Genomic DNA, 72,089 nt, shown 5'->3' on the forward strand with positions numbered 1-72,089 from the left:
AAGCTCCGGAAGAAGCCGACCTCCTTTTACCACTGTTGATTTGATGAAAAGATGAAAGGTTCTCGTAAAGCTCAGACAAACGTGTTTATAACTCAGGAAGAGATACCTATTTCCTCAAGATACTAACGGAGCGGCCACCATAAGAGTCACGTTAACCCAAGAGGGAGCTGACAAAGAATACTTTTAACATCCGGCGCAGGCACTTCAGCAGGACGTGCGTTTATAGATGAAGAGGCTCGCGTTGCTCTTGAACGCCCAATATAAGGGAATCAGCAATCCAATTTAATCACACGTAAAGATCAGGAACGACTTCTCCAAAATCGAGGCAAAGGAAATCAGCAACCCTCATGAGTTCACAGAGACCCTCTTCCCGTCAGGAGCTGCACGATTTCTGGGGACTTCGCCCAAAAAGTCGTGCAGTCTATGATGAAACAGTTATATGAGATTTTATATTTCTCCAAAGCGTAGCGTCAAGACATATTTGCATCCCTCAACCGCACTGCATCAGGAAAGCAGGTGTTTCCATCCAGGGAAGCCGCTCCCAAACCCCAACCTCTCCTAGAAAGCACGATCGATAGATGAAACTGGGGACTCCTAAGCTCTGTTCACTTGAGGGATGTCGAGTTTGACAGAACGCGGTCTCCGACTTCAACATGGTAACCGTCAAGGCTCTGAGAGTTGCAAGGCGCCGTTTCAACGTTCTCTCCAGAAGTGGCTCCTCTTCAATGTTCTCCAGCAGCGGCTCCGCTTCAACGTTCGCTTCAACAGCCGCTCCGCTTCAACGTTCGCTCCAGCAGCTGCTCCGCTTCAGAGTTATCTCTATAAGCTGCTCCAGGATCCAAAGCCGAAGCTTCAGCGCTTGGCTCCTTTAGTTTCAACGTCCTCTCTAAGAGCCGAAGCCGCTTCAACACCACTTCTTCCTGCAAATGGTCGTGCCACCACACTCCCATGTCAAGGATCATGATCGCAGCCAGCCAATCTTCGTAGTCATGGCCACTTTTTGATCCATCCCGCCAATACTCGTGACCATGGACAGTTTGCTCGCTTACGCATCCATCCAATCCTTTTACTTCCATGGATGCCCATACAATTATAGCCAACCTATATTTTTCACACGACAATGTAGTCTCTTCTGATTACATCTACTAGCAAGAACTGTTGCCGCTCATTTATTGATACCATCCAGAGATTCACGCAGCAACAATCACTACAAAGATCTACACGGAATCCCTTCACTGTCAAATCTCAGAAGACACAGTCAACCAAAAGGCCATAGCCACAACAAGTTCATTTAATCTTCAAGGGTGTAGCGCAAGAATATCCTCACCTCTTTGTCTAAAAGACGCCTTCAACACTTTACGAGGCCGCGACGGATCCCAAGCCTACTCAGAGGAAAACAACTTCAGAAACTAAAGAAAAATGTGACCGGGGACTGCTCATCGCAGTCCATCTCGACGACCATCAAAGGCTCATGAGATGACTTCAGAGACGCGGCTGAAAAATTTTCTTGAAGAAACAGAGGGAGCCACGATAAACAACATAACTATCTCATTCCTACCTCTTCGCTATCCAGAATATTTCGTCCATGTGCGTACCAGCAACACATCCAGAAGAGTACAATATGCTTGTATCAAATCCCGTGGACATGGATTCAAGGCGATGCAATGAAAGTAGGCTACACAAGGGGACTACCAACACGGGACGCTTTCACTCCCCTCAACCTGGTTATTTCTAATTTCAACATCATCACTGCCGAAGTTTTACGATCCGCAGGAATTTCTCAACATGAAGTCGTACATGTGCATCGAAGACTCCAAAAGCACGCCGCAAAGATACATTCACCTATTCAGCCATGCCATCAGATCTAACAGAAATATAACTGGGGACTGCTCACCGCATCCCATTCCATACGGTAGTCCAAGATTCAGAAGCTGGTTCGAAGGGTGTCTCCTAGGCCAAAGTCCTTGAAGACTTGATAGCAGCACATCGGCAGCAGAATGTCTCCCAACTCATCTATTTCATCCTGTGGCTTCGAAAAATTTCTACCATGCAATCATCCACGACATATCATCGTCGCGATCAAAAGGCCCAGACACTGAACAACTTAAAATCAAGGATGGACCGACAACGCAACCAGAATCTGCAAGATTAGCCCTGAAATGATCATTTCCGAGCATATATTTCATCCAACCATCCCAAGAATGCAGTGGAGTTTTGGTAAATTTTGGAATCCACTGGAGAGACACTGCAGATGACAACACAGATCCCGACGAGCAACAGAAGAGGGTCGATACCTCTTTTCATGCGGACGGAGTTTCTAGAGTTTGAACAGAGTGAAGATTCCTTCTTTCTCTATGAATAGATGACAGGGTGCGACTATGCCACCTCGGTCCCGCAGCATCCCTCCTGAATTCATCCTGAATTTTACTGTCGGGCTGTTTTCACCTCCTAAACGAGCTCAGAACCTAAATATTCCCGCGAAGGGAGATAGGAAATTCTTTTCCGATAGAAATGGAGGTGCTCACCGTAAAAATCCAAGTTCGTACCAAAATTCTACAACGATTCTAGTAAAGGGCGCTAATTAAGGTTTCGGCATGCCAAACCCTAATTTAGACAAAGTTATTATCATTCCACGGAACTGAAGCCGGTCGCTATCCTTCCAAGGAACTCAATCTAGATCCACTCCAATCCGTGCAACACCTGATTCTCCACTCCAAGCCGCGCAATGCAAGCGACTCCATTCCAAGCCGACCAATGCTGACGGCTCCATTCCAAGCCGACCAATGCTAACGGCTCCAAGTCCAAGCCGACCAATGTTGACGGCTCGTTCCAAGCCAATCAAATAGTAGCGGCTTCCCTTCACGCCAAATCTACGCTAGCGACTCCGTTCTGCGTTTTGAAGCCTAGCTCATAGGACGCACAACCATTCCAGACCGAGGTCAACATCTTGCATCTCGACCAGCGATCGCCTCTACCACTCTGCAGCCCAACCTGCAGTGCCACGAGCAGAATTTATGCAAAGCCGCCAAATACAAAGATCACAGATTCTCCTTGCTTCCCGAAAAAGGTTAGACGAATCTTCCTGACCATCTTTCATGACTTGCAATTCGATTCTGTCCTTGTCTAAGCTAAGCAGGGGACTTAATATTGATGGTGGTTTTTAGCTTAGGGTTAAAATCGTAAAATCGTACATCTGACATGACGTCACTGTGACCACTAGTGCATTTATTGAATCATTCAACATGCCTACGTAAGAATTACCAGGGTACCTTTTTTTATACATTTGTCATGTTCCACGGCAGAACCCTTAGTATTGACCGACATCATCTTCGTACATACCAAACCCTAATTCTCACGCCACCGTGCCAATGGCAAACCATGCCAGCCACGTCTCCCGCGCCAAGGCATGCCAACCATGCCAGACGCACTACCGTGCCAATGGCAAACTATGCCAGCTACGTCTCCACGCCAAGGCATGCCAGCATGCCAGCCGCACCACTATGCCAATGGAAAACCATGCCAGCCACGTCTCCGCGCCAAGGCATGCCAGCCACACCACCGTGCCAACGGAAAACCATGCCATCCATGTCTCCGCACCAAGGCATGGCATCATGCCATCCGCACCACCGTACCAATGGCAAACCATGCCAGCCACGTCTTCGCGCCAAGGCATTGCCAGCATGCCAGCCGCACCACCGTGCAAATGGCAAACCATGCCAGCCACGTCTCCGCGCCAAGGCATGCCAGACGCACCACCGTTCCAATGGCAAACCATGCCATCCACGTCTCCATGCCAAGGCATGCCAACCATGCCAGCCGCACCACCGTGCCAATGGCAAACCATGCCAACCACGTCTCCACGCCAAGGCATGCCAGCATGCCAGCCGCACCACCGTGCCAATAGCAAACCATGCAAGCCACGTCTCCGCGCCAAGGAATGCCAGCCACGTCTCCGCGCCAAGGCGTGCCAACCATGCCAGCCGCACCACCGTGCCAATGGCAAACCATGCCAACCAAAGCCATGCACGACACTGGCTGCAAAAACGAAGAGTTGAAATAATCAACGACTACCCTTCCATCTGAGATGCATATCTTATCCGTACAAGTTAGCCACCCAACGCATGAAAACTTCCGTCCCAAGGCCAAACATCACTGTTTGCACCAAACCCTAATTTTGGCCGCGCCTAACACATGCCAAAGCCATGCACGACACTGGCTTCCAAAACGAAGGGTTGCAATAATAAACGGCTACCCTTCTATCTGAGATGCATATCTCAGCCGTCCAAGTTAGCCACCCAACGCATGGAAACTTCCGTCCCAAGGCCAAACATCACGGTTTGCACCAAACCCTAATTTTGGCCGCGCCTAACACATGCCAAAGCCATGCACGACGCTGGCTGCCAAAACGAAGGGTTGCAATAATCAACGACTACCTTTCCATCTGAGATGCATATCTCAGCCTTCCAAGTTAGCCTCCCAACGCATGGCAACTTCCGGCCCAAGGCCAAACATCACGGTTTGCACCAAACTCTAATTTTGGCCACGCCTAACACATGCCAAAGCCATGCACGACGCTGGCTGCCAAAACGAAGGGTTGCAATAATCAAGGGCTACCCTTCCATCTGAGATGCATATCTCAGTCGTCCAAGTTAGGCACCCAACGCATGGCAATTTCCAGCCCAAGGCCAAACGTCACGGTTTATGCTAACCCTAATTTGGCCACTCCTAACACATGCCAAAGCCATGCACGACGCTGGCTGCCAAAACGAAGGGTTGCAATAATCAACGGCTACCCTTCCATCTGAGATGCATATCTCAGCCGTCCAAGTTACCCACCCAACGCATGGAAACTTCCGGCCCAAGGCCAAACATCACGATTTGCACCAAACCCTAATTTTGGCCGTGCCTAAACTATGCCAAAGCCATGCCGACCTTACCACATGTCGTTGGCTTCCAAAATAAAGGGTTGCAATAATCAACGGTTGCCCTTCCATCCGAGATGCAGATCTCAACCGTCCAAGTTCGCCACCCAAGACATGCAAACCATACCACGTGTGCCAATGGCATGTCATTCCATCCACATCTCCGCGCCAAGGCATGCCAATCATACCGCATGTACCAATAGCATGCCGCGCCGCATCTCCGCGCCAAGGCATGCCAACCATGCCACTGATTAATGATTTTTTGATTGTGATTGTAGTAAATAGGATTTGTTTCAGACTTGTGAAGGAAATGAAATTTTTAGATTTAATAAAAATATATATACAAAAATATTAACAATGGGCGAGAGGTACTGGGACTAAGGATTTGGCCGAATTCACTATACAGGGTTCATTCATATATTCTTTGACAATTTAAAACTCAATAAAATTAACATGGACTCTGATTTTGTCAAGATAGATTCTCAAAACATTGATTGTAAGTCCTAAGCATGATGTATCAAAACACCTAAGCTAAGCATACATCATCAAATTAAATAACAACCAATTAATTCAAATCATATTTCAATTTTAGATTAATGCAAAAGTCATAAAAAAGAATAAAATAAATTACCCCAAGGATGAAATTCAGCCTCCTCCGTCGTCCCAGTGTTGGGTTTTAGCTCCTCATGATGAAAACACGCTCAAAATATATTTTTATAGCTCAAATGGTGTTTACAATGGAGAGAAAAGGAGAAAATGGTGTAAAACTGTAATCTGCGACGCACAAAAAGCGTCACAGAATGAACGATAAAACACAAGTGTTGTTGTTGTTTAGACTGCACTGCGACCCACGAGTGTGCGTCTTAGACACTGTTGATAAGCGACTGTCCTTGCGAGTCTGTTCTTCGTGTTCTTGGTGTTCTTCATCAGCAGCAGCAGCAGAAACAGAGTTTCATCAACTCTTGATTTCTGCTTCTCTGGACCTCCTCTCGACCCCAAATTCTCGACACCCCTCTCTTGTACCTTGATAAATATATTTATACTCCTAATCCTCATTTAATCACGCCATATCTCCCAAATAATCTTCGTTTATCAATATTATTCTCCACGGCCAAAGTTTCCATTTTTTGATCTTCCACGCGCATGCAGCTGTATTTCTTTCGCTCTATACCTTTTTCACGCTACATAATATCGATTAACTCTTCCAAACACGTGCAGTACACGTTTAAATTCCTCACAACCCGTGCAAGCTCATGTTTTTCCTCTAACTCCTTGTTTGGATTAAAACCAAGTTATCTAGCCAAATTTGATCGAAACAAACACCCATAATAGCTTTGTTAGGACATATCACAACACCCATGAAGTTTCAGCCCTTTAGTCTAACCCCCAGACTCCTTCAAACTTGATCGAAAAATCACACAGTAGATGAAACCTTTTCCCGCCAAAATCATTTTGAATTTTGGGAAGAAGATGCCCTCCCCCTAATCCTCTACGGGGTCCCTTTAGAACTTGCCTTTGGGGTGCAATAGTAATTTTTTTGGGCGTGATAGTATTTTGTCTGGGTTTCTCTCCGACACATTTTTGGGGCGCTTTTAACACCCCTCCGGGGTGTTTCCCGGGTGCCTTTAGTACTTTATCCAGGGGTGTAAAACACCACTTTTCGAGCCAATTTTGCCGCAAGAGCTTATTTCTCTAAAAATACCTACAAAGACATAAAATAACAAAATAAATAGAAAATCGAGTACTAACAATATACAATTGAGACATATTAGACACATAAATCTGTCTATCAACACCCCCAAACTTATTATTTGCTAGTCCTCGAGCAAAACTAATATGGAAAATAAAATCCTAATCACTAGTGTCCTAGTGACCGGTTAGTCTCGGAGGTTTTACCAGAGGTACCCACAAAACCTTTACTCCTAATTGGTCACAAGTATCCAAAGAGCTATGAGGACATACATATTCTCAACCTATCTCCAGTAAGAAATGCCAGAGAAATTAAAGGTGTGCATCTCTAAAGCTGACTGAAGAAAAGGGGAGACACATCCACACACACGACTGCTAGATAAAGAGAATTCCGCTACACAGCTAGATAAACATTGTAAGATGCGTCCGCTGATTTACAACTGGATAAATTAGAGAGAGATAAATGAGAGGGACATCTGCTACAAACATGAGAGCTGCAACTATATACGGCAGTGATGAGTTGAACCAGTGCTAGAAAGATCTTGTGCCAGATTGAAAGCAGACTAACAAAGCAACCAAAATGCATCTTTCTTCGACTCTCTCACAGTGCTCAGTAGAAATAACGTCTTCTTCGGTCTTCAACTGTTGATGATAAACTCTCGAACCTCATAGAACCTTGACAATTAACTCTTCTCTTCGATTTCTTGCTTGACTTATAAATTTCTTCTTCCTATGGCCTTATTGAACAAAAAGAACGTAATGATTTTTTTTTTTTTTTTTATGAACAAAAAATTACAAGACAAAAATTTACATGACCATGATAGAAGGACTTTCAAAACTTGGATCTTCGCAACTTGTGATGTCTTGGTATCATGGATTTTAACAACTTATATCATTTTCTCTTATAACTTCAACTTTGATTTTTGAATTATTCTCTTCTATTGTTGCTTCTAAACCTAAAACGTCTTCACTTTCTTCATAGATTTTGATGTCGCTCCGCTTGTTGATGATGATAAGTTTCTACTGAGAGAGAGTCGCAATCCAGTAACTAAGACTACATTGTGAGGTTGCTTTGTCTTTCTGGCATTTCCCTGACCTACTTTTCTTTCCATCATGTATGGTTAGGTCCGTCACGGTTACCCTCTAAAAGGAACTAGTTCTCTCCTGAATTTCAAGGATCTCAATGTCTTTTTCTCTAATGTCTCAATAAGTTGTTATCCCTAGCATTCCAATTTCTATCTTTTCGGTGAGAAACAATATGTAAACTTAGCTAACCGGATACCATGTGACGCTAGAAGTTTCAAAAATGTAACTAAAAAGTTTCTCCCATACCCCCAAACTTAAATCTAACATTGTCCTCAATGTTCTAAAGATAAAATTAAAAGCATATGAACAAGGAGAAATTGTTACCATTTGAAGCAAAAGGGTTAAGGAAAGATATTACCGTGTCGCATGAGATTGGGTTACCTCCCAAGAAGTGCTAAGTTTAAAGTCTTCAGCCAGACATCGGAAGGAATTAGTCACCTCTAGAATCATATAGAAGTAGTCGGAATAACTGTGGGTCATCTGGATCAAAAAGTATTACCCACAAGAAGAGGAAACTGCAATAGACCAAAAAGATGCTGAACATACCCTTGTTTAAGACAACTACATCTAGTTGTGGCTCAGGTTCAGGTTCTATAACTGGGTCTAGATAACAGGTTTTCATCGGTTGGATTTCCTCAAAGCTAAGATCCGGTTCAGGTACTAGAGTCTGGAAAAACTCAACTAAGAACTTATAAGCACATAACAACAACCTGAATAACTGGGGATCCTCTAAGTCAATCAGATTTGACTCACACAGCTGACCACAATGAAATAGGTGGTCTTCCTTAAGAAAATGTGTCGACCCTAATATCCTAAAGTGATTAGGTTTAGTCTCAAAACTTAATAACCGACACATCTTAAAATCAAAAGTTCCCACAATTGGTTGAAAAGTTTTTGGTGGGAAAACAAAGTCAATCTTGGTATCATAGCCTGGGTTAACCACATCAACCAGAGGATGGGTTTCTAACAACTGAGCTTCTTTCTGGAGATCATTAGGTTCGGGAAAACGTGTATGAAGATAATCTTGTAAGATGGTTGAGGCACAAAAGTCAAGTCCTACAGGAGGGTACTTAAGAGTTAAAGCACACTGAGAATGATAATCACCCCCAAACTTAGAGTTTTCTGTGTCTCTAGAAAGACTAGTCACAACTTTCCTAATTTCTAGGTCATCAGATTTCTGGAAATGGTCAATAGATTCTTCTAAGTTGGGTTCATCCTCACTCATTTTTACGAGTTTATCATCTTCTAAGACTAGTGTTTCTAAATCGCTAGATTCTAAAACAGTATTCTCAGGGTAGACTCTTTCCTCTAAACCATCATCACAATCATATAAAGGATTATCAGAGAAAGTTTCATATAAAGGCTCATCAACTAAGGTTTTAATCATAGTTACCTCCTCCGATTCACTGATAGGCACATCAAATAATGGATTATCCAACATACTGCAGGCTAAAGGATCATGAACTACATCATCTAAAACGGTGGTATCTCTAGTCAAATCCTCATCCTTTTGAATAGGTGAATAATTATTAAAATTATTTGGATTTGTACTAGAAACAACACTATCATTATAAAGCTCAACCGGAGTAACAAATTCCTGATCACCATGCCTACATATTTCATGTTCTTCATCAATACTATCCTCATCATAATCATCACTATAATAACATGAAAATAATCGAACCTTATCAAAACAAGTAGTGTTACCAATTCTAACCTCGTCATCTTGATTATGTGAATAAAAACTATCCTTATTTTCGAGGGTGGTATTGGGAAAACTACACTGGAAATTAAGACTATCCTGAGCAAGTTTTTCCACAATCTTATTTGTATTCTCAGTAAATTGCTTGAGGGTCTCTTTTAGAGATATCTTAGTTGACAGCTCCACGGACTCTTCTGGGAGAAGAATATTATAAGTATCTTTCATAAATAACTTCCGTGTTGACTCATTGAAACTCTTGAGAGACTCTTCTAGAGAAATAGAAGGATTGTTTTGCTCGTATGACCTGTGGGTATGTGGATAGTAATTGGGCTCAAAATGGTATGGACCATAACCTTCAAAGGTTTCGCGTTCCCAATCACTATTCATACTATGGTCATAAAAAGGATAATGTCTAAGTTGCTCAGTCGGATACTCATTGTATTGGCTATTATAATACCAGTTCGACATCCTAACTGCAAGGGAATTCTAAACAAACACAAAGAAGGCTGACTCGACCACAACAAGCATATTTTATCTAGCAAACAAAATGCATGATGGCTCCACTTAGATTATTTTCTAGACCAGCTTCTATTCCTTCGAAAAGTAATTCGTTACAATTTGAGCACACCCTTCTGGAATCAATCTGAGCTAATGTAAGTTGAATCGAGGCGAGGGAAGCTCAGTGGAGCTTTGATACCCAAAGCCTCACCGCTATCACAAGGCGGCGCAGTCACGCATTCAACTCACAGAAACCATCATGAACTTCGAAGTATGCTAAAAGAGTAACCAATAATTTTCGAACGACTTTCCTACTAAGCTCGTTACCCTATCGGTCTCGTTCTAGTCAAAATTTTAAGCTTAGGTTCGCGTTTGGTTTCGTTTTCCTAAAGCGGGCAAGAAGGGAGCGGTGATGAAATCCGAACCCTTATCTTGTATTGGCCAGGCCTTGCCCTGTACTAGGAATTTAAAAACAGTCCAAATTCGTCCTCAATCAATGAATCACCTTAAGGAATACAGTAACTCGCTTACAGGAGATTCGTGAGTGTTTCGATGGACTTACCTCCCGTACCAGACGGGGGATGAACCGTTGAAGTCGACTCGGGCCACGACTCCTATGTCATGTACGAACCCGAGACGATATTGTAATCGTCGTCCTTCCCTGCAAATAGTTTATATTTAATTTTTTTTATATAACCCTTCCGTAGGGTTTAAATAAAATAAATTGTCCAAAGTCCAGTCCAATGAAAAGAAATACAAAAAATAATAATAATAATTGCAAAAAAAATGGAAAGTCTCTTAAAAAAAATAAAAAAAATAAAATAATAATAATAATTCTCTCTTTTTTTTTTCTTTTTCTCTCTTTTTTCTTCTTTTTTTTCTTTATTTTTTTGCTTTGTCTTTTTTCCTTCTCTTTTATCTTTATGCTTTGATTCCAAGGTCTTTAGTATCCAACTTCAAACCTGTAATACAAAGACACAACCAAAGAGACGTAAAAAGAACAAATGGAATAATAAAAAATAATAAAAACCTAAAAATTCTACCTAAGCACAAATCCGCGTCGGCGGCGCCAAAATGATTAATGATTTTTTGATTGTGATTGTAGTAAATAGGATTCATTTCAGACTTGTGAAGGAAATGAAATTTTTAGATTTAATAAAAATATATATACAAAAATATTAACAATGGGCGAGAGGTACTGGGACTAAGGATTTGGCCGAATTCACTACACAGGGTTCATTCATATATTCTTTGACAATTTAAAACTCAATAAAATTAACATGGACTCTGATTTTGCCAAGATAGATTCTCAAAACATTGATTGTAAGTCATAAGCATGATGTATCAAAACACCTAAGCTAAGCATACATCATCAAATTAAATAACAACCAATTAATTCAAATCATATTTCAATTTTAGATTAATGCAAAAGTCATAAAAAAGAATAAAATAAATTACCCCAAGGATGAAATTCAGCCTCCTCCGTCGTCCCAGTGTTGGGTTTTAGCTCCTCATGATGAAAACACGCTCAAAATATATTTTTATAGCTCAAATCGTGTTTACAATGGAGAGAAAAGGAGAAAATGGTGTAAAACTGTAATCTGCGACGCACAAAAAGCGTCACAGAATGAACGATAAAACACAAGTGTTGCTGTTGTTTAGACTGCACTGCGACCCACGACTGTGCGTCTTAGACACTGTTGATAAGCGACTGTCCTTGCGAGTCTGTTCTTGGTGTTCTTCATCAGCAGCAGCAGCAGAAACAAAGTTTCATCAACTCTTGATTTCTGCTTCTCTGGACCTCCTCTCGACCCCAAACTCTCGACACCCCTCTCTTGTACCTTGATAAATATATTTATACTCCTAATCCTCATTTAATCACGCCATATATCCCAAATAATCTTCGTTTATCAATATTATTCTCCACGGCCAAAGTTTCCATTTTTTGATCTTCCACGTGCATGCAGCTGTATTTCTTTCCCTCTATACCTTCTTCACGCTACATAATATCTATTAACTCTTCCAAACACGTGCACTACACGTTTAAATTCCTCACAACCCGTGCAAGCTCATGTTTTTCCTCTAACTCCCTATTTGGATTAAAACCAAGTTATCTAGCCAAATTCGATCGAAACAAACACCCATAATAGCTTTGTTAGGACATATCACAACTACCCATGAAGTTTCAGCCCTTTAGTCTACCCAGAACTCCTTCAAACTTTGATCGAAAAATCACACAGTAGATCAGAACCGTTTTCCCGCCAGAATTCATTTTTGAATTTTTGGAAAGAAGATGCCCTCCCCCTAATCTTCTACGGGTGTCCCTTTAGCACTTGCCTTATGGGGTGCAAATAGTAATTTTTTTGGGCGTGAATAGTAATTTTTCTGGAGTTTCTCCGGCACATTTTTGGGGCGATTTTAACACTCCTCCGGGGTCTTTCCTGGGTGCCTTTAGTACTTTATCCTGGGGTGTAAAACACCACTTTTCGAGCCAATTTTTCCGCAAGAGCTTATTTCTCTAAAAATACCTACAAAGACATAAAATAACAAAATAAATATAAAAATCGAGTACTAACAATACATACAATTGAGACATATTAGACACATAAATGTGTCTATCAGCCACATGTGCCAATGGCATGCCGTGCCAGCCAAATCTCTGCGCCAAAGCATGTCAACCATGCCAGTCTTTCTTTCACAACGTTGGTTGCCAAAAGGAGGGGTTGCAACAATCAACGGCCGCCCTTCCATCTAAGATGCATATCTTATCCGTACAAGGTCATCAGCTAACGCATGGCAACCTTTGGCCCAACGCCAAGCCATAATTTTGGCCGCGCATAAACTATGCCAAAACCTTAGTTCTTGATCGCGCCTAAACTATGCCAAAATCCTAGCTTGGCCACGCCTAACCATGTCAAAGCCATGCCGGCCATGCTTTCATGCCGCTGGCTACCAAACGAAAGGTTGCAATAATCAACGGCTACCCCTCCTCTCAAGATGCAAAATCTCGACCGTCAAGGGTCACCACCGAGCTGGCAAGTCTCCCAAGCTCAACTTGCCAAACAGCAGCAACATGCTACATGTTTTCCACGAAAACACTCGAGACATCAACAAATGTCACAAACTGGGGGATGCTCATTAGGGTATTGTTTTGGCGGTTTACAGTGTGCGGCGTACACTACGCCCGTTACAAGACAGTGTCATAAAAATGAGGCGGTTAGTAAATACATGGAGTAATGGTGAAACGCTTTCCTTCATTATGGAACATCAATTCCAGGCGCTACCGGTTACCACCTCCTCCCATTTACTCATCCGTTTCTATTTCTTACGAGACCAGAGTACGTTTCACTTCGACTTGTATAAATAGGTCTTACCTATTTCCACCGAACAACAAGTTTTGGTCCGGGAGCATACAACACTCAGAAATCATTTGTTAGCTTTCCCGTCTGTTAGCTTTCCCGTCTGTTAGCTTTCACTTTCTGATACAAGTCAAACAACTACTCTTACAGAATCAACTATTCTGGTCTCAACACTCTCTTCGCTTCCCTCCCCAAAACCAACCCTTCTCCTTCACTTTGTGACCGAAGCAAGTCTGGAACGGTCTTCTTGGTTTAGGCCGGATTTGTACAGATTAATCTCTCGAATCTAAAGTACTCCCATGCAGTACATTGTTTAGGGTTTAGACTCGTTTCTCACCTACTCACTTGAAATTACCCAAATCAGCAGAAACCATTTTCACCCTCAAACACCCTCCATTTTTGGTGACCTTGCACATAATTTTTTTGGAGTCAACTTGAGAAAGTTGCTTCCACTTTTTTTGGAAGCAACTTGTATAAAGTTGCGTCCACTTCTGGAAGCAACTTGTAGTAGTTGCGTCCATTTCTGAAAACAACTTGTACTAGTTGCTTCCACTTTTCAGAAGGTAGGGGTAGTTTTAAAAATTGAATAAGGGTATATTCTAAGGGGCGAATTTTGAAGGGTATTTAAATAATGTTCCCAGTATTAGGTTTTTTCTATACAGGTCGGCGAACGAAAAAGTTGGTGGTGTACTTGGTACCTCAGCATTTTCAATTGGTATGAGAGCAGGCAAACACCTTTAGACCTAACAAGTCTATGTTTGAAGAGATTTGTATTATGGACAAGAGTGCAATCTTGACTAGCGTACCACCATCCTTCAATGGCACAAATTAATTATAGTTGGAAATTGATATGCGTTCTTTCTTACATGCCCGTGATTTTAATACATGGGTTCTTGTTGTAAGAGGATACACCACTCCAATAATCGGAGAAAGAGCAACTGTTATTCTGAAAGACATAGAAACTTATAGTGATGATGAAATCATTGATGCTAAACACAACTCTGATAGACTAAACTGTATTATCCACGCCATAATCCAATATCTTCAACATCATGTGTCTGCGTACGCTAGATCGAAAGATGCTTGGAATATCTTAGAAATCGTATATGAAGGGAATTCCACAGAGAAATAAGCACGACTTCAAAACCTAACTTCTGACTGAGAAAACCTGCGTATGGCTGACGAAGATTAGTTTGATGAATTTAACTACAAGTTGTAAGAGATGGTGAATGCCTGTCATGCACTAGGAAAGACCATTCCTAAAAGGGATATTGTGATGAAAATTCTGAGATTTTTTCCAGCTCGATATGAGTCTAAAAAACATGTCATCACTGAAGGAAACAATCTTACCACACTTTCCAGAAGCACCTTTGTTGGAAAGTTAAATATATTAGATCATGAGCAACTCACGGCTAAACAGAAGACTTCTCCTCTAGAAGTTGTGACCAAATCAAGCTACCTCCTACAAAGGCTAGATTGTCTTGGGATGATGAGTGCTACGATGATAATGACGAATTAGACACTACCATGTCTAGGGTCACACAATATGTCAAAAATCTTCTCAGGAGACATAGAGAAAGACGTTCTAAAAAATGAAGCTTCAGATCAAACTTGCAGGATGAATCTTGTTCTCAAGATGAAAATCCTCTTCAATGCTTTAAATATCGCGGGTTTGGACATATGCAAAAGGAATGCCAAGTAAGGAATGCCAAGTAAGGAATGCTATCAAGGAAATAATGCTCTCATAGTTTATTTTGATGATATGCCTGATGAGGCCCCTTTTGAAGATTAGACATAGAATTTTGCTCTAGCGGCAGAAAGACCTGTAAATCCTAATTGTTAGAGCAATGCTCGGCTGAACCCAAAAGTTTTGCTATCTCAAGCTTGTTATCAATGTTGGATGATTAAAACTATATCTTTATTTCTAGTCTACTAAATCAAGTCTCGGACTAAGTTAGAATTTGGTAGTTGAGTATCAGATATCACCCTCGAAGACTGAAGATCGACGAAGATATTTGGAGAATTTCTGTATCAGGTATGTGAAAACTGGTCCATTCTATTTTACACACTATCTTACCATTATATCTGTTGAGATGATGTCGTATGACTTTTAGTAGATCTACAAAGAAGAAGCTTCGAGTCAAGCCCGTCTTATTAAACATCTCGAAATATGATTTTAGCAAAGATGTTCAATGATCCTTAACAATATTAGTTCTAAAAAATTTATTGTGCGAATTAATTTGTGGATCAATTGAAAATTTCCCATGCAAATGATTTTATTACTAGGAAATGTTTCAAACATCATAAGAGAGCAATTCAAAACTACTGATATTTCTGTTGGGGCGGGTTGGCGAACCAGTTCGCAAACAATAGATATCTGAGTTTCAGAAATACAGGAAGGCCGGTGAAAGAATTCGAAAACCGTGAGTTCAGCTGGGAAAAGTTTACAAACCCGATTCATGAACCGTTGTGAACTGAATTCTTGAAGTTAGTATTTTAGGTTAGCAGTTGGCGAACCCGGTTAATGAACCGTAGTCAACTGAGTTTGGTAGTCTCGTAGGGTTGGCGAACCCGGTTCACGAACCGTTGCACCCTGACTCGTGAACAAGCCTTACGGTTCACGAACCGTTGTACCGACTGTCCCACCAGATTTTAGCAGATGCTCAAAGACTTATTTTGTAAATATGTTTAGAATTGCTAGAACTCTCTCAAGCACTGCTAAGACTTCATTAATCACTCAAACACTTATGTGTGTGCATCATGATTAAATTATTAGGTGGTTAAATGAACATCAAATTGCTTTCAGTTCTTTGGCGAATTTGCCAAACCGAACATTCATTATACACAGTTCCAGATTCGGTTCATGGTGTATATTTTTTATTGTATTTCAAGACCTAAAAGTGTTTGCTTGATTCCCAAGTTATCTTAGTTTGAATCCTAAGCAACCTCTGGTCTTTGAAAACTATAAATAGAAATGCTCTTTCAACTGGGAAATTGATTCTAGAGTCATCCTCTATAGACCTACCTAGGTTTCCTCTGAGAAACATTATTAGGTTTACAACTAAAAGACTTCGCTTTGGAGATTCGTGAAGCCAGGTCTCACTATCTTTACCTTGATATTTCGTGTATCTTAATCTTGTTTTTTTGTTATCGAGGTTTTCGTAATCTCTTTCAGGCAAGATCTTTAGTAATCGCAAAGTTCTCGTCGTCTCAGACTTTGTGATTCCTCAAGATCGATATCTGAAAACTGATATCAGACTTTGTTAAGAATCTAGGTTGCTTTTCGGGAGTCGTAAATTCCGGATTTGTGAGGTTCGCTAGCTTTGTCTATTGCAAACAGATTAACTCACCTTGATCTTTGATTTAAACGGAAATCAAATAAGCTTATCTGTTAGAGGCAGATTGGTATCAAAAGTCTTCACTTCGGATGAAACAACTCTTAGGTTGTAAAGGACGTCAGCTAAGGAATCAATTGAGTAGAGTCTTGCAGGTTCAAGATACATAAGGAGCGCAACTGTAACTGAATCGCTTGGATGGTGGATTCGGTCTCAACTACATTCGAGCCCGAAGTCTGATAATAGGCTAGTGTATGTAGCGGCTTAATACAATTTGTTGTTCAAATTTGGACAAGGTCCCAGGGTTTCTCTGCAGTTGTGGTTTTCTCGTTAACAAAACTTTTGATGTCTTGTTTTTTCCTTTTCCACATTATGTTGTTTATCTTTATAATTGGATTTGCGCAAGTTATACGTATTTAATCTTAGTAGATACGTTCATCTAATTGTGATCGATTAGAGACTCGTTTCTTGGAGAATTTATATCTTCAAAGATAGGACTAAATTATTTGGGTACGACTAGATTGATCTTGAATAGCTCAACAAGTTCCGGCTCTCCGTACATTGATACATAGGAGCAGTTTGTGAGATATGGCTGGGTGCTCACTTTGTATAATACCACTATAGATTTTAGTAAACCTTATTTGTTTAGTACCACTATAGATTTTAGTAAACCTTAAAACAGTAGTCTTTTTTTTTTTTTTTTTTTTGAGGTGATGAGAATTTAATCCATTTAGTCATCTGAAATCAATTTTATTCGCATATATTCAAGTTTTGCACATTCATTCTTTATCTCTTCTGTGTAAACATTACAATGGTGTTTTATAATTACTGCGGAGGAATCTCATTCCTAAACACGAGGAACTCAAATCATGTACCAGATTATAGAGACGTTCGATTTATTACAAGATGTGAAGCACTCGTGTAGAAGTAAGATTTAATTAACCAGAGTGCAGCATATATTGAGAACTTCCTCTAAAGGAGAATGATCCCCGGTTCCTTTATCTTTCCTTGCATATAACAACTGTTTTCCTTTGAAGACGAAAATTCCTCCCTAATAAAGATGGAAAAAAGAAAGGCATTATAAACAAATTGGGTGAAGCAAGTTACAGAGTATGAAGAATGTAGCACAACTGGGTTGAGCATGTTACTTAATGGAGTATGTGGCGCAAACCGCACACTGTACTTAGGTTGCATATGTGAAAACAATGCTTCAATATATTTCAGCTAGTTCATTGCTCAGATGTTATTTACTACTGGTATCTAAAACACTACTATAATGCTAGAGTTTGAGCTATTAAAAATCCTAGAATTTCACTGGTACGCGATTATACCCTCCATTGAATATAAGAAAGGAGGGTAATTTATAATTTTGGCGTAACGTAAGTGAGGAATCAAAAGGTTTGAAGTTTTAATGCTATACAAAATTATGAAGAGAAGCTCGAACATACTAAGAACAAGGAGGAGATGCTACCTGTTGCAATATACTACTCCTATCATCTGGAGTTGCTTTAATGGTGTAATTCTTCCCAACTTTTTTCAGTGCCCCAAATCTTGAAAAAACGCTAGCCTGTAAGGTTTCAAGCTATAAACTGATGAATATTGACAAATGATTTAAGGTTCCTGCCTAAAAATACAAGGAATAGTGATTACACTGGCTCGGTTGAAAAATGTGCGGCCAAAACCGTAATATAATCCCAAAACATCATAGGCCTGTTAGATAAAAGGGAAAATGGTTAGGTCATTGAAACATTTCATAAGTAAAAGATGTAGCAAAACTGGGTAAAGCTCATCGACTGTTACGTTGCGATCAGGATCCGCATAAAGGGAATCCATAGGAAAAGGCAACTGTGATATAACATGTGTAAGAATAATTAGCTTAAGATAAAAAGAAAAATGTCAATGCCAAGTCTCACTATTTGAATATAAATCTTAATATAAGGCAACATGTCTTTTCGACTCCTTTGACAGTTCCTGTACATAGACTCCAGGTTCTTGATACCCTGAGACATACGTCTGCGGACTAACTCCAATCCAGGTAAATACTTTGATATGCAAAAACTATATCAAGTCAGAATTGAAACCTTATAGAGCCTTGTGTGACTTGACATGTAACATCGAGTGCCAGAGAACCTAATCAAGGCACATGCAAGACTAGCCAAACATAATTTGTCTCTTCTTTCTAAATTCCCCGCATGAAAATTTTGTACTGATTCCAGTGTTTGAGATAAAACTCCAAAGTCACGCCAATTTGAACATTAAGTCTATGCAACAGTCAATCTTATGTTAAAATAAAGGGAGTTAATCTTCGGCATCCGCTATTCATGTGTTTCAGGTTAAATTAGAAAGAACTACGTGAAATATCCACTCTCAGATAAAGATAATAATAGGCAGTGTATGAGAATCATAAACTTGGATTTGGGTATACCACCAATTACTAATAGTTTCTCATACTCGATTTCAACGTTTAACTGTGTCCTCATTAATATCTCTAAGCTTGTTTCAAGAGTGAAAATTTCAAGTAGGTATAAAGATTACCCGCTCTGCAAGAATACGTGCATTTTCAGGCGTGCCAACACCAACAGCAACTAGTTTCACACCAGCAGAATCAAACCTCGACTTTGACTCTTTGAGTGTTGAAGCAAGTTCCCAGCTTCATATGTTTAATCAACATAAAGATGCATGACTAGGTTCACGAATTCCTCCAAAAGAAAGTCTCAAGTTAAAGCAGTGTGCACAGCACTGTAACTCTCCATGCTTACCAACAAATACACCCAAAATGCCTCAGAAGTGCAACAACAGCCACACCCTAAAAAATGTTTAAAACAACAAAAAGGGCTCTTTTAATTGAGTGGATGTAAAAAAAGACAATCAGAAAATTCGGATTAAATACAGTCCCAGTAGTCAGTCCTGATTTCTTTATTCAGAGATACTGCAAATTCGGACTCAAATATATTCCGCTTAGAAAACCCATGGATAACCAGATTGTGACTCTTTTGAGGATTGTACAAGCCTAAACTCCTTTAAGTATGGGCTAGCCAGATAACCTGAACTTTTTTACTTCCCTCGCCACCGGTCTATCCTACATGTACTCAACCATATCACTGATATCAGAAATCTCTCAGTGGTGGATTTTGTGTTCCGAAACTAGCGGCTCACCTGTATAGGAATAGCCTCCATAACCGATATGGGATTTAACAGGGACATTTTGCAAATAATTTCTCATGGATCTATTGGTGAGGAATTACCACAGAATATGTCTTGTTTAGGGATGCAAGTTCATTTGTGCTTTGGATGGAGTCATCAAGTAGGTGTTTGGTGGTTGTCTCCAATGTTAGTAGTTTGGTACCTACGGTTACTCAATTATATTCCGCCTAATCAACAAAGAAGTTAAGAAGTGAACTTCCAAAACCTGATCAAAATAATATATAAACTGTAAATTACTACCTACAACAACTAAATAGACCTCAAATATCAAAATTCTCTCATAATGTAAAAGGCTGAAGGTTGTGCCATGTAATTGTTGGGTCTTATATCATTGGCAAAGTTGTAACATATCCAAGAAATGTTCATTTTCTATGAGAACATAGTGAAACAATCATCAAATAAACAGTTTACCACTAAAACCACAAAACTCAATAGAAAATCAAATCAATTAAGCACAAGAAATCTTTAAGTTCCAAACCTCTTCTTGGTCCCATAAATCCTTGATCATAACTGATTCACCAGCTGCAGTGAAAATACTAACATCCCCAAGAATCTCACTGATACTTTCACTAAAACCAGCTGGAGAACAAGAAGAAGAAACTCTAACAACAGGCATGTTCTTTTCGTCCTTTAAATTTTCAAATCCTAGAAATCAATTGAATTGTTGAGTTCATTTCTTTATCGTGGAGAGCAAATGAAAAAGTTGTGAATTTGTGAGGAAGGAAATACTTCCAGCAGTACCACAACCACAATTTCTAAGCGGTCCTCACATACTCCTAAAGCAAGGCAACATAATGGCTAGGGCCCATTATCTTTAAAGCTTAAACAAACATGTAGTTGTGTTCGGGAGACTGGCGGCTCAAGAAGGTATAGGAATAGCATCCATAACAGATAAGGGACTTAATAGGGACATTTTCCAAATAATATCTCATGGATCTATTGATGAAGCACTCTTTCTTTCTTTCTACGGTTTTTTTTTTTTTTGGCGGAATCACTATCAAAGAATATGATTGTGGTTAGGGAGCATTCAAGACTTTCAAGTTCATTTGTTATTTAGATAGAGTCATCGACAAGGTAGTTCGGTTGTGCCCCACGCTACACTACTAAGCCGATTCATAAACACTAAATTCACTAATCGGAAACCTGATCAAAATATTATACAAAGACTAAATTACTAATTAAAACAACTAAAAGACTGAAAGTAGTGCACCGTAAATGTTAGGTTTTAGATCATTGGTGGTTGTAACATATTCATGAAATGTTCATTTTCTATGCACATGTATTGAAACACTGACCAAATAAACAATTTAGCATTAAAATCACAAAAATCAATTAAGCACAAGAAAAGGTTAAGTTCCAAACCTCATTTTCTACACTACTAAGCCGATTCTCCAGCTGTAGTGAAAATACTAACATCCCCAAGTATCTCTTTCAACAGAAGAAGATGATCTTTTCTCTTGAATAACCTCAGTAGAAAGAGAAAGAGAAAGAGAATTAATTGAAGAAGCAAGGCGATTGAAGAGAAATGAGAGATCGCCATTTTGTTGGAGAACACTTTTTTTCTGCTTGTCTCATTTTTAAAGCAGAGATTAAATCTAGAAATCATTGAATTTTGTTGAGAAGGTAGATTTCTCCTTATAAAAGTTGGGTTTTCAAGGGAGATTTCGAGAGCCAAAAAAAAGAAGCGTTTAGGTCTTTGTGTAACGGGTTGTAGGTTTGTGTTTTATGTGAACAATTGAGGCCGTAGATTTGTCTATAGGGAGAGAAAATCTGGACCGCTACTCCAGGCCAACTTGAGCCAAGCTTTTTAGAGTCGGAATTCAATTGATTTCTAGGATTTGAAAGTTTGGCGTAAAAAACCATGTCTGTGATTTCTGCTCATCAAACCCTAAACATGGAACAATCTAGTGTTTTACCACCATCTATATCAATAAATCAGTTCTCTTCAATGTTTCTTCTTCAATTAATTCTCTTTTCTACTAAATTTGCCTGAGAGAGAAAACTTAGAAAAAATCATCTTCTGTCGTAAGAGTTTCTTCTTCTTCCACAGTTGGTTTTTGTGAAAGTATCAGCGATTCCTGGGGATGTTAGCATTGCATCCGGTGAATCTGTCATGATCAAGAAGAGGTTTGGAACAATTTTCTGTGCTTAATTGATTTCCGCATTTTATTGATTTTAATGGCAAATTGTTTATTTGATGAATATTTCAATTCATTTTTCTTAGAAAATGAACATTTCATGGATATGTTACAACTTCACTAATGGTCTAAAACCCACATTTACATCGCACAACCTTCAGTCTTTTACATTAGGACAGAATTTTGAATAATTCTCTGGACTTACTGTCTAGGAATTTGCCATTTCAAAATTCTGAGGTCTATTTAGTGTATATATATTATTTTGATCAGGTCTTGGAATTTTAATTTTTTAACCGTAGGAACAGAACATGTAACGTGAGGGGAACCACCAAGACACCTACCTTGTTGATGACTATTTCCAGAGAAGAAATGAACTTGAATGGCCCCTAAACATGAAGTCTTCTTTGATAACTCATTCTCCTGCTAAGAAAAAAAAGGTGCCTCACCAATAGATCCATGGGAGACTATTTGTAAAATGTCCCCGTTTGAGTCCATATCAGTTCGAGGTTCATCCTATACCTTCATGAGCCACTAGTCTCAGAAAAGCATAATAATAAATCCAACTAAATATACATTTAAGCTTTAAAGATAATCGGCCCTAGACATTATGTTGCCTTTCTCGAGGAGTAATGAAGACTGTTGAGAAACAGCACTGCTGGAAGTTTTCCTTCCTCACAAAATCACAGCTCATTTATTTGCTCTCCACGTTAAGTTTTGAATCTCACAAAGAGAAGTGATCTCGTCAATACAATTGATTTCTAGGATTTGAAAATTTGAAGGAAAAAAAAATGTCTGTAGTAGGAGTTTCTTCTTCTTCTCCAGCTGGTTTTAGTGAAAATATCGGTGAGATTCTTGGGGATGTTAGTATTTTCACTGCAGCCGGTGAATCTGTTATGATCAAGGATTTATGGGATCAAGAAGAGGTTTGGAACTTAAAATTTTCTTTTGCTTATTTGATTTTTTATTTCTATTGATTTTTGTGATTATAATGGTAAATTGTTTGTTTGATGATTGTTTCACTATGTTTTCATAGAAAATGAATATTTCATATATATGGTACAACTATGCTAATGGTTTAAGACCCAACATTTAGATGGCACAACCTTCAGTCATTTACATTAGGAGAGAATTTTGAATAATTCTTTGGACTTACTGTCTTGAGAATTTCTTGCTTCAAAGTTTAGTTGTTTCAGTTGGTAATTTTAGTGTTTATATAATATTTTGATCAGGTTTCCGAATTTCACTTCTCAACTTCTTTATTGGTTAGTAAATTTTGTAACCATAAGAACTGATTTGCTAACGTCGGGGACAACCCCCAAACATCTACTTGATGACTCTATCTAAAGAACAAATGAACTTGAATGCTCCATAAACAAGACATATTCATTGGTAACTCACTCCTGCCAAGAAAAAAAGTGCCTCGCCAATAGATCCATGAGAAAGTATTTGCAAAAGGGCCTTGTTAAGTCCCATATCGGTTTTGGAGGTGATTCCTATACCCTCGTGTGCCACTAGTCCGCAAAACGCAAAATTAACGTCATTTTCCTCCCTATTCCCATTAAGTTGACAAACTAACGCTATTGGGGGACTTCTGATAAGGTTGAGTACATGTATAATAGACCGCCGACGAGGGAAGTATAAAAGTCAGTTGTCTAGCCCATGCTTAAAGGAGTTAAGGTTTTGTTCAGAGTGCCCTTTCTTACTCAAAAGAGTTACCACCTGGATTATCAAGGAAAGTCTCTTTTATTCACAGGTTTTATAGGCTATATATATTATAGTCTGAATTTGCGCTATCTCTGGATAAAGAAATCAGGACTGACTACTGAGACTGTATTTAAACCGCTTTTGATCAGGACTGACTAGTGTGATATCTTTCTCATTGTCCTTTTTACATCCTTTCTCAATTTTAAGAGCCCTTTTTGTTTTTTAAACGTTTTTCCAGGGTGTGGCTGTCGTTGCACTTCTAAGGCATTTTGGGTGCATTTGTTGGTAAGCTTGGAGAGTCTCAGTGCTCTACGCACTACTTTAACTTGAGACTTCTATTTGGAGGAATTCTTGAACCTAATCATGCATCTTTATGTTGAAGCTGGGAACTTGCTTCAAAACTGAAAGAGTCAAAGTCGAGGTTTGATTCTGCTGGCGTGAAACTAATTGCTGTTGGTGTTGGTACACCTGGAAAAGCACGTATTCTTGCTGAGCGGGTAATTTCTATACTTACTTGATATTTTCACTCTTGATACAAGCTAAGAGTGATTATTAAGGAACCTGTCAAACGTTGAAACGAGTATGAGAAAATATTAGTGATTGGTGTTATACACAAACCCAAGTTTAGATCCTCATACACTGCCTATTTATATCTTTATTTGAGAACGAATATTTCCTATCGTTATTTTAAGCTTAACTTGAAACACATATGAACAGCATATGCTGAATATTGAATTCCATTATTTTACCATAAGATTGACTGTTTCATAGACTTGGAGTCCAGATTAGCGTGGCTTTAAAGCTTAACCTCAAACACTAGAAGCAGTAAATACTTGAAATGACAAACAAATTTTCATGCAGGAATCTAGAAAGAAGAGACAAATTATGTTTATTATCAGGTTGACTAATCTTGCATGTCCCTTGACTAGATCCTCTGGTACCGGATGTTAGTAGCAAGTCACATAAGGTTGTATGAGGTTTCCGTTCAACTAGATATAGTTTTTGTGTATAAAAATATTTCTCTGGATTGGAGTATACAGTCGGCTCTAATATATGTTTTAGGGTATAGAAAACCTAGAGTTTTTGTAAAGATGTCAAAGGAGACGAAAAGGCATGTTGCCTTTGATTAATTGCTGAGGTTTGCCGAGGTATATAAGATTTATATTGAAATAGTGAGACTTGGCAGTGACCTTATTCTCTTTATCTTAAGCTAAATATTTTAACACATGTTATATGGCAGTTGCCTTTTTCTATGGATTCCCTTTATGCAGATCCTGATCGCAAGGTAACAGTCTTCCAGCTTTACCCAGTTTTGCTACATCTTTTACTAATGAATTGTTTAGATGACCTAAACATTTCCCCTTTATCTTACAGGCATATGATGTTTTGGGATTATATTATGGCTTTGGCCGCATTTTCAACCGAGCCAGTGTAATCACTATTCCCTGTATTTTTGGGCAGGAGTTTATATGCTAGACCAAGGTTCATGGCTATAACTTGTGTCAATATTCATTTTTATAACTTGAAACATGACAGGCTAGCTTTTTCTTGAAATTCGGGGCACTGAAAAAAGTTTGGAAGAATTACACCATCAAGGCGATTCCAGATGATAAGAGTAGTATATTGCAACAGGTATCATCTCCTTCTTTTCTTAGTATGTTCAAGCTTCTCTTCATAAATTTGTATAGGATTAAAATTCAAAACTTCAAACCTTCTACTTTCTCATATATGTTATGCCAAAATTCTATAATTACTCACCTTTCTTATTTTCAAAAGAGGGTATATCGGCGTACCAGTGAGATTCTAAGATTTAATAGCTCAAACTCTAGCATTATAGTAGTGTTACCTAATTTCAAATAGCTTTCCAAGCATGTATATAAGAGTAGATACCAGCGGTAAAATATACATGTTCAAGCAATGAGCGTTAACTTTCGTAACAGAAATATCTGAAAGCATCGTTTCATGTGTGCTAAGTACAATGTATGGTTTGTGCCACATGCTGCAACGTACAGTTTGTGCCACATGTGACATACTTAACTTGCTCGACCTAATTGGGCTACATGTTCCGTAATCCGTAACTTGCCCATTCCAATTTGTTTACAATGTCTTTCTTTTTTCCATCTTTATAAGGGAGGAATTTTCGTCTTCAAAGGGAAACAGTTGTTATATGCAAGGAAAGACAAAGGAATCAGTGATCATGCTCCTTTGGACGAAATTCTCAATATATGCTGCACTCCGGTTGCTTAAATCTTACTTCCACATGAATGCTTCAATCTTGTAATAAATTGAATGCAGGTTAGCAGGTATCGTTTCTGTAATCTGGTACAGTTTGAGATCCTGGTGTTTAGGAATGGGAATTATAAAAGACCATCGTAATATTTACACAGGAGAAAATGTGTAAGTGTGCAAAACTTGAAATGTAATTATGTGTGAATAAAATTGATTTCATATGACCTCATTGAACAGCTTGATTACTGTTTAAGGTTTACGAAAACCAATAGTGGTTGTACTATAAAGTAAGCAGACAGTCATATAAGACAAACTATTTTCCCAATTTGTCTTGTATTGATTCGGTATGCTCTTCGATAAATTGGTGCCCCTATAATATCAATGTTGGAAAACGACGATATGATGTTTTCCAGAGTGGATTGTTGTGTCATTAGCCTAGCCCCTTTAGCCGGTTAGGTTTACCAATCATTTATACAAACAACTGTTCATTTTAAAAGAAGAACATATCATTCCCTCGTTTGAATTGCTGTTAGGGCGGCATGGATCACTAATGGTTAAGGTTTATAATAATTATATTGATGAAATGACCAAATTCAAAGTCCAATGATGGCAGAATCAATACTTAAACTTTTTATATAACTTCTCTTTTTGTATTGTTTTTTAATATTTGGACGACGAAAAAAGGGAGGAGTCCCTTAGTGATGAAAAAATGGTGAGTTTGTCCGTCACAATGTTTGTGCAGAGAAACTGAAATTGGCTTTTCGGAAATCACAATTTCATGAAATTAAGCTCAAACTTGGGATCATCAATCAAATTGATTACAGATTTCAGTCAAACACCATTAAACAAATATATTCACGGTTTAAATTTCTTTAAAATAGGCTAAATAGCCATCGGATCGATTGAAATCGATCAATTTCAGTATCATTTTATTAAAAAGCAGTTCCTTTCATCGTCGGCCTTCACTGCTGCAGCAGTAATCTAGTTCATATATGTAAGGAAATGGGACGGCAATTCATCACCAATTTAGAATTTCTCCCTATTTTGCTTTGTATTATACTGTAAATCTTTTTTCTTTGTTTAGTAGTCTTTTTATTAAATTTTGACCAACTGTCTTAATACGGCCAACCCTTATCTGCGTTTGTTGTTCAAATAATAGTCTAATTCCAAAAAGGAAATTTCTTCTGCGGATTTACAAAACCGACAAGCATTTATGTGGAATGTTAGCCAGTTAGGTGAGTCAGATAACCAACTTTAGGTCGGTCAGATATTAAAATATTGGGCCTCCATTTTCGGCCCAAGGAATCTCCAAAGTGGTCCAACAACTCCCACCTCTCTCTTTTTGAGTTGGTAACAACTCTCTCTCACAAAAAGTCTTCAAATTCTGCTTCTCATTCTAAAACCCTAAGAAATGGAGTAAAATGGGGTTTCAGCAGTAGAATCTGAAGGAACCCCAGTGATCTCAAGTTTGTAATTTCAGCTGTGGATGAAGCAAAACAATAAACCTTACTGATGGTGAATACAGACTATGAAAATGCATTCTTGAAAAAGATTGTGAAAGAAGAGGTAGGTAATATTGATGCTGATTACAAACTTTTGATTATTTCAGTTCATGCTGTATTTTTAGAATCTGGGTTTGTTGCTTTTGAATCAAATAGAAAAATTGATAGATTAAATCTCTGTAAAGAATGGTCAGAATCAATAATTTTTGAACAAAAGTATACACTTCCTAGTCTATTGAGTTGTGATGGTATTGGTCATGATTCGGTTGAAACCCTGACTTTGATTTATGTTACAAATTCTATGAAAGATGTGCAAGTTTATGTTCATGGTCCATTAGAACAGAGACTTGGTGGTTCTAATTTGTTCATGTTGTGTTTGGGAAAATCTCATTTTATTCCTTCCATTAAATTTGTATGCTTTGACAATGATGAAGAAAATGAAGAAATTGGGTGTTTTTCATATTCAAATTCTGATTCAGAATCGTTCCATCAAAGTAGAGTTTTCGAATTTTGGAAGATTACGAAGGATAATCTTGCACTTCCTCTCTTGATAGAGTTGTGTTACAAGACTGGATTGACGTTTCCGCCGTCATTTATGATATTGCCCATGGATATTAAGCTCAAGATACTAGGGTTTCTTCGAGTAACAGATATTGCAAACATGGCTTGTGTTTCTAAAGAAATGAAACACATTTGTTCGAACAATGATATATTGAAACGAAAGATTGAAGAGGAGTTTAAGAAGATATCTGATATAAAGAGAATTTTTTTGGACGGGCAAGGGAGATTGGAAGGAAATGTGAAAATACCCTGGGAAAGACGGTTGTTATACACCTTAGAGTGCAAGTTTACCAGACACAAAGACTGAACTCAAGTTTGCACTCGTCAAATCCTTGGTGAAATATTACTATATGTATCTCGCGCCTTCTGTAAGTGATCACATTCCTTATGAAGAGCTATTTTTCTTTTTTACTTAAACAGAAAAATATATACAAGATACTTTTCTAATAAATGTTGTTTCTTGGTTGTAAATCTGATAGTACTTGCATCTAGAATGTGGGATATGATTTACATGATAATCATATGAAGATAGAAGCTATATTGTGTAGTTCATTACTTCAAACTGTATAAAATACTGACAATCATATATACTTATTTGAATTCTGGTATTTAGTTTTAGACCCCAAAACGGGACATCTTATTGTTGGCTACTTCTGATTGTTGCATTTCTTTGTTGTCGCACGTAACTTTATATTCTTACTTCAAATTAGGCTATGCATCCTTTTGTTGGGATAAATTGCGTGTATGTGACCTTGTTCTTGAGTTTATCACACTGGGTGATTACTTTTATACATGTAGCTTTTGAGTGTCTTTCAAAGACTTAATAGCTGCTGCCTGCTGCATGTGCTTTAGTGGGTCAGTATGTGTAATACTCTCAACTGATACGAATTCTGCACTCAAGAGGCTGCTTCCTATTAATAGAGAAAAGTGTAAGTTATAGTCTTGTTCTAATGTTCTGGAGATATTCAAACACAAGAATGTTTTCATTTTGGAGTTTAGATTCTTTTGGTGCAGTTCTATGAGATGAGTTTCTCTTATTAGTTTTTATCATAAGCATAATCGAACTGTGAAAGCTGCAGGATGCCAGGATGTGCATGAAAAATGTACAAATTAGGAAAGTTTGTATTTTGTATGGTTGTTGAGGAAATTTTTCATTCCATCTCCTGAATGACCTGAACTCTTGCAAAAGTTTCTCTCTTTTTCTGCATTCTCATTGCTGCCAACTCACTTTAGTGTACCTGATAATTTCTAACCATGCTGGAAATGAAATGAAACCTCCCTTGCGCTTGAGCTTGAATCTTCCTCTCTTCAGGTCAGATCATAGACAATTTCAAACCTTGTAAGACTCTTTCAGAAACAACATTGTGTTACTGAGAACGAAATGATATGAAACCTTGTGTTAGCTTGAATTCTCTTTTCTCCGGGTCGGTACATGGACAATTTCAGACCTTGTATGACTTCTTTCAGTAAAAACATCATGTTGCTGCACATGGGGTTGGCTCAACCCAGACTGAGCCGACAAAACCCGTACCATTCCCAACCATTCAGAGGACTATAATCTCACTCTGAGCCGACAAAACATTCAAACCCATACAATACTATACCAAACCATACACAGGACTACAATCCCCCACTCTTGAATAACCTGTGCTAAAAATTCAACGATTACTATGTAGATATGTAAACAAGTGTGCGGATAGTTTATACAAGTTTTGGGTTTGAAGGCCACTCTATCAATGTTAAACAGCAAGTCAATGTGCCTGTTGTGAGTAGTTTGGTGAAAGTCAGCGGGGAAGACTCTTCCTATCAACTTCTCAGTGTCTGTTTCAAACTGGGACCCTTTATTCTACTTCTTGTGAATGATATTCCCACGTTTTTATATTTTTTTTAGTTCTTAGCATTTATAGTTTATTGGGATTGGCCAGAGTATTTGATAAAGTAAACCCCTGATCTAATCTTATTTGAGAAAGTAACCATCTGTTGAAACCTTAATAATAGATCCAGAGGAGAAGCTATGGTGATTTCTGTAGATGAGAACCCTTCTTCTACTGTAGTGGAGGGAGCTGCATCAGTTATTTCTGTTCCCAATGAAGAAGTAAGTTACGAATTGGAAGAATGTCATTTTTTTTAACTTTTGATAATTTGTATCCATTCTGTGTTAATGAAATCTGAGTTTGTTGCTTTTGATTCAATCACGAATAAGAATATTATTGGTTTTTTTTATCAAATCGAAGAGTAACAAAATTTATCTACCGCCTTATCTAGAATACATAAAGGTCCTGGTAGTTAGCCCTCTAGTGGTCATCTTGAAGTAGAACTGTTGTATAACTTCTATTTTTTGGATAATCTGTTCATGAGTTTTGTATGGCTGAACTTTGATCTAATGGAATGCACGAATTCGGAATATCTTGTCATGATTTTTTCAGTTGTAAAGAATTCCCTGAAATACCAATTGGTGATTGTTTTTTCCAGAATGTCAGGGATGAAACAGCATTGCCACTCCTCAGCGATCTCTGTGTGAAGGTTGTATTGGCTTACTGTCCATGCTTCGCGTTCTCCCTACTACCTAGTGACCTTAAGCTCAAGATACTCCAGTTACTTCCTGGTATTGATGTTGCGAGATTTGGCTGTGTTTCTTCAGAACTGAGATTTTTGTGTTCCAATAATGATTTGTGGAAACAGAAAATAGGGGAGGAATTTACAGAGTCTGAGTACTCACGCTGGGCTTCTAAGAGCAACTGCAGTCGTACGACTATACCCAAAGATCAAAGATAAAAAAACGGGACCAAATTTGAGTTTATTCTGTACTGTGACGCTACGGGATGAAGACCAAATTTGATCGAGCGGATAATTTAGTTACGTTTGAAGACGGGCGGATAATTCAGTTACGTTTGATTTGTGGGCGGAGATTTAAATTACGTTTGAGACAGGCGTAGGTTAAATTAACGCCTGACGACGGGCGTAAATATAAATTACGTTTCACGTGGGACGGGTTTTTAAATTACGCCCGTTTGTCAGGCGGATGATCATCTCACCGTGCCAACGCACGTAAAATAAAATTACGCCTGGCGATAACACGTTTCTTTAGCACGTATACATACACACGGGCGGAAGCATTCTAGTACGCCTGAATGGGGCGGAAGCATTCTAGTACGCCTGAATGGGGCGGAAGGACCATTGTACGCCTGCTAATGAGGCGTAAATTTTTTTTACGCCTATGTGGGACGTAAACGTAATTTAGATACGTATGATAAAACTAAAGATCAAATAGGCGTGATTTTAATGTCCGTTTCCATGATCATCTCAGCTGGGTGAAATATTTCCTCTCTAATGCGTCAATATGGTTGTGGCTAACTCTTTCCTATAATGTGTTCCACCCATTTTCCTCCATGTATAACTAAACGTTTGCATAGAACATTTGGTTCTTTCCCTGATACTATTTTTTTCTTGCCGAATACAAACGAATGATATGAAAATGTGAAAGGAATTCATCTGGTATATATAGGTATAAAATAAACCCGTTATTAACATCCAATTTCAAACGTTCGAAAGATATAAATATCTTACCAACGGTCAAAAATCTGCTACGCAATCTCCAACGCCAACGTTCGAAAAATTTATCATTCTAACGTTCGAAAATTTTCATTTCATGTTTTATAATTTTGCTGATAAGGCGTAAAAAAAAAGTCCGTTTGAGAGGGGCGGAATTTTGGTGTCCGCCCCAGAGAGGCGGAATTTTGGTGTCCGCCTGGCAACGCGCGGAATTCTTCTGTCCGTCTCATCAGGCGTAAATTTATGTTACGCCCGCAAAAAACGTAAATTTAAATTCCGCCCCACCAACATACGTAAATTTGGTTTACTCCCGTTAACAAGCGTACTTTAAATTTACGCCCAGCATCAAGCGTACTTTAAATTTACGCCCGACTATATTAGAATTTGGGATTTGGTCGCGACCATATTTGGTCTGGAATTTGATCTTTGGTCCAAATTTGATCTTTACTCCGTCCCACTGTGTTAGGATCTCATCCCATAAATTTGGTTATACTCGCCCACTGTGGATGCTCTAAGTCACTTTGGGCAGAAAATGAAGATTGGAAACAAGCATTTTTATTATGTTGGAAGCTTAAGAAAAAGTATAAGTGGTTGACACAGCTATATATGGATTTTCCGAGAAGGAGCAGGGATTTTAGAATGAATCTGTTCAAAAGACAAAGGATGGTGTGAGTAGATCCTCATCTATTTTGTGTACATTATGAAAGTAATGTACCTTACGAACCAGACTACATAGATCATTTGGTGACTTGTTTGTGCATTTCATGCTTCTTCAGTGGCGATACTCGATTGTGGATCAATGGATACGGTATGTGTCTTAATGTGTATACTGTTTTTTTATTGCACCTGTATATCTATTTATTTGAAATGTTAATTGGATTTCTCCGATTGTGAACAAGAGTCAAACAATATCCAGTTGCCCCTTGCTTCCATAAGCGTCTTGAATGAAATTCTATCTCGTTTGGTTGTACGTATATTATGTTCACATGGATCAGTGGTAGATACTGGAGGATATGTGATGTCGATACAAATGTTTTCTTAGGTGAAACTTGCTGTTCATTCATATGTAGTACCCTGTGCTGTGCAGAGTGTCGTTGATTTTGATGCCGACTAAGTTGTGATCGCAAATGTTGGTGGGCTGCAGAAAGATGTTTTGTTTTCCTTGTTTGTTCATTTGCTTTCCTGTTCTTTTTTCTCATTCCTTGGATCTCTGTCAATGGGATCCTTGGCATCCTTTTTCGATTGCTAATTAAGCAAACACTGAACGTTGTTTTTCATGTAATCATCTGTTTCTTTGTTGACTTGTTCTCATAACTGTGAAGGTATCTGTCTTTTTTTTCTCACTGGAACCAGTTTATAAATATTTACTTGTTTGAAAGCTGTGCAGTTTCTTTTGCATTTTCGTTCTCCAAAACAATGTGTCTTAGGTACTCTAGCTAGCCATCATATGGCTGCTTTCAAAATACCAAAGCATATCACTAATAAAATGGATGTTGTTCAGAGAGACTCCTGGAGAATAAAAAAAGGTAATGAGAAATGTTAATATATGAAAAAATGAAAAGGCATTACTTTACCTAAAAATCTTAGTGGGTTAAATATTAGGCAATCTACCATCTAGAATCACTCTCTTCTTGCTAAGTTGATCCGGAGAATGCTAGAACATCCTAACTCTCCATCCTTAAATGCAAATATTTCAATACTAATCCTTTGAATAATGTCCTGAGTAAGGGCTATTTAATTGTTGGTACCCGGTAAATGACCCAAATCTAGATTTGGTACACAACATTCAAAATATTAAGGGGTTTAACGGTTGACCTAACACTCTCGGTTACTTAAATAATTGTGAATTAATGTTATTAACTCATTGTTAGGAATGGGTTATCTATTGATCTAAAATCGAGGTTCTTCGTAACACCTTTTGTTAGAGTACTGCTCGGTCGAACTCGCAAGTTTTGTTATCTCAAGCTTGTTGTCAATGTTAGATGAACAAAACTATATCTTGATTTCTAGTCTACCAAGTCTCAGACCAGGTATAGAAGTTGGTAGTTGAATATCAGACATCACCTTTAAAGATTAAAGATCGATGAAAACATTTGAAGAACTTCATTAACAAGGTATCTGAAGACTGAACCATTATGTTTCTTCACAAGCTTTATCATTCTATCTATTTTGGACTTTGTCGTATGATTCATAATAGATTTATTGCAAATAAAAAATTTCGAGTCAAGCTTGTCTTGTTAAACATCTTGAAATATGATTCAAGCAATGGATGTTCATTGGTCCTTTTGAATATTACTTTGAAACAATTTATCTTTCAAAAACTAATGTTTTGGTTTATTTGAAAATTGCCCAAGCAATGATTTTGTCATTTGGGAAGGTTTTTAACATAAAAGAGAGAAACTGAGAACTTTTGTAATTTCGGCTCGGGGTAGATTGGTGAACCATCTTGAAAACCCTAGATATCTGAGTTCCTGGAATACATGAAGGTTGGCGAACCAGTTCGCAAACCTCAAGTTCAAAATGGGACAGTTCACCAACCCGGTTCACGAACCGTGGTGATCTGAAATTGGTAAAAGGCCAACGGTTAGCGCCAATTCATGAACCGGAACGGCCGGAGTTCAGAGTTATTAACGGTTCACGAACCATAGCTCCCGGACTCATGAAATATCTTAACGGTTCACGAACAGTTTCACTAACGTACCCAGAGGATTTTTAGCATATGCTCAAAGAATTATTTTTTAAATATGTTTAGCATTGCTATGACTCTCATAAACACCTCCAAGACATCTATGATCACTAAAACACTTTGTGTATATGCATCAATATTAAATTCTTAAATGTTTAATGAACACGATATTGCTTATTAGTTCGAAAGGAATATTTTCCAAGAACTATCATTATACACGGTTCATATACCCAGACCATAGTGTATATTCTTCTATGTGATTTCAAGATAAACTTCTCATATCTTACTTGATATTCTAATTAGAGTTTCATCTAAATAGAAAAAGTGTTTGCTTGAATCTCAAGTTATCTTAGCTTGAATTCTAATCAACCCTTAGTCTTGAATATCTATAAATATAAAGAATCATTCAACTAGAAATTTAATCCCCGACACCTGGTGTCCTAGTTGATAGATAGAGTCATCCTATATTGACCTAGGTTTCCTCTGAGAAACATAATTAGGTTTACAACTTAAAGACTTCACTTTGGGATTCGTGAAGCGAGGTCCGACTATCTTTACTTTGATAATTCGTGTATCCTGATCTTGGTTTTCTGCTATCGAGGTTCTCATAATCTCTTTCAGGCAATATAGATAGAAATCACAAAGTTCTCTTCGTCACGGACTTTGTGATTCCTCAAGATAGACATCTGAAAACTATTCTTAATTGATTAGTTTACCATTGTCCATGAGGTGGTAAGAATCCAGGTTTCTCAGATAGTTGAGTATAAGTGTTCCGTATTTGTGAGGTTTGCTAGCTAATTGAGTATAATGCGGAAAAGAAATAACACATACACCAGAAATTTTGTTAATGAGGAAACCGCAAATGTAGAAAACCCCCGGGACCTAGTCCAGATTTGAACACTACACTGTATTAAGCCGCTACAGACTCTAGCGTACTACAAGTTAACTTCATACTAGAATGTAGTTGATCCCTAAACAAGTCTCACACTGATTAAGGTATAGTCGCGTTCCTTACACCTTTTGAATCCCAGCAGGACTCTGCGCACTTGATTCCCTTAGCTGATATCACCCACAACTAAGAGTTTCTACGACCTAAAGTCGAAGACTTATAAAAAAATTTGTCTCCCACAGATAAGTCTATTCTGGTTTTTATTTCCGTCTTTAAATAAAAATCAAGATGTACAGGAAACTCAAGTAATAATTCGGTCTTAGGAGAAGAAGTTATTGCGGAATCACAAGAGTCTAAGACAAAGAACTGTTGTGATTACTTTTTATATCTTACCCATCGGAGATAAATCTCGAGAAAATCTTAGAGAAGATTAAACTCAACACGATATAAAAATTAAGATCAGAATACCCAACTACGGAGAAAATGTTGGATATGGCTTCACGAATCCCAAATGAAGTCTTCTAGTCGTTAACCTAATAATGGTTTTGGAAAATCTAGGTTAATGGAGAATCGACTCTAGTTTGCAACTAGGACACACGAGAGTGTTGGGATTAGGTTTCCCATATGCTAGAGTTCTCCTTTATATAGTCTTTCAAATCAAAGTTGCTTACAATCAAAGCTAAGATAGCTTAGTAACAAAGTAATTGATATTCACCGTTAGATGAACTCCTGATTTAACATTCAAGCCAAGTCTACTTAGAAAATAAGCAATCAATCTCCTCCGTTAGATGGTATTAGCTTGATACACACAAATGAAATATAATTATATTTAGATATGGATGAACCGTACCTAAACGTATATAAATGATCCGAAGATACCTATATGTGATAACCGCAATCGCATGGTGTCTAACTAGTAGACAGAGGCAAGTACGGGTCGAACCCACAGGGAGCGGTGGAAATATCGATAATAAATATCTCTAATCAGAAATAATAATTTTTTTGGATTTTTAGAATTGAAAAAGAAATAATAAAATTAAACTAGACAAATAAAATAAGTGCACTGGGAGAATCAGTAACCAGGGTTTATCGTATCCACCACTATTTCTACTCAATTACTGAAATGAAACATAACTCATGAATAATTCCTTATCATCTGTTCTATCGACATCACCTATTATAAGTATTAGAGTCGCAAATATCACTGGAACACCCTAAGCATGGCACATCAAAAGACTAAACCAAAGCATGCACCATCAAATTGCGTTAGAGAGAAATAATACGAAACTAAATTTTAAGTTCTCAAATAATACCCGGCTATTTTAAGCATACCCCATCAAAGGAATTAACCCAAGCATGAAATATCAGACAATGAGACAAATATATTTGTTATCCTAACAATTATGCACAAAGGTTTTACAAAACCGGTGAAGCAACAACTCATATTTCGATAAATCGATAAACAATATTAAGAATTAATCATATTCAATTCATAATGGTCTTTTGCTCAATCAATCAATTCAAATAAAGATAGCCTAATACCCAATGTGGTGTCATCCAATAAACCCTAGTCACAAATGTCTAGCAAAACATAATTGTGGGTTTCTCAAAACCCATCAAAAATAATAACAAGAAAAAGATAATTAAACAGTATCACCGTCGTCACTGGAAATCGATCCTCTTCTTCTCTCCTTGTTTTGTATGCTTCAAAACTCTCACTGTCACAGTGCTCTTCTTCTCTGTCCGTCAGCCTATCTTTCTCTTCTCTGGGTTCGGCTCTGTAGCCGCAACTCAAAACCCCAGTCCGACCTTTTGTTCTCTGTCTCTGCTCACGGCTCTCTGGCCGATCCTCCTCCAAAGAATCCCCGTCCGGCCTCCCCTTTCTGAAACTTCTATCGAGTTTTTATATCAAGTCATGTGATCACAAGAAGTTCAACGATTAATACCTAGCAAAGTTGCCAGGCCCAGTCCGAACACCAACTCTAGTTTGCAAATTTAGGCTCTCCTGAAGTCCGACCACTCCTGCCTAACCCGACCATAGCCTCTGCTCCGGCTAGCTTCAGCTCCTTCCCATTTGCAAACGTCAGTACCTTCCATTTATTCTCAGACCCTAAAACACCTTCGGTTCAGATGCAGTACATTAATTCGATCACAACAAGAAATCCCCAGCTTGTGTTCAATGTAGAAAGCCTTCTTGTTCTTCAATTTATATCGGCAGACACAGCTGTTCAACCATCTTCAGTTCGAGTAAGCTCGATCCCATCTCGTTACAGCACCAAGGTCCCAAGACCACTGATAGGCTTGGGAATGTGTGTAAAATAAGAGAATAAGAGAAGCCTACATGGTTATACCGCAAGTGCACGGTGTCGGTTGTAGCTTGTGCAAATACGGGTCGAATCCACAGGGACTAGGGTGTGAGTTGAAGTTTCCTAAGCTAATTCTCTGAGCAGTGAACTAATGAAGCAAAGAGTGACAGTGGAAAATGACAGTTACAATGGTAATGAGCCAAAGGCAGTGAAGTATAGAATGAAGGTACTAGGGTCTTTGAATCTACTTCTTGATCCTAAGCTAAGGCAGCATCTAATCGAATCATGTCTTGTTTCATCTCAGGAAATACTATAATGGGTGATTTATCAACTAATTTTACTAGCATACCCCTAGCATCAGCTGTCTTTCTACAGCACAGCTGATCACAGGTTTACTTGCACAACCAATTAATCTATCAACTCTAAGGCATTTGGGCACAATCCTTCTAATGTACTGAATTTTTAACCATTATCACTCACTTACCCCTAGCATCAGCTGTCTTTCTACAGCACAACTGATCACAGGCTTACTTGTTCAAATGGCTACTAGCAGTCCTAACTCATTTTTAGCACTACAAGAACAATGACATGATTACTAACTATCTTAACATACAATCAAGAGTTTCATCTAAACCCTAGCACATGGAGTTAGAACATAATGAAATTAAATGACAATGGAATTGAAATTGTTTAAAACATTGAACTGAACTTGAACTGAAATTGAAACAACATTAACAGTTGAGGTCCTGGCTATTCCAGGCCTCTTGGTGGTGCTCTGGCTAATCCAGGCATGCCCAAAATCAACACCCATGTCTTCAATTTATACATGCAAGCTTTTTCCCCAAAAAAATCCCCAAACAGTAAAATTAGGGTTTACTAAAAAATCTAAAATCGACTCACCTAATCTCTGATGACACTCAAATACGTCGACCCATGCTTCCTTCTCGTCTCCTGATGCTTCCCACACCTTCAATTGCCTTTCTAGCTCACTAATTTCATCAACCCCTAAAACTAGGGTTTCAGTGGGAAGAATAGGTTGAGGGGTTGATGTAATGAGTGGCTAGGGGATAGGAGAATGATGGGGTGTAGTTGTTGGCTGATATGAGAACTCGTGTTGGTGGTTGTGGTGGTTGAGATGGAGTTGGTGGCGGAGGCGACAGCGTCGCTGTGCAGAGAAGGGAGGAGAAGAAGATGGGTTCGATATTTTTGGAGTAGGGGGTGTTTGGTTGGGTTAATAGATTTGGGTTCTTGGGTGTTGAGCAGACTCATCAAGTCTTGATGTTTGGATGGTGAAAGGCGTAGGATGAAAAGATGAAAGAATGATCCAACGGCTCGATGGAAATGGATATGAAGCGACCTTTGGATCTGGGATACATCAAAACTGACGGTCTGAGATGGAGTTAGGTGCTATAGTGTTAGACAGGAACATCAAAACTCGATGTACTCTGATGGAGCGACCGTTGGATGATGGAATGGATTCAATCTGACGGTGAAGGAGAGAAACGGGTTTGGGTATTGATTTTAGGCTTAGAAAATGGGTTTGGGCTTAAACAATCTTGAGCCCACTTCTTCTTTAAGAACAATTTCTTCCTTTGTGAGCCCATTTTCATCCTTGAGTCTTCCGTACCGCATTCTGCACTTCTTTTCCTCTATAGTTTCCGCCGGCTTTCTCCGTGTCTTTGCACTTTTCGCTCCGCAACTCATCTAGTCTTTATTTATTACCTAAAAATGCAAAATTAATTAATAAAAATATTTATTCTTGAAAACAAGGAAAATACAGAATATGGGATAAAATGTAGATTTAATGCACAAAAGATGAGTTAAATGCCAAGAAAAATATATAGAATCATGCACTTTTTCGCACTCATCAAATACCCCCAAACCTGAATTTTACTTGTCCTCAAGTAAAACAAAACTAAGGAAATCCTACCTATACCACTGTCGCTGGTCTCTCGAATGCATTTAGCGTATGCACTAAGCCTTTTAAACCACTAAGTGTCCCTAGTGGACGAGTGAAGTCTCGTGAAGGTTTGCTTAGAACGTACCTACAAAGTTCTAGGACAAAATATAAGCTCAGATTCCATCAAATGTGACATGTGCAAGACATTAGAAGCTCACAGCAAAATGGAGATGTCAATCTATCTATCTAAGGCACAATCCTAGCACTGATAACAACTAAAGACACGTGATAAGAGTGTAAAGTGTATCTACACATGTTTCTAGAATGACCTGAAGTTATGACTACTAATCACCAAGAGATAGTTTTTAGGCTAAGAACCGAATTCTAAGCCAAGCTAGATGTCCGGCTTTACGAGAATTGTGAATGTTCACCCAATGAGTTGGTGATATTTCAGTTTACCCGCGTTATACATCGATGGCTGCACCCTCCTTGCTTATTACAAGACTATTTACAACAAAAAGATGACTCTTTACATGACTCTTATTTACATTGATTACTCTCTTTTATTTTTGGAACAAGAGAGAACTATTGTCTTTAACATGACAAAACATGGAATAAATAAATATTTGATTTTTTTTTTTTTTTTTTTTTTTTTTTTTTTTTTTTTTTTTTTTTTTTTTTTGATTTTTTGATTTTTTTTTTTTTTTTTTTTGTAAGAAATAACTTTGATCTTTACAACATAGTGACACTTTTGATACATGAACAAAAAGAAAAACATAATTACATGACTCTTAGCAAGAGGTGGCCCTTATCGAATGCATCCGGTCAAATTCTATGGTTGCTTTTCTTAACGTATCCTCCAACTTCTATCCCAGCCAACCAAAGAACAAGCTAGTCAAGTCTCATTCAGTATTCTAAAGTGATTGGCAATCTAACTTCCTATCAAACACCTTGAAGATCGAGGCTATACATGTATTGGTAGATCGTGCGCGTGCAAGTTTCTTATCACATGTAAATTGTGCTAGAATCAGGGGTGCCTAAATATCTAGACTAAGAATCCTAATAAAAATACATATTTGCACAAGAGTCAACATTTCAAGGTAAATGAGCTCGATTTTTATGATTTTTCATTTTTTTAATTTTTTTGGAATTTTTTAAATTTTTTCAAAAAGAGGGAGTTTTGTTTTCAATTATAACATGCGATCGAAGTATCTACTTTTCACCCCCAAACCTAAACTAAACATTGTCCTCAATGTTTCAAAAGATAAACATGATTATAACACATACCATGAGAACGATGCTAAGTGTAGAAAAAGGAAAGAGATTACCGGATATTGGCGAAAGCAAGTTTTGAACTCCATTATTCAAGGAAAAACCCAACAGTAACTCAACTGAATTCACATTGGGTTAACACAATATATACAAGAAACATATGATTCCACTAAACATTACCTACCGGATTATATACAAACAATTCACTATATAAATACAGTCTAAAGAGTTGAGGATCAACCCAAAAGACGAAATGTAGACATTTCAACAGCTTCACACAATAATAATATGATAGGCATGCAAGTGAAGCTGTGAAACAAAATGAGCTACCCCCAAACCTGGATGTTTCAACAGATAAAATTTTGGACACAAAATCTCGCAGTTTTGGGGGTTCATCATGCACAAGGTCTAGCTCGAAATGAACTTTGCTAGGGACGGGAAAACATGCTAATTCCAACTGTGGCTCCTCAAAGATATTATACTTAGATGCAAAATAGTCCAAAAGGAATTGGGAAGCACACAGTTCCAAACCTAGGTTGGGCATTCTCAGAAAAATTGGTTTGACAATATCGGTACAAACTAAATCTAGGTTGGGTGGAAGGCCATCAGATTGTGACTTATGTAGGACGATAGACACATCATTATTAATCACATCAACATCTCCTAAGTCTTCTACAAGTGTCACAACATGCTCACCATGCTCACACAAATCAGAATCATCAACATCATCAGAAGAATTATTCTCATGCATCGGCAAATCAGTGGAAACATCACAACGTGACCCAGGTAGAGAATCAGACACAACAATTATATTTTCATGCATATTAGTGTCAACAGAAGATTCTACATTACCTAAGTCATCTTCATAGGACAGATGCACATGCTCAAAATCAGTATCAACATCATATGTATATGGAATACTAGAAGAAACATCATTCATGAAGGTCGAGGCAGAGAAGCCTAATGTATTTGAACCCAAAGGTTCCATAACATTTTCAGTATAGACATGTTCTTCTAACATAACATCATAATCATCATCATCATCATGATAGGGATTTTGCAATCTAGGATAATTTTCAATCCTAAGGTCGGAGCTATCACAAGAATAAGACTCTAACTCATGGGGGTGACTCATACCATGTGGCGTTGTCCCTGTTTCCCTAACAGATTCCCATTGATGGGTTTTCTCTGCAATTTCAGCTAAAAGTTTCCATGCATCATCCACAGATTTATCAATAAATTTACCATTACACATAGACTCAACCATGGTTCGAGATTTAAAGTCTAGTCCCTCATAGAGGATGACGACAAGTCTCCACTTCTCAAATCCATGGTGCGGACATTCGCTCAACAAATCATTAAAACGTTCAAAATAGTGAAAAACAGTTTCCTCATCCAATTGGACAAAACAATTGATACTTTGACGAATAGCGATGGTCCTATGATGTGGAAAGAATTTTTTGAAAAATAGATCTGTGAGTTGGTCCCAAGTGTTGATTGATTTTGGTCTCAAACCGTAAAACCATGTTTTGGCCCTTTCCTTTAGAGAAAATGTAAACAAACGCAATTTCAGAGAGTCTTCGGACATATGATCAGGTTGCATAGTCCGACAAATTTGTTCAAACTCTCTTACATGAATATAGGGATTCTCAGAATCGAACCCTCGAAATATAGGAAGTATTTGTATCATGCTTGCATTTATTTTAAAAGGGTTATTGGTTTGAGGTAAGACAATACATGATAATGGAATTTTTATTGTGGGATACATGTATTCATGGAGAGCACGAGGTTGGCCCATGTTGAAAAGACACAAAGCCCACTATTTGGTTTTTTATGGGAAAATTTTGGTTTTAAAGAGGTAGAAAAATTTGGTTTTTAATTGGGAGCAAAAATTTTGGTTTTAGTATTGGGAGCAAGCCCACATTGGTGGGAGAAATTGCTTTGCCAAGGGAAGGTGAACTAAGCCCACAATGTGTATGCAAACTGAAGCCCAATGTAGCTTTTGAAATAGCCCAACTGTTGCTTGTTTGGTCTGAGGCCCAGTTGGGCTTTCAAAAGTTCAGTTTTTCTAATTTAAAACTACAGGCCCAAATCAATCTAACACCACAAGCCCACAAGAAATTAAACAAACAAGCCCACAATAAATTAATTACAAACCCAACAGAAAAATGGAAAAAATTATTACAAGCCCACAAATTAAAAATGGAAGCCCACAGGTTGGGTTCTCTTAATGAGTTTAGGCTTACTTGCTTAAGCACAGCCCAGCTGCTCAGTTTGGTTGCAAAAGCCCAGTTGGGCTTTGGATCATCCTAAGCTTTGGCTTCAACACTCAAGGCCCAGTTGGGATTTGGTCTTTTTTCTTTGGCTTGTATTACAGACCAGTTTGGCTTGGTACAAATCAGCAGCCCAGTTGAGCTTGGGTTCTAGCTGCAGCTTTGGTTCAGCAAGTTTCAGCCTTAGCAGCACAGCAACAGGTGCAGAAGGCAGCAGCAGTTAGCAGCAACAGGCAGCAACAGGGGAAAGTAACAGCCTCAGTTCCACCAGTTCACTAGCAACAGCAAAGGCAGTGCAAGCAGCAGCAGCACCAGGGGCAGATTCAGCAGCAAAGGTGCAAATGGGCTAAGCAGTTCACAGCAGTGCACTAAAGCAACAGGCAAGAAGATGCTCTGATGCTGTGCAAGAACAGCAAGCAAACAACTAGATGAAGATGCAAACAGCAAGAATGCAATGTAAACAGCAAATGATGCAAGTGCAGCTGCAAGCTAAGAGCAACAGCAAGCAAATGAGCAAGGAAAGAAAAACAACAGAAGCTGTTAAGAACAGCAAGAACAGCAAGGGAAAATGATGCAAAGATGAAAAATTATGCAAAGATGAAAATGCAAGTTATGATGAGCTACATGATTATACTAAATGCAAGATATGCAAGTGAAAGAAAGCAAGGAAAAACAGCAACCACACAATGCCAAGTTCCCCGGCAGCGGCGCCAAAAACTTGATAGGCTTGGGAATGTGTGTAAAATAAGAGAATAAGAGAAGCCTACATGGTTATACCGCAAGTGCACGGTGTCGGTTGTAGCTTGTGCAAATACGGGTCGAATCCACAGGGACTAGGGTGTGAGTTGAAGTTTCCTAAGCTAATTCTCTGAGCAGTGAACTAATGAAGCAAAGAGTGACAGTGGCAAATGACAGTTACAATGGCAATGAGCCAAAAGCAGTGAAGTATAGAATGAAGGTACTAGGGTCTTTGAATCTACTTCTTGATCCTAAGCTAAGGCGGCATCTAATCGAATCATGTCTTGTTTCATCTTAGGAAATACTATAATGGGTGATTTATCAACTAATTTTACTAGCATACCCCTAGCATCAGCTATCTTTCTACAGCACAGCTGATCACAGGTTTACTTGCACAACCAATTAATCTATCAACTCTAAGGCATTTGGGCACAATCCTTCTAATGTACTGAATTTTTAACCATTATCACTCACTTACCCCTAGCATCAGCTGTCTTTCTACAGCACAACTGATCACAGGCTTACTTGTTCAAATGGCTACTAGCAGTCCTAACTCATTTTTAGCACTACAAGAACAATGACATGATTACTAACTATCTTAACATACAATCAAGAGTTTCATCTAAACCCTAGCACATGGAGTTAGAACATAATGAAATTAAATGACAATGGAATTGAAATTGTTTAAAACATTGAACTGAACTTGAACTGAAATTGAAACAACATTAACAGTTGTGGTCCTGGCTATTCCAGGCCTCTTGGTGGTGCTCTGGCTAATCCAGGCATGCCCAAAATCAACACCCATGTCTTCAATTTATACATGCAAGCTTTTTCCCCAAAAAAATCCCCAAACAAGTAAAATTAGGGTTTACTAAAAAATCTAAAATCGACTCACCTAATCTCTGATGACACTCAAATACGTCGACCCATGCTTCCTTCTCGTCTCCTGATGCTTCCCACACCTTCAATTGCCTTTCTAGCTCACTAATTTCATCAACCCCTAAAACTAGGGTTTCAGTGGGAAGAATAGGTTGAGGGGTTGATGTAATGAGTGGCTAGGGGATAGGAGAATGATGGGGTGTAGTTGTTGGCTGATATGAGAACTCGTGTTGGTGGTTGTGGTGGTTGAGATGGAGTTGGTGGCGGAGGCGACAGCGTCGCTGTGCAGAGAAGGGAGGAGAAGAAGATGGGTTCGATATTTTTGGAGTAGGGGGTGTTTGGTTGGGTTAATAGATTTGGGTTCTTGGGTGTTGAGCAGACTCATCAAGTCTTGATGTTTGGATGGTGAAAGGCGTAGGATGAAAAGATGAAAGAATGATCCAACGGCTCGATGGAAATGGATATGAAGCGACCTTTGGATCTGGGATACATCAAAACTGACGGTCTGAGATGGAGTTAGGTGCTATAGTGTTAGACAGGAACATCAAAACTCGATGTACTCTGATGGAGCGACCGTTGGATGATGGAATGGATTCAATCTGACGGTGAAGGAGAAAAACGGGTTTGGGTATTGATTTTAGGCTTAGAAAATGGGTTTGGGCTTAAACAATCTTGAGCCCACTTCTTCTTTAAGAACAATTTCTTCCTTTGTGAGCCCATTTTCATCCTTGAGTCTTCCGTACCGCATTCTGCACTTCTTTTCCTCTAGAGTTTCCGCCGGCTTTCTCCGTGTCTTTGCACTTTTCGCTCCGCAACTCATCTAGTCTTTATTTATTACCTAAAAATGCAAAATTAATTAATAAAAATATTTATTCTTGAAAACAAGGAAAATACAGAATATGGGATAAAATGTAGATTTAATGCACAAAAGATGAGTTAAATGCCAAGAAAAATATATAGAATCATGCACTTTTTCGCACTCATCAACCACCACCTTCTCCATACTGTTGAGATACACCCATCTTCTTCCGTTGTTACACGGCCTTGAATCGCAGAAACATCATAACATCTGAAGAGCATTAGCTTGAAGTCTCCATCTCCACTTCCGTCTTTCCGGCTAAGTAGAGCTGGCAAACGGGCGGTCCGGGGCTGGCTTGTTACGGGTTACACGGGTTCGGGTTAACACGGGCTAAAACCTGCGGGTTGATATTCTTCACGGGTGGTCATTTCTTCAACTCGCACTCGTAACGGATAAAGCTTGCGGGTTTGCGGGTTATCCGGCTTGTTTGATTAAAATTAAAATTAAAACTAAATTACGTCAATTTATGTCAAATTACAAGGATAAAAATAAAATTACAAGGATAAAAATCGTAAAATAATACAAGATACAAAAATTAAGTTAACCTTGCACAAAACAGCCCACATTAGTCACGACTCATGACAATCATCATCATCAAGTTCTTCTTATTGTTCTTCCAGGCTTCTATCTCTTCAAGTATAACCACCAGAACCCGTTGTATCAACATGTCTTGACTGATTTTACTACCAGAACACCGAATGACCGAAACCACCAATCTCGCGTCACTTTTTCTCACTAAACCCTTCTTCTCACTTCTTCTCACTGAACCCTTGTGTAAACCCCAATTGCTGGTAGAGAAAGTTGGTGAATGCACTGATCTTTCAGGTGTTTTATCAAACATACATATTCTGGTGGTGAAAGAGATGAGAAAGCTGTGATGTTTCGACAATCATTCAAGCATTAAAACTCCCACAAAACCCATCATTTCAAGGGGCAGCAGAACCCATTATTGCTTCTTACTTACTATTCCTTATAGAATCAGGCAATAGGATACATACAAAATCTAAATAAGAAAATAAAAATTGACCCAGATTCAGAAATTGATTCAACAATTGATAAAACAGAAGTTCAAGTTCCTCAAATTAATCTGCACAATCAATCATGCAAAACCAATATTAGTATATTACTAAACCCTAGTTTTAAAATTGTCAATTTATTGCCTTAAATCATCATCACCATGGAGTTAAAGTACCAACTATGTGTAGGAGATACAGAGATGAAGAATAAAAAAGCAAAGCAGAAGAAGAAAAATGGAGATGGTGAGGAGGCGCAGCCGCAGGAGAAGACAGTAGGGTGTGAGGAGAGAAAGAAAAAGAAAGGGGAAGAAAAAACGAAAGGAAATGATTATTATCTGCTAGGGGTTTGGTGCATTTATACCTTAAACGTAGGGATAAGATGAAACCTAGATGATCTGACGGTCAGGATTACATAAAACTTATTAATAAGGTAATATGGACGGGTTTACAGGTTGTACCCGCGAATTTACGGGCGGGGACGGGTTAACCCGTTTACTCAGAAGCCGGCATTTCTCCAACCCTAACCCGGCTTGTTTAGACACCAGCCGAGCCGGGTGCGGGTTTTTCACGGCTCGGGTCGGGAAAACCTACGGGTTTTGGCTTGTTTGCCAGCTCTACGGCTAAGTCTCGGCCACATCTTCTTTCAAATTCAGTCTCTAAACACCTCCACCAGAGTTCAACCATGTACCCTGAACTTTATCGTCACCACTGCTTCCGTTCTCTTTGTTTGAACGTCCGTCTTCTGTCCGACTAATCCTCAGCTCCTTCCCAGACTCGCCACAAGACCAGCATTTCCTTCTCGGACTCAACTACGCTGATTGCAACCAGCTCCGGTAACTTCTCTTTTGAATCAGACTCGCTCCTTGGTTAGCTCCAGCAGTTGCTCCCAATACAGACCCAACATAAATCAGCCAACATACAGAACATGACCTTCCAAACTCTGGCTACAACATTACTTTTGTCCCACCGGAGTCACTACAAACACTACCACCGATTTTCTGACCATCTAAGAAACACCGACTGCCAGCTCTCCAACTACTGCCAACATTTCTGGTGTATATTTCAGATTGAACACAACCCAACTCTTCACTGATTAGAACTCCATACAAAACCAGCCGACGTAGCCATCTAGACAAACCCATTTTTAGTATGTGTACAAGCTTCTTGTTCACAGCCATGGCAGCACGCACGAGTTTAATTTCTTCAAGCCTGAGATCCCAAAAGACTTCATCGTTGTTGCTGCTATCACTCTCACCACCGGTTCGAGATCAAAACCAAAACTCAATATATCAGTGCATGCATCTCCACTTCGTTGCAGTCTCAGTCTCAGTCTCGGAATCCAACAACGTCTGCAAATTTCCCATCTCCACTGCAGGAATCTCAGTATAGACATGCCATCAAACCTAATTTAGCTTCAGATGAGAACCTTGCTTTCCATCAGTAGCAGTCCTCTTTTCGTCTTGATTCACATTTTTACTCCACCTGATATGCTGAGAACAAACCCAAAATGGACAGCAGCTGCATGTAAAGATGACCTGAATTGAGCAAACACTTTTTCTTGTTTTTGACACGAGCTATAATGTGGGGGAAGGATCTTGACACGTCATCCACCATATTTCCTTGGATCAACAACACTTCTGGAAGTGGTACTACATACATGAGTACTTAAAGTGGGCGCCCACAGTTAACTCTCTTTCTTTCGTGCCATCAGATGCTTTTTTTTGTGGCAAATGCTCTTCTTTAGTTGTTTATTCATCGGGACGATATGATTTGTTTGTACTTTCTACAAAAGCACTGAAGTGGTATTATTAGCAAAAATGTTGAGTCCTAACTGATATACATATGAGTTTAAAATGTAGCACTTACGTGCTTATCAACACCCCCACACTTATATTTTGCTAGTCCTCGAGTAAAACAAAGAATTGACCCGCTACACAGCTGGTCATATCATAAGAGAGAGTTAGACCCGCTACACAGCTGGTCATAATATGAAAATTTGAAATACCATACACAAGACCCGCTACACAGCTGGTCATAGAAAGTACCCTACAAAAGACCCGCTACACAGCTGGTCATAACCCTAAAAATCATAATGATAATATTTTTTATTTTTTTAAGACCCGCTACACAGCTGATCATCTTTTTTTTTATATTATTTTAGACCCGCTACACAGCTGGTCATAATATTCAATTTTTTTTATTTTTTTTTAATCAAAATTCTCAACGACAATGCCACTTCCCCACACTTAAGTATTACATTGTCCTCAATGTAATTGAGTCATCCAACGTAGAAATTAAGATGGGAAATTCAAGCGAACAAATAAAAGATAGAGGAAAGAAAACAAATCTGATGGGTTGACTCCCATGAAGCAAAATCTTTGTATCCATGCTTGCGCACATAAAGAACCTCAAACAAGGTGAGGTTGCACCAAAGTAAGCAGCAAAGCATATATATAAAGTCTGAAAAGTTGGGATCAATCCAACGAATCAGGTCAGCTGCGAATATGAACCTGCAAACACTATAAACCTCCAAAAAGATGTGTAAATCCATTCCCAATAGAAAACAGTCCTTAGTCGAGATAAATAAATCACCCACATGGACAACAAACATAGAATGTATCTTATTTTCTATTCGGGAAGCACACTCTATATCAGGTTATAAATCAGCTGAAATACATCCGGTCGGCACATTCTCTTCACTAGAAATCATAGGAAGCAATGTATTGACAATGTAAAAAGGTACCGGATTATCAAACTCAACACAATGGTTTAAACTTGTATCTAATGGTTCAAGTTTATCAAAATATGCAACTCCTAAATCCGGTTCTAAGTCCGCGGAAATAACTTCCGTTGTTGAGTTACCTTGATTATCAATTGGAGGTCGCAATGCATTGATAATATATATAATCATAGGGTCATCGGAATCAGAAAAGTGGGCTAAACAAACATATAAAGGCTCAAAATCATCGACACAAGTTATCTGACCAATATCAATATGTTCAACATTCACATCAGCATTCATAAAATTACTAGATGGATCATAATAACAAGAGCACAATGGAGCAACAATATCATGAATAATCACCTCATCGCTATCTGCAACTAAGTGACTTATAGGAAACTCATTATTCGAATGATTAGAAAATATCTCGTTATGCACGTCTACTGTCTCTAAGTCATCAGACTCAACAATAGTATCTTCTTTATAAATATGTTCTTCTAAATCATCATTATCTGAATAAATGGCATCTCTAACACAACTCTCGTCCTTTTGAATGGACAAATAATCAGCTAAATGATCATGAGTTGGGTAAGATATGATAGATTCAGATATTATATCGGTATCATAATTCTTAAAATCACTTCTAGTATCAAGTTTCTTTTCACCCTCTTGGTATTGGGGTTGATACTCATCTGAATAACCACTCATAGCGAAATTACGTAGATTCCAAGTTCCATATCTGAGACGATTATAAGCAAGAACTTCCTTATACTGTGACCCATACATGTATTCCCCAAGCGTCATTTGAGATGAAGTCTCCTGAGGATGTGAACTTATACGCATATATTCTCCAAGTGTCATCTTAGATGACGTCTCTTGAGAAGCACTCAATATCCTCAAAACGGTACCTGAAATAAAATTCTAACACAAAAAAACAGTCAAAAGGAAAAATAAATCCGAAAACAAAATTAAAATACTATACAAAAATAAAATAAAAATCTAACTATTTACAAAATCAAAAATACTAATCACAATATTCCACAACCGCTCCCCGGCAGCGGCGCTAAAAATTGATAGGATCCGGAGATACCTATATGTGATAACCGCAATCGCACGGTGTCTAACTAGTAGACAGAGGCAAGTACAGGTCGAACCCACAGGGAGCGGTGGAAATACCGATAATCAATATCTCTAATCACAAACAATAATTTTTTTTGAATTTTTATAATTGAAAAGGAAATAATAAAATTAAACTAGACAAATAAAATAAGTGCACTGGGAGAATCAGTAATCAGGGTTTATCGTATCCACCACTATTTCTACTCAATTACTGAAGTGAAACATAACTCATGAATAATTGCTTATCGTCTGTTCTATCGACATCACCTATTATAAGTATTAGAGTCGCAAATATCACTGGAACACCCTAAGCATGGAACATCAAAAGACTAAACCAAAGCATGCACCATCAAATTGCGTTAGGGAGAAATAATACGAAACTAAATTTTAGGTTCTCAAATAATACCCGGCTATTTTAAGCATACCCCATCAAAGGAATTAACCCAAGCATGAAATATCAGACAATGAGACAAATATATTTGTTATCCTAACAATTATGCACAAAGGTTTTACAAAACCGGTGAAGCAACAACTCATATTTCGATAAATCGATAAACAATATTAAGAATTAATCATATTCAATTCATAATGGTCTTTTGCTCAATCAATCAATTCAAATAAAGATAGCCTAATACCCAATGTGGTGTCATCCAATAAACCCTAGTCACAAATGTCTAGCAAAACATAATTGTGGGTTTCTCAAAACCCATCAAAAATAATAACAAGAAAAAGATAATTAAACAGTATCACCGTCATCACTGGAAATCGATCCTCTTCTTCTCTCCTTGTTTTGTATGCTTCAAAACTCTTCTCTGGGTTCGGCTCTGTAGCCGCAACTCAAAATCCCAGTCCGACCTCTTGTTCTCTGTCTCTGCTCACGGCTCTCTGGCCGATCCTCCTCCAAAGAGTCCCCGTCCGGCCTCCCCTTTCTGAAACTTCTATCGAGTTTTTATATCAAGTCCTGTGATCACAAGAAGTCCAACGATTAATACCTAGCAAAGTTTCCAGGCCCAGTCCGAACACCAACTCTAGTTTACAAATTTAGGCTCTCCTGAAGTTCGACCACTCCTGCCTAACCCGACCATAGCCTCTGCTCCGGCTAGCTTTAGCTCCTTCCCATATGCAAACGTCAGTACCTTCCATTTATTATCAGGCCCTAAAAAACCTTCGGTTCAGCTGCAGTACATTAATTCGATCACAACAAGAAATCCCCAACTTGTGTTCAATGCAGAAAGCCTTCTTGTTCTTCTCTTTATATCGGCAGACCCAGCTGTTCAACTATCTTCAGTTCGAGTAAGCTCGATCCCATCTCGTTACAGCACCAAGGTCCCAAGACCACCACCTTCTCCATACTGTTGAGATACACCCATCTGCTTCCGTTGTTACACGGCCTTGAATCGCAGGAACATCATAACATCTGAAGAGCATTAGCTTGAAGTCTCCATCTCCACTTCCGTCTTTCCGGCTAAGTCTCGGCCACATCTCCTTTCAAATTCAGTCTCTAAACACCTCCACCATAGTTCAACCATGTACCCTGAACTTTATCGTCACCACTGCTTCCGTTCTCTTTGTTTGAACGTCCGTCTTCTGTCCGGCTAATCCTCAGCTCCTTCCCAGACTCGCCACAAGACCAGCATTTCCTTCTCGGACTCAACTACGCCGATTGCAACCAGCTCCGGTAACTTCTCTTTTGAATCAGACTCGCTCCTTGGTTAGCTCCAGCAGTTGCTCCCAATACAGACCCAACATAAATCAGCCAACATACAGAACATGACCTTCCAAACTCCGGCTACAGCATTACTTTTTCGTCCCACCGGAGTCACTACAAACACTACCACCGATTCTCTGACCATCTACTGCCAACGTTTCTGGTGTATATTTCAGATCAAACACAACCCAACTTTTCACTGATTAGAACTCCATAAAAAACCAGCCGACGTAGCCAGCTAGACAAACCCATTTTTAGTATGTGTACAAGCTTCTTGTTCGCCTGAGATACCAAAAGACTTCATCGTTGTTGCTGATATCACTCTCACCACCGGTTCGAGCTCAAAACCAAAATTCAATATATCAGTGCATGCATCTCCACTTTGTTGCAGTCTCAATCTCTGAATCAAACAACGTCTGCAAATTGTCCATCTCCACTGCAGGATTCTCAGTGTAGACATGCCATCAAACCTAGTTTAGCTTCAGATGAGAACCTTGATTTCCATTAGTAGCAGTCCTCTTTTCGTCTTGATTCACATTTTTACTCCACCTGATATGCTGAGAACAAACCCAAAATGGACAGCAGCTGCTTGTAAAGATGACCTGAATTGAGCAAACACTTTTTCTTGTTTTTGACACGAGCTATAATATGGGGGAAGGAGCTTGACACGTCATCCACCATCTTTCCTTGGCTCAACAACACTTCTGGAAGTGGTACTACATACATGAGTACTTAAAGTGGACGCCCACAGTTAACTCTCTTTCTTTCGTGCCATCAGATGCCTTTTTTTTGTGGCAAATGCTCTTCTTTAGTTCTTTATTCATCGGGATGATCGGATTTGTTTGTACTTTCTACAAAAGCACTAAAATGATATTATTAGCAAAAATGTTGAGTCCTAACTGATATATATGTGGGTTTAAAATGTAGCACTTACGTGATTATCAATAACCGTTGGCTCAATAATAGTTAACCGAAGTTAGCCACATGAAAACTTATACTTTAGTTATATTCATCTAACACTTCTAGATCAAATATGATGATCAATCAATCATGATAAATAATCAATCAATCATGATAGATAATCAAATGAATCTAAATGTGTTTCAAGAGAGTTGTTTAAATGTTCATCATCTCATAGAAATATATATAAACCATTTGAAACATATTTGGTTTGGTTTGTTATTGTACAAAGTACTTATACACGAACCGATTCATGAACATAATGCCACGGTTTGCAAAACAAGTTCGCATACTTTATTTCATTAAAGTTCCAGGGACTTTAGTTCGCAAAAAGAGTTCCCAAACAAACCTGAATTCATGAGTATGAATTGTCATACTTACCGACTTTAGAACCTAACCACTGTGTTCGTAAACAGAGTAGTGAACCACAGATCCGGACTTAGATAGTCTTAGCAATTCGCAAACCACAGTTCCAGACCTTTGTCAGTTAAACCCGTTCGCAAACACAGTTCGCAAACAAGAGTTCCGGACCTGAACTAGTATTCACAGTTCGCATACTAGGTACACGTACTATGTTATATCCAGACATTGGTAGTAGTTCTAAAAATCTCATTTAATCGTTGAAACATCCTTAGAAGGCAACATTGGTAATCTTACACATACCACTAGCTTCAAGTAATTAATCGATCGATACGAAACTTCTCAAGTTAACATCAAATGATTGTCTCATACAAATCATATAAGATGTTCATGGTAATATTCACATTATCATCTGGACTTAATATTTAGTTTCCAACAAATGAATTGTCTACAACTAAACTCGTCAAGTCGATGATGAAGTTTAGATAAACCTAAAAAGCTTCCAACACGTATTTCGAGAAATATATAAACGAGATAAAATCGGCTCGAAATTTCAAATGTGTATAATGTAAAAGTCTATATAGCTATACGAATTAGTCTCTTTAGAAGATAGAATAGAATAGACTTCTAAGTGATAGATAAGTTTTAGTCTCCACATACCTTTTGCTGATGAAGTTCCTCCAAGCTCTTCAGTAAATCTTCTTCTTCTTCTTCAATTGGTGAACGTCGTGAAATCTAATCCTCAACTACAGACTTCTATCCTAATTCGAGAAACGGCTATAAGTAGACTAGAAATCAAGTATATAGTTTTAATAAACTAAACTTGTCAAAAAAGCTTGAGATAGCAAAGCTTGCGAGTTCGACAGAGCAGTGCTCTAACAATCTCCCTCTTTGTCAATTTTGGTGACAAAACTATCAATACATATGGATTACAAAATAAATAAACTTTGTAGCTTCTGATCCATCATGCTTGATTTTCTTGGCTCTTGAACTTCCTTGAATTCTTCGTTACTTCAAGTTCTCCATCGATTCTGAATGTCTTCAACTCAGCATCATTGTTGTTGAAGATCCGTAGAAATAACAATATGAAAACGAAAGTTCTCAATCATTGTAATTTAATGTCATAGTATTATCATCTAGAATCAAAGTCCAATTGCATCACAACTTTGAAATAATACTACGGTGATATGTATCACTCCCCCTTAGTCAATACTTCCATCTTAGAATGGAATCCACTCCCCCTTACATAATGATCCATCAACCATATGTATATAGCGTGAACTACTAAATAATTCTCCCCATTTTTGTCAATATAAATTGGCAAAGGTACGAAAACTATGGGATCATAATGAATTCACAAAAGATAATTCATGACTAAAAGAAAACATATCAACTTTCTTTCGATGATTTCACATAGTCGAAACTTAGTGTATTCATCAAGGGGTTTATTAAGATACAAGTTAACCCCTTCAAATTCCACAACCGCTCTCCCTACAAAGATATGGCAGTTAAGCACAAGTTCATTTAAAAACTCTCCCCCATTTGATGTCATTCCCAAGAGAACAACATGAGCGACCTTACTTTTACGAGAAAATAAGGTTTTTTATGGACGTGATTTGTTAATGTCCAAAGTATCATCGAGTAAACCATTCAAAAGAGAACCTTTATGATTAATTTAACCGGAAACACTCAACATAAGAAAACTTATGGAGTAAATACAGTACTTTCACATAACAGTAGATCAGGGAAAGATCAATACTGTGGAATTTCTCAAAAATTTCATTCTATTTTTTATCAATATTTGCATAAAGACATAATAGACTTAACTTTTGAGCATATCTGAGATAACGGCACAGTTCACGAACGTAAACACATATATATCTCATAAGATATTTGCAATATATAAAACCAATAAGATTAAATACTGCAAGATCATCTTCCAAATAACTTAGAATTTAAATAAATAAATCTAAAAACATTGTAAGATGAAAAACGTTGGAAATAGCTATGTGTAATCACAATATTTGCCATACCAAACCCTCGTTATCCTTCTTAAACATAAGAATAAATTCTCATAAGAAGTTTCCTAGACATTAAGATTTTTGAAGAATTCTTGATCGTCCCTGAGCTCCTTATCGTCAACAGACATTAGAACATAAGGTTCATGAAGAAATGAGTCAAATTCAACAAACCTTCTTGACTGTTGTCGAACCAGGTGAAAAGATGAGGGTACCCTAATACACCACAATCTTTTTTTTCAACCTATAAGTCATATACCGAATGTGATCGTCTATGGATAGAGCCGAGATAATACAACAATTCGGATCACACTTCGTGTGATCGTCTATGGATACGAGATCGAGACAATACGACAACAAGATAACTTGTGTGATTGACTATGGATACAAGATCAAGACAATACAACAACAAAGTGTGTTACTTGATAATAGGTTCGAAAATCACCAAACTCTATAAAATCACTATCAAGTAATCCGGAGTTAACGTACAAGTGTAATTTACCTTTAATTATAATAATGAAAACAATTATAATTACGGAATAGAAAAGTAAATGACACAGCAAGATTTTGTTAACGAGGAAACCGCAAATGCAGAAAAACCCCGGGACGGTTTTGAATACTCTCATAATTAAGCCGCTATACAAAATCTAATACCAACTTCGTATAGTTGAGACCAAGCAGACTACCCGTAGCTACTTAGTTCCCTCAGTATCCCTGCGCCTTCTACTTCTAGAGTCACGCACGTGAATATCAAGTCCTTTGGATCGTATTCCAAACAGCAAAGGAAGAATCTGTTTGGTAACCACTTTAATCAATCTTGCTACAAGATACAGATGAGTCGTTGACAAAGGCTCTTCCGTTTAATCTAATAAACTCCTTTGCCTGGTTAGATCAATTTATCCAATAATCGAAGTAGTGAAGTTTAAATTCGCACTCAATCAATATAGATACCAAAGAGAAATATAGAGAATGTAGATCTCACTCAACTAATCAATCAGATAAACTGATTCTAGTTGGATCCCAACCGATCAAGGTTTGTGCACACAATTCACAAGATACGAAAACTAATAGGAAATCTTCTTCGTCTTCAAATATTCTTGTATCTTCAAAACCTGCACAACACCACTTGAATCTCTTGTGATCAATAACGCACAGAATGGAGTCTGTTAACAATGTATTATCACAAGATGTATTTAGATCTAACAATAATTCTAAAGATCTCGTCGATACTTCGATCTAGTTTGAGTGAATCTTATAACAGAAGAGAAGATTTTCAAGCATAAACAAACTAGGTGCAATCAAAGTTTCAACAACCGTTAGTCAATAAAATCAAATCGAAAACTAATAACACTGCAATTATCTAGTTTCTCACCAACGGTACTCGTAGAGCTTCTTGGTCCCACAGAAGTCTTTAAACGAGCGGCTGTAAGAGATTTCACATAATTAGGATACTTTCCTCTCCGAATAGACGGCTCTACCAGAAACAACAAGAAATGAAGTTTGCTTGGCTCTCATGATAGTTTGATAGAAATGAAAACTTAGGTATTTATAGACCAAGGATGTTTGGACACCAAGGAATTTCCAAAACCGAAAATATTCTCAAGATATGCAATAAATGGCAAAATTCGGTTTTCATAATTCCAATAAATGCTTGTCCAATATTTCTGAATTCTCTCAATAGAAAATCTCCAATTAGTAAATGCACATTACTAATTTTTATTTTCTAGAGCTATGCATTAATTGATGGTAATTAAGGCATATAAAATCAAAAACCTTAATTAAAAGATTTTTAATTTATTTCGGCACATGATCACCTTGAGTACCAAGGAATATCTTTGAACGATAAATGATAAGAGTTATTGCTCGTGTTCAAAGTATGTTGACATCTTTTCACTGCAAATACTTATTTCATATTTACATGGATTTGCTTTCTTGGAATCGGTTATACCACACTTCCAAACAAGTTTAAAATTGGTTTGCCAGTATTCCAAGACTACTATGTAATTGGTTATACCAAGTCACATACATGGGTTCGGATCGGTTTTACCTAAATATGGTACGTACATGTGATCAGTCACACCAGTTACCAGGACCGGTTACACCAATTACAAGGATCGGTTATACAACACTTATGATCGGTCACACCAATTACTAGGATCGGTCACACTAATTACAAGGATCGATCATGCCATCACATGGTGATTACTTAGGATCGGTTACACCAATTACCAGGACCGGTCATACCAAATCATAAGTCTAGGCATTGTGATCGGTTATACCAAGATACATAACCTGAGTTAAGATCGGTTCTACCAACTCACACGTATTGGTCATCCAAAGATATGCAATGAATAGCCAGACCAATAAGCCTAATTTATTTCCCATTCGATTCACAAAACAAGTTTATGAATGTACTTCCTTTAAGCAAATGTAAAACATTGTTTCCTAGGATGAAATCTTCACCGTAACCCATACATGATCATAACAATATATAAAAGATTATGTTGATGTCATATCTACGAAGTTCAAAAGATAAGCGTTATACTTCGTAGCCTAATTCCTTAATTAATACTATGATCATACTATTATGATCATGTCACATCACTAGAGTATAATATATAAACAATATATACAGCTTCGCAGTTATGTTTTCAATATGCATGACTTGAAAGATATGTTAGGAATAAAACAAGTTCAAGGCAGTATTACTAACCTCATGTGGAAGGATGATCTCGTCGTTCTAGTTCATTACTTCTTCGCATTCTTCAGGTCTTCAGAGTAATACCTGTATCTCTCAACATTCCTATACTTTCTATAGTCTAACCTAAACGAAGTTGACTCTAGTATTTAACCAAGCAACTCTATATGAGTTTTGATACTAAAATATGACCACCAAACTTGACATACCAACGCTTGGTGATTTCAACCGAGCTATGCTCTAACACCAGGGCCTTTTGAATCTCCAGAGATCTTCACACAATGGCTTTTATTTCCCGAATCTTCATCCTGATTAGCTTTAAATCTTTAAGAAAAACAAAAGACTTTTGAAGATTTGAGTTATTAGCTCTTGGTTTCTTCATATTCTTCATTTTTCTCTTCAAAGCTGTATTAGAGGAACGAAATTTCTCTTTTCCTTCATGAGAGATGACTTGACAATCATACTGACATCTTTTCCATCAGAAGAAATTGTCCTTGGAGTCTCCATAACTTTGAAATATGGGTTTGTGAAAAACACAAATAAAACAACTCTACAAGCAAACCTTTTGATGAAAAGAGTTTCAAAGAAGGAAAAGGACTACAGTATTATAGAACCTATATACAGGGTAAGTATGGTTCACGTACGACCAACACAGATAACCCTAAAGATAGTCGAAATATCGATTTTAACCTTTTTATTCAAATAGGGTAAATCGTTTCAATACCATTACTTGAAAACTAAAAGAAGATGGAAATTCAAGTAATAATATTCAAGATTCAAACTAGAATAGTTTCCGACCCTAGAGCCCGATTGTGCACAACTCTTGTCTCTTTTCAGAATACGGGCACATGAGAAAAAATGCACTTTCAACACAGCTAGACTGTGTTGGGTGAGCAATAATCTGTTCACCGCAAGGTTCCTGCACATAACTATCAACATTCCTCTTTATAGGTCGTTTAGACCTAGTTCTTTCTAGGGCTGTTCATGGTCGGTTTTGGTTCGGTTTCTAGCCAAACCAAAACCGAAACCAATACTATCGGTTTCTAAAAATCTAAACCAAACCAATCCATTAACCATTGGTTCGGTTTCTAAATGGTTCCAGCCGGTTTCGGTTTGTCCCAGTGGTTTTTGGTTAACCAATAGTTATGTCAAACGACTCAAACAAAAAAAAGATATACAAATTTACAGATAAAAAAATCGTAGTTGCCGATAGTATTGGTTTACACAAATTTACAGACAAAAAAAATAAATAAAAGAATATCAAGAATAGTTAAAGCTTACTCTAAATCTAGAGATCAAAAGAAGATATATAATATATCTTAATTTAGTTAGTGATAAACAAAAAAGAATGAAGAAGGGAAGAAGAAAGTCGAGTAGCAGCAGTGACTGCTGTAGTTAGGGGTGGAGAAGGGAGGAGACTGAGAGAAGGATAAAGAGAAAGAGGGAGAATATCATACTGAAATATTAGATTTAGGGTTTCTATTTATCCTCTAAATCAATGGGTAGAATCTAATACTTGTTAATCAAGGTAGAAACTAAGTTTAAAAATTAATCGGTTTTCCAATGGTTTTTGGTTCGGTTTTAGAGGTCAAACCAAACCAAAACCAACACTATCGGTTTTCCACTTTCTAAACCATAACCAATCCATTAGTAAATGGTTCGGTTTGGTTTCTTCCTAATTGGTCTGGTTCGGTCCGGTTCCAGCGGAAAACCGAAACCATGTTCAGCCCTAGTTCTTTCTGCAGTTATCTAACTTTTCCCTTAGAAATTAACTTCTTAGGATAGGAGTTAAATTTACATACCTCGGATAGATATTGTTAGAGAACTGCTTGGTCGAACTCGCAAGCGTTGCTATCTCAATCTTGTTGTCAAGTTTAGTTTCCCAAACTATAAGTCTTGATTTCTAGTCTACTTAAAGTTATGTCTCGGATTAGGATAGAATGTGTAGTTGAGCATTAGACTTCACGGCATTCATCGATTGAAGACGAAAAACTACTAAGGGGAGCTTGTGGAACTTCATCAACAGAAGGTATGTGGAGACTTGAACTCATCTATCACTCAGAAGTTAATTTCTATTTTATCTCGTATTGAGACAAAAGTCGTATAGCTATATAGACTTTATATTATACACATTTGAGATTTCGAGCTGAGTTTAACTCGTTTACATATTTCTCGAAATATGTGTTGGTAAGCTTTCGTTTTAACCAAGTTCATCTTTATTCATGATGAAAGTCAAAAGATGATCATGTGAAAATCGCCTGGTAACATCTTACATGATTTGTGTGAGATAATCATTTGATATAGACTCAGAATGTTTCGTATATATTGACCTATCGATCAATTGAAAATTGCTTTGAAGCTACTAGTTTTTGTAAGACAGGTATTATCGTCTTCCAAGAATGTTTCAATGATTAAAATGGAGTTTAGGACGATTAACCATTGATTGGATATAACACAATATGCGTACTTGTATGCTAACTGTTGCAAGTTATTCAAAGTCAGGGAACCATAGTATGGATACCCGTATGCGTACTGGTTTGATAGTTGAAGTATGAGAACTTAGTATGCATACCCATATCCGTACCGCCTGAGAAGTTCAAGTCCGGGAGTTCAACTGAGTTTGGTCACGTACGACAGTATGCGTACCCGTTCGCATACTAGCGAACCCAGACCAAGTCCAGAACTCAGTATGCGCACCCGTTTGCATACTTGAGTGGGTTAAGTTCTAAAATCGATTTGTTCATGAACAAATACATTTATATAATAAGGAATGCAATCTTTTGCAAACCGTGGCTACAATGTTCAGGATTTGATTCAAATGAATCAAAATCGATTTTGCTTCAATTATGTCTTGTATACTTCTGTGAAAATATAAACAATTGAAGAACTCCATAACTAGTTTCATTTGAGTCATTTGAACCAGTTATGATTAAGATGAACAAGGTTGATATGAAAGTGTTCATATGGCTAACTTCGGTTCATTATTGTTGAGCCACCTATGTGCACACGTTTGGGTACGGTTACTCATACCTAAATGAATCCACATTTCATTTGTGTATAACAAGTTAAGTTTGATCTAACGGTTGAAAGATATTAGCTTGACTCTAATCAGGTTTTCATCTAACGGTGAATATTGAATGCTTTGTTACCAAGGTAGCATCGATTGCAAACCTTGATTTAACGACTATATAAGGGATAACTCTAGCAACTGGGAAACCTAATCCCCACACCTCCTATGTGATACTAGTTGCGACTAGAGTCGATTCTCCTTTAATCTAAGTTTTTCCTAAAACCATTATAGGTTAACGACTTTAAGACTTCATTGGGATTCTGAAGCCAGACCCAACTATTTTCTATGTAGTTGTGTGTTCGGATCTTACTTTGTTCTATCGTGTTGAGTACTATCTTCTCTAAGATTTGCTCGAGATTTAATGTCTGATAGGTAATGTTAGAGCACTGCTCGGTCGAACTCGCATGCGTTGCTATCTCAAGCATGTTTTTCAATGTTAGTGATCAAAACCATAAGTCTTGATTTCTAGGCTACTTATATCTAAGTCTCGGACTAGGATAGAAAGTGTAGTTGAGCTCAAGACTCCATGGAGATCGTCATACAAAGACGAAGAACTACTCAAGGAACTGGTATAACTTCATCGACTAAAAGGTATATGGAGACTTGAACTTATATATCACTCAAAATTCTATCTACTCTATCTCCTATCTTGAGACAAAAGTCGTTTTGCTATATAGACTTTGATTATACACATTTGTTATTTCGAGCCGAGTTTATCTCGCTTATCTATTTCTCGAAATATGTGTTGGTAAGATTTCGCTTTGGCCAAGTTCATATTTACTAGTGATGAAAGTCATATTAAGTTTCAATTACTTGAAAATTGCTTTGACGAAAAATAGTGTGTGAACAACAACTATATAACATCCTCTAAGAATGTTTCAATGATTGAAATGGGAGTTTAGATTATATAACCATGGTTGGATATAAGCATTGTGTGGTAACTCATACATGTATAAGTCCTTATTCCTTGAACCAAAGTATGCGTACTTTGCTGCTCAGGAAAACCGGAACTAGAGTCCGAGAACCCAGTCTGCGTACTGTGGGAGGTTCTCATCCCGAGAATTTCTGTTGGAGTTTGTGAATTGAAAACAAACTTATTTCGGGTACTTAAGTCCGCGTACCAGTCTGCGTACTTAAGTTGGTTATTTTTTAAAAACGATTATTCGTGAACTTAAACTTATATAAACTAAGGAATGCAAGTTTGCAAACCATGGCTATAAAGTTCATGAATCGATTCAAGAGAATCAAATCGTTTTTGCTTCGATTGTTCTCAAACCCGAGAATTTCTGCTGGAGTTGACAAACTACTTGCGTGAGCCAAGTCCGCGAACCCAGTCCGCGAACCGGCGTAGTTCTCGAACCCGAGAATTTTTGTTGAAGTTTGTAAACTCTATCCGGTGTCTTAAGTCCGCGAACCTAGTCTTCGAACTTGAGAAGGTTATATATCTAAAGATGATTTCTGAACTTAATCTTAAAAGACTAAGGAATGCATTTGCAAACCGTGGCTATTAAAGTTCATGAACCGATTCGAGTGAATCAAATCATCGTTGCTTCAATTGTGTCTTGTGTAGTTACATAACATTTCCTTACAATTGAACAACTCTCTTAACTAGTTCATTTGAGTCATTTGAACTAGTTATGGTAAAGAAGAATATGGTTGATATGAAAGTGCTCATATGGCTAACCATTTGGTTAACTACTGTTGAACCAACTAGATGTACATGTTTGGGTACGGTTACACAAACCTAGATAAACGTGCATTTCATTTGTGTGTAACAAGCTAAGTTTCGATCTAACAGTTGAAAGATATTAGCTTGAATCTAATCAGGTTTTCATCTAACAGTGAATATTGAATGCTTTGTTACTAAGCTAACATTGATTGCAAACCCTGACTTGAAAGACTATATATGGGAGAACTCTAGCAACTGGGAAACCTAATCCCCACACCTCCTGTGTGATACTAGTTGTATTAGCTAGAGTCGAGTCTCCTTTAACCTTAGGTTTCTATCGAGACCCTGTAGGTTAACTGTAACGACCCTCAAGCTCGTCAACGCTTAGAGACGTCTTAGCCGCTAAAGAATCGATTAGATTAACACGAACGTTAATTAATAGAATTTAATCTAACATCGATCTAGTTACGAAACTAGTATCATTAGATAGATCTCGAAAAGTTATACGCAATAGACTACTCGAACGTGTCAATCGGATACCGGACGAAGAAGATATCTTCAGATATGTATGAAGGGAAAGATTGTCATTTGTCATACAACCGCCTGGGCTGCCCTTATACGTTTCTCAGGTGTCTTTAGTTTTTTGGTCGGCCTTATCAAGACCAAGTCGAGAAGATTTCTTCTTATCTGTTCTTTCTTCTTCTTCTCTCCTTCTCTCCTGTTCTTGCCGCTGATGAGAATTTTGTGAAACAAATTCGAGTCTTTTGAGTTCTTTATAAGAGGGGAAATATCAAGGATTGATAGAGAGTGTTGGTGTTGATTCGATTCTTCAATTCAGAGTTCTCAGAAAAGGTAAATCGGTGTTTGAATTCAGAGTTTCTGTTTTGATTGATTCTTCTTTATGAATTTGTTATGTAATTCGATAGTCTTTAGATGGGTTTGTCTTAATTTAGATGAAGATTGTTAATTAGGGTTTAATTTTAGTTCTTAGTAACCAAATCATAAATTAGGGTTTCTGAGATTTGTTGAAGTTATGATTAGTGATGATTAAGGAGAAACTAAAGGATGGGTATTGGAGGTTATGATGTGAACATGAAAGTTATGGTATCAATTTGAAGATTTGACACAAAGAAGAACACTGATTGAGAAACAAAAAGTTAAGGTTTGGGAAATAAATGAACTGGAGTTTCATAAGAGTTTCAAAGAAGAATTAGAAGACGAAGATTGATTGGGTTGTTAGTTTAGTGATGTGTTTTATGTTGCGAGAATCATGAGAATGAAATCAACAGATGAGATGTGGATTTTTGTAAAGATTTGAGAAGCTGATATTTTAGGTTGGATTATGGAGGATTCATCTTGTTGTATATGAAGTGCAGGTGGTGAACAAGGTTTCTGAGTTGAGATAGAAGTTATATGACTTGAGATGCATATGGTTTGTTAGGTGCAGCTCAAGAGTGGTTTGGAGTTATGGTACTATGGGATTGAACTGCAGTTGCTGATAAAGTTGAATATGAACAGATGGTGGTGGCTTTAGCTGAAGTATGGATTGTGTTGTTCAGAGTGAGATAGGGGTGTTAAATAAAGAAGAGGACTGAGATTGAGTCTGTGTAAGTGGATGTGTAATTCAGTTTTTCTTAAATTGAAGTTTAGATGTATATCTAAAAGGTGGCAAAAGGAATGAACATTGTAGATACTGGTAATGTTAAACTGTGTATACCAATTGCAGGTGAGACGATGTACCTGAGGTTGATTATGAAACTGGAATCAAGACTGTGGTTTGATTTGAGTGGTTGCAGTTCTTACAAGCTGGATGTACAACTGAGAATAATGTGTTTGCAATGTAGAAGCTGATGTTGTTGAATCCAGAATGGTTGAAGTTTAGGTCACAGATGAAGTACATGATAAAAATGTTGGTGATGTCATTGCAGGTGGTAGTGATTTGTAAGTTTCATGGATATGGAAGTGTGATGGATTTGATGAAGATAATGACACTGTGGTGTTGAAGCAATTTATCATTTGGTAACAACCTTGGAGATTGTATTACATTTGAGAAGTAGTCTGATTGATAGATAGGTATGTGCCATAGTTTGTGATGATTATGAAGTGGTAATAGCGGTTGTAGTTTGCAGTTGTAGTTGTTGAATGGAGTTCTGGAATAGAATCAGTAAACTGTTGGTGAATTCCGCTGAGAGCTGAGGCTGTTAATGGATTTGAACTATATGGTCTTGATTATCTTTAGATGATTATAAAGATGTAGATGTTGTTGGTAGAGATGAAAATTGGATGTAGTTTATAGAACTGTGCATAGTTGGAATAGTGTGTTTAACTGATTTCTTTTTACCTTTGAGTTTCTTTTCTTTTCAGCCAAATGTTTAACTGAGTTGTTTTACTTGAATTAGATTACCAGACTGAGTTGAATCGGTTCGACTCAGAACAAACTCAGTGTACCTTGGACCAGTTGACCGTTGACTTGACCTTAGACGTTGACCGTTAATTGACTTCTTTGACTGTTAGTTGACTTAGGTGGACTGAGACTTAAGTTAATGGGCCGAGATAAGTGGACTTGAGCTTATGCCTGGTTTTCCTATTTTGATTGTTTGGACCTCTTATGGTCTGAATTAGTTTTTGATTCCTTCTACAAAGTTGTAGATATTCATAAGACCTTTCTAATAGACTACGGAACCAATCTGATCGAATAAGTAAACCTTAATATGTGTTAAGGATAGAGAATGAAAAGGTGTAGAATCATAAATGGGCTTAGAACCATTAGATAGTTCACTTAGTTATAACTAGAGAATTGTCTGAGATTGTGTTATGAGCCTTGTATGAGCCTTGTATGAGCCTTTTGGCTAATCTTTAGAGTGCTTGTGTGATTAACAGTTAATCTTTATTAACAACGATCGATCTAAAGAGTGAACCAGTGGATTATGGATCTCAAGGTATGCGAGGCTTGTCATCAAAAGAGGTGGGAATCGATAACGAACTCTCTTGTATTCATTATTGTTTTACAAATCTATATTTTGTGAAATCCATTCATATCTTTGTTACTATATGATAGTGTATGCATGTATTATATGTGTGTAATACAAACTAGTTTTCTTTTACATTTTGGGATGGGCTTGGATCTTTAGAAACAACTAATATCTGTGTTTTGGGAGTACTTATTTATTTTCAAAAAGTGATTCTTTCCATTGACTGGAAAGTGGTTACAATCTTTACTTATTGTTAGCATGAAAGGGAGAAGGTTTCCTTTTGATTGGTGTGTGATGTGGTTGCCCAAAAGTTATATATACATTTATGCGCTAAAGGATTGAAAATTGTTGCCAACTAATAAACTATCTAGGTGCGTACTCGTATCACCGAATATTACTTTCCCTATTTCTGTACGGGTAACTCATGTCTCATACGTGGATGTTTACTGTTTCTTTTAAATTACTTTCAAAAGCTATTATATTATGTTTTGGTATTTAGAGAGAATGATGTTGAGAATCTTATATAAGATTGTTGGATTTACGCGGGGACGGTAAAGGGGCTCTCCACTATGTAAGCACTTCGATCGGATATAATGTTGCTACCATTAGATCTCTTTAGATACTTGATATGTAGAGTGCGCGTAGAATAAGGTACTGGTAAGGTACATATAGTTTATGACTTGAGGATGGAAACCTCATGGGAGCTTTAATGATCATTGAAGAATCTGCAACAATCATGCCTTGCTACTCCGAAGGAAGACGTCGCTCAACTATTATTTATGTTGTGAATGTGTGCCGGTTTAATGGTTGGTAGAACTTTATATTTTCAGTACAATTTACTATCTTAATATGTTTTATTCTGTTTTCCATTTTCTCTAACGGTTTTCAGTAAAACCCGCATTGTCTTTAAATCATTCTAGTGATTACTTGAAAGTTAGTCGTTATTTCTACGGAGCACCCCTTTTAGGGATGATGTGCTTACCCATTCCCACTTTCAGTTTCAGAGACAGATCAAGTTGTGTACGTGGCGATGAAAGCTTTGAGGAGTTGGCTTCGTTAGCTTCTGCTATGTTTATTTTGTGTTTATATTCTATTTGTATATCAACTCACTATTAAATATGTAACACTTGAGAGGAGTTCTTGTATCTATTTCAGAAAAGGTTTATATTCGAGTTAATTTTTGTTTAGAACTTCTTTCTTATTGTTTAAATAGATGTTTTAGATCATTAGTGCCTCATTTTATAGTTAATCTCTTGGATTAGTCAGCTGCTAGCTTAGGGGGCGCTACAGACTTGGTATCAGAGCTCACTATTAAATGTTACATGGGCGACAATAGGAATAGCCAGTGCCAGTTAGTAAACGAGATTAATTTAGAACTGGGTCGGATTTGTGAGATAAATCTTAATCACTAAAAACAACCAAGAACTAAAAGATTTTTTTATTGAATTGATTGATTGATTTGTATAACATGTTGATTGCTTACTCCTTGTTTGTGTGTATATATATATGAAGTATAAAAATTGTAGGATGAAACCAATTGTGGTATAAGTTAGAAATATAAATAGATAACTAGAAATTAGTTAGTCTCAATTGAATGATACTTAAATAATCTAGCACTGGAGAATAGTGAAGTTTGAAATTCTGGTGTTTTTATGTTGTCTTTGTTCGTAGGAAACCATCGTCGGGTCTTGATAACCTGGACAGGCCAACTACAAGCATGGATTACCATTCATAGTAGGAGGACTTGCTTCTATTAGTGAACTGATAGATCCCAAAATTTTATTTAGAAACCTATAGAGTACATTTTCTCATAAATTAGAACCATTAATCTATTGAATTATAAATGAAGTTAAATTGTAAAGGTAATTAAGATAATAGTTCGACCTTTTAGTGTTGATAATAATAAATGATAATAGGATCACTAATAATCATAACAAAAATAATATTGACACTTATCTTAATTGTATTGAACTTTATCTAATTAAAAATCTTATTAGTAAGTGTATAACGATAAAAGTAATAATTAGGATCAAGTAGCTATACGAAATTGTTAGTAATTATCCACAGTCAGATTTTGTAAATTAAAGATATTTTCTTGTGCATTGAAACCAGATAGATAATATAAGACATATCACGTCAAGACTTAAAAAACGTGCGGACCAAATATCTTAATAATCTTATACCCAAATCATTTTTAGTTTGGGGACACATATGATTTAATAAATCATTAGAAATGAAACAAATATACGTGAAGAAACAATAATAGTATTTGAATGCTTAGTATAAAAAAAAATAGACTTGAAAGTAAATAAATTCGTATATTAATAGGATATTTTACATTAAAGACTATTAGAATGTATAATTTTATGCAGACTTAAATTGAAATAATATTAAGTTACCAACGCTAATATTTAATTAGATATATATTTATATAGTATACAGACTCGATATGATTAGGTAAAATCAATTATAGTCATACTTAGAAAATTAAGACTTAGTGTACCAACGGGACTATAATAAAGATATAGAAAATAGTCACATTGATGATTATAGTATTTCAATAATTTTGTTAATAGCAAATGTGTAGTAGATAATAATATTTGAAAAATTTATATTAATATAACGGTAAGTTAAAATATCAGATATTATAAATTTACGTGAAATCAAATTTGAATTAGTTATATGGAGAAAATAAATTTTATATGAAACATGATATTGATAATTTAATAGAGAATTAAATTATGTATTTAAATAAATAATATCAAATTAAATATTAAATATTTATTTAATAGAATGATTAAATAAATAGGAAAATTTGTATAATAACTTAAAATGATTTTATTTTGATAATGATGATTTAAAATTAATTAAAATTTTAAATACATAAAAATGTAAGTTTTAAATTAATTAAAAATGTAAGATTAGTTAAATGGATACACTGCACTAAATCAAGAAATTCTTAAATGCTAGACCATAATTTTTAGCATGTAGAACTTAGACATACTTATCTATTAGAATCAAATCCACCATAGTGAGCATAGAGACAATCTTTTTAAGAAATAGATAATTAGTCTATTGAACTTAGAGCTACAAATTATAGATTTTAGTCGTAAAAAACCACATAGGCGTGTGTTTCATTTCTTGTTGCTTCGAACTCATTTAAAATGAGTTGTGTTTTTTTTCCGCGCGTTTGTAAGTATGGGCAGTACTTGCACTTAGTTGAGAGATAGTATTTTTTTTCATAAGGTGGGGAGTTTTGAACGACTGGAAGGGTGGTTCGATTTTCGAGGACGAAAATGTATAAGGTGGGGAAAATGTAACAACCCTCAAGCTCGTCAACGCTATTAGATCAGTCAAGAGACGTCTTAGCCGCTAATGAATCGATTAGATTAACACGACCGTTAATTAATAGAATTTAATCTAACATCGATCAAGTTACGAAATTAGTATCATTAGATAGATCTCGAAAAGTTATACTGTTAGAGCATTGCTCGGTCGAACTCGCATGCGTTGCTATCCCAAGCATGTTTGTCAATATTAGTGATCAAAACTATAAGTATTGATTTCTAGTCTACTATAGCTAAGGTATCGGACTAGGATATAAAGTGTAGTTGAGCTCAAGAACTCCATGGAAATCATCATACAAGACGAAGGACTACTCAAGCAACCGGTGGATATTCATCGACTAAAAGGTGTGTGGAGACTTGAACTTATCTATCACTCAAAAGTCTATTTATCTCCTATTTTGAGACAAAAATCGTTCTGCTATGTAGACGTAGATTATACACATTTGCTATTTCGAGCCGAGTTTATCTCGCCTATCTATTTCTCGAAATACGTGTTGGTAAGCTTTCGCTTTGGCCAAATTCATCTTTACCTAGTGAAGAAAGTCATGACAAGTTTCAATAACTTTGAAAATTGCTTACTTTGACGAAAATAGTTTGTGAATAACAACTATAGAATATCAACGTCCTCTAAGAATGTTTCAATGATTGAAATGAGAGTTTAGATAATATAACCACTGGAGGATATAAGCATTGTTGTGGAAACACATATATGTATAAGTCCTTATTCCTTGCGAACTTTGTTGATCAAGAGAACCGGGATGGTGGCGCGAACCCAGTCCGCGAACTTGAGTAGGTTATATCTAAAAACGATGTTTGTGAACTTATTCTTATATAAACTAAGGAATGAAAATTGCAAACTATGGCTATATAGTTCATGAACCGATTCAAGTGAATCAAATCTGTTAGAGCACTGCTCGGTCAAACTCGCATGCGTTTCTATCTCAAGCATGTTTGTCAATGTTAGTGATCAAAACTATAAGTCTTGATTTCTAGTCTCTTATAGCTAAGTCTCGGACTAGGATAGTAAGTGCAGTTGAGTTCAAGGACTTCATGGAGATTCATCATACAAGTAGAAGATCTACTTAAGGAACCGGTGGAACTTCTCGACAAAAAGGTATGTGGAGACTTGAACTTATCTGTCACTCAAAAGTCTATATATTCCATCTCCTACTCTTTGAGACAAAATTCGTATGCTATATATATACTAGATCATACACATTTGGTATTTCGAGCCGAGTATACCTCGCATATCTATATCTCGAAATATGTGTTGGTAAGCTTTTCGCTTCGACCAAGTTTATCTTTACCTAGTGACGAAAGTCATGAATGTTTCAATCACTTTGAAAATTGCTTTCACGAGAAATAGTGTAACAACTATATAACGTCCTCTAAGAATGTTTCAATGATTGGAATGAGAGTTTAGATTACATAACCAATGGATTCCTTGAACCGAAGATTCCGAACTTTGTTGATCAAGAGTATCGGAAATATGGCAAGTGCCAAGTCCGCGAACTCAGTCCACGAACTGCCGAAGTTCTCAAACTCGAGAATTTCTGCTGGAGTTGACAAACTACTTGCGTGAGCCAAGTCCGCAAACCGGCGTAGTTCTCGAACCCGAGAATTTCTGCTGGAGTTTGTAAACTCTATCCGGTGTCTTAAGTCCGCGAACCTAGTATGCAAACTTGAGAAGGTTATATATCTAAAGATGATTTCTGAACTTAATCTTAAAAGACTAAGGAATGCATTTGCAAACCGTGGCTATTAAAGTTCATGAACTGATTTGAGTGAATCAAATCATCTTTGCTTCAATTGTGTCTTGTGTAGTTACAAAAGATTTCTTTGCAATTGAACAACTCTCTTAACTAGTTCATTCGAGTCAATTGAACTAGTTATGGTGAAGAAGAACATGGTTGGTATGAAACGCTCATATGGTTAACCTCTTTGGGTAGACTATTGTTGAACCAACAATGTACACGTTTGGGTGCGGTTAACAAACCTAGAAGTGTACAGTCATTTGTGTATGATAAGCTAAGTTTTTGATCTAACGGTTGAGAAATATTAGCTTGAATCCAAATCAGGTTTTCATCTAACGGTGAATATTTATTGCTTTGTAACTAAGGCAAAATACTGATTTGAAAGGCTATATAAAGGAGACATCTAGTATTGTGCAAAACTAATCCCCACACCTTACGTGTGATACTAGTTTGCGTGCTAGAGTCGTTTCTCCTTTAAACTTGGGTTTTCTTCTTCTAAGACCAGGTTAACGACTTAAAGACTTCATTGGGATAGTGAAGCCAGACCGATACTACTTTTATCGTAGTTGTGTGATATGATCTTGCATCTTCTGTCGTAACAGTACAATCATATTGATTGGCTTGAGATCGTGAGAGTTCTCCGATAGGCAAGATATAAAAAGTAATCACAAACACCTTCGTCTCATCGTTTGTGATTCCATGACATCTTGTTTCGCTACCATACGATTAAGATTGTTGTGAGGTGATTGATTAATCTAGGTTGTTCTTCGGGAATATAAGACCGAATTATCAATTGGTTCTTGTTCACCTTGATTATTATCAAAAGACAGAACAAAAACTTTTATGGTTTTTCTGTGGGAGACAGATTGATCCTTTGATAGACTTGTCTGTGTGAGACAGATTTGTTTATTGTTAAAGCATGTGATTTTGGGTCATAGTAACTCTTAGTTGTGGGTGAGATCAGCTAAGGGAATCAAGTGCGCAGTATCCTGCTGGGATCATAGGCGTAGGGAGTACAACTGTACCTTGGATCAGTGGGAGACTGATTGGGGTTCAACTATAGTCCAGTCCGAAGTTAGCTTGGAGTAGGCTAGTGTCTGTAGCGGCTTAATACAGTGTGTATTCAATCTGTACTAGGTCCCGGGGTTTTTCTGCATTTGCCGTTTCCTCGTTAACAAAATTCTGGTGTCTGTGTTATTTCTATTTCTGCATTATATTTGTTTATATAATTGAAATAATACAGGTTGTGTGTTTGAATCAATCAATTGGAAATCCGACCTTTGGTTGTTGATTGATATTGATTGATCCTTGGACATTGGTTTTGGTACCGTCCAAGTTATTCCTTGTGTTTGATTATAGACTCATTGATTTCTATTAGCTTGAGTGAATCAAA

General features: G+C 37.5%; 4 protein-coding genes across 4 annotated transcripts; 3 read left to right on the top strand and 1 right to left on the bottom strand.

The window, feature by feature from the left end:
• Positions 1-17,320: 17,320 nt before the first annotated feature.
• On the bottom strand, positions 17,321-20,444 carry LOC113359699 (thioredoxin-like protein AAED1, chloroplastic; the record flags this gene model as incomplete). The annotated part of the gene is made up of 7 exons (XM_026603290.1): positions 17,321-17,642; positions 18,063-18,158; positions 18,242-18,301; positions 18,392-18,436; positions 19,127-19,241; positions 19,351-19,397; positions 20,274-20,444. Coding segments are annotated over 7 exons (651 nt in total), but the record flags the coding sequence as incomplete, so codon positions are not given.
• Positions 20,445-21,645: 1,201 nt separating this feature from the next.
• LOC113356719 (thioredoxin-like protein AAED1, chloroplastic) lies at positions 21,646-26,108 on the top strand. Its single transcript, XM_026599930.1, has 8 exons — positions 21,646-21,922; positions 22,696-22,856; positions 23,876-23,922; positions 24,020-24,134; positions 24,878-24,922; positions 25,012-25,068; positions 25,174-25,269; positions 25,768-26,108. Exons 2-8 carry the CDS (start codon positions 22,722-22,724, stop codon positions 25,882-25,884), a joined length of 612 nt encoding a protein of 203 aa, XP_026455715.1. The 5' UTR covers positions 21,646-21,922; positions 22,696-22,721; the 3' UTR covers positions 25,885-26,108.
• A 1,131-nt stretch (positions 26,109-27,239) lies between these two features.
• Positions 27,240-28,579, top strand: LOC113356721 (putative F-box protein At1g23770). Its single transcript, XM_026599931.1, has one exon. It carries the CDS (start codon positions 27,379-27,381, stop codon positions 28,234-28,236), a length of 858 nt encoding a protein of 285 aa, XP_026455716.1. The 5' UTR covers positions 27,240-27,378; the 3' UTR covers positions 28,237-28,579.
• A 996-nt stretch (positions 28,580-29,575) lies between these two features.
• On the top strand, positions 29,576-31,444 carry LOC113356722 (putative F-box protein At1g23770). The gene is made up of 2 exons (XM_026599932.1): positions 29,576-30,024; positions 30,402-31,444. Exons 1-2 carry the CDS (start codon positions 29,944-29,946, stop codon positions 30,702-30,704), a joined length of 384 nt encoding a protein of 127 aa, XP_026455717.1. The 5' UTR covers positions 29,576-29,943; the 3' UTR covers positions 30,705-31,444.
• The last annotated feature ends 40,645 nt before the right edge of the window (positions 31,445-72,089 follow it).

This window comes from Papaver somniferum, chromosome 3 (genome assembly GCF_003573695.1).
Source record: "Papaver somniferum cultivar HN1 chromosome 3, ASM357369v1, whole genome shotgun sequence".
NCBI lineage: Eukaryota > Viridiplantae > Streptophyta > Magnoliopsida > Ranunculales > Papaveraceae > Papaver > Papaver somniferum.

Coding starts and splice junctions, on each gene's coding strand:
- LOC113356719 (XM_026599930.1), top strand. CDS start 22,722: ATGTCTGTAGTAGGAGTTTCTTCTTCTTCTCCAGCTGGTTTTAGTGAA. Junction 22,857..23,875: donor ATTTATGGGATCAAGAAGAG/GTTTGGAACTTA, acceptor ACGTTTTTCCAG/GGTGTGGCTGTCGTTGCACT. Junction 24,923..25,011: donor ATGCAGATCCTGATCGCAAG/GTAACAGTCTTC, acceptor TTTATCTTACAG/GCATATGATGTTTTGGGATT.
- LOC113356721 (XM_026599931.1), top strand. CDS start 27,379: ATGGTGAATACAGACTATGAAAATGCATTCTTGAAAAAGATTGTGAAA.
- LOC113356722 (XM_026599932.1), top strand. CDS start 29,944: ATGGTGATTTCTGTAGATGAGAACCCTTCTTCTACTGTAGTGGAGGGA. Junction 30,025..30,401: donor TTTCTGTTCCCAATGAAGAA/GTAAGTTACGAA, acceptor TGTTTTTTCCAG/AATGTCAGGGATGAAACAGC.